The 58,684-nt window shown below is 36.8% G+C and overlaps 1 protein-coding gene across 1 annotated transcript; it reads right to left on the bottom strand.

The window, feature by feature from the left end:
• Window positions 1-7,457: 7,457 nt before the first annotated feature.
• Window positions 7,458-49,201, bottom strand: DEUP1 (deuterosome assembly protein 1). The gene is given in 15 exon segments (XM_064645081.1): window positions 7,458-7,844; window positions 13,829-14,147; window positions 20,414-20,613; window positions 23,115-23,201; window positions 24,197-24,394; window positions 26,024-26,129; window positions 26,748-26,893; window positions 31,390-31,602; window positions 34,052-34,159; window positions 37,077-37,211; window positions 42,476-42,571; window positions 43,934-44,102; window positions 47,918-47,982; window positions 48,706-48,731; window positions 48,734-49,201. Coding segments are annotated over 15 exon segments (2,148 nt in total). The 5' UTR covers window positions 48,843-49,201; the 3' UTR covers window positions 7,458-7,673.
• Between the last annotated feature and the right edge of the window lie 9,483 nt (window positions 49,202-58,684).

Genomic DNA, 58,684 nt, shown 5'->3' with positions numbered 1-58,684 from the left:
ATCTTTTAAGGCACTCAGTAGGCATTAACCTTCAGAAGACTTTGGGGAGGGAATTTGAAAACTCTTCACTGCTGCTTAAACGCAGACCAGGCAAGGAAGAACGTGATGCTACAGTGCACTGAAGCATGGCAGGAAGTATTTCTACGTCGAAAGTCAAAGACCTCTCGGTTCTTTCCCTCACATGTTGTCTTTTGGCACAGGAATAGTCCCAGCAAAGTCAATGGGAATGTTCAGAGTTCCAGTGACAGAGGGGCTGTGCTTCCTGTGTTACCCTTGTGTACTGCTGTGCAGAATGCTGCTGCCAGCCAGAGTTACTGTACAAAAAACCAATTTATGCAAGCAAATGCAGGTCCTTGTAGTGCACTTTGCCCTAAGGCCCGTGTTCCCACAGTGGGATGAGCCTGTGGCCAGCTGTAAACCAACTCCACTCAGAATGACACAGATACCTGATGGTGCAGAGATGGCCACGGCTCCTGACACTTGCTGTGCCACTGCTGGCAGGAGCATCTAGAATTAAACTAGCCCTGCAGACTAAGGTGTTTTTGAAATTCAAAATTCTCAGAAAGCTAAAAGGAAGAGGTTGGATGAATTGTTAGATTGTTCCCCTGCTCAGCTTGCATTGTAGTTTTTGGGATATAAGCACAACAAACACAAAGAGGATGGCCATTGTGGTGTGCCCACGAGTGACCAGCGGGAAGTCTGCTGTGGAACCCGTGTGCTCAGTGAGCCATTACTGACACTGAAATTATCTGGGCTTTGCACTGAGAACTGCTTCCTTCAACTGGAGAGTGATGCATCTGTAAAAGTAATTGCTTAGTCTGTGTCATCTCCCAGCTGTTTCTGTTCTCCCAGGCACCAAATCCTTGTCCTATTTTTATTTTATCCTCAGTCAGGGATGGCTGAGATGGAGCTCTGGTAGATTGCACCTTTTTCAGTGGAGCTGTTCAGCTTGAATAAAATTTGTGCCTGAGGACGCAAACAAGAGTGTATGTATTTTACATATGTGTGTCCTGGGGTACTCGGTGTCTTGGGTGTCTAGAATGGAAGCAGAGTTTCTGCTAATCACTTCCAGAGATTCCTCCTCATCCTCCTCTTTTGTAGATCCTCAGCCAAGATTTTCCTGTCCCTGCTTGTTCTATGATACTTTCTGATGGCTCTAACAAAGTCCCTGTGACATTCCCATCTCTGAGTAGTAGGCTTATTTCAGTCCCTTCCACCTGCAGGGCTTTTTTATGAGCCCAAGCAATGATTTTATAATTTGGAGAGCTTTCCCTGAAGTTGTTCAGAGTCCTTATGTGATTTTTTCCTCCTTTTCATTTTCTGCAAGAGTTGAGTCTGTGACACATGAGAGCAATGAACTGATGTACTGGTTGATAACAACTAAATAGGTAAAAGGTCAGTTGGGTTAGATAACATTTATGATTACTTCTCTAATGAGATGTTTAATTTCTGCTGCTTTTTCTTATTCCCTCTGTCTCTTGTAATCTGCAAATTCTTCAGGTCACAATAACAATCTTTTCAGAGCCAAATGTCTATTAATATGAACCTATAGCTTGTTGCTAATAAGAGACATTGTGTATTTCAATTCTCTGAGATGTACAATTATACTGAGTGCTAATTGAGAGGACATTCTGAATGATTCCTTATGCAGAAGCTGGAATTGATTTCACAGTTCGACTCTTAAAAAAAATATTTTTTTCTCTAGTAAACAGTGAACTTGAATTCTAACATTTTCTACCAAATTCCTTTCTACTAGTATTGAATATGAGAATGTGCATTTGTAAAAAAGGTATGAAGCCTCTGCAGACAGAAACTGTCAAAAATCACTGGGTAATAATGGGGAAGTAAATTAATGGCAGTTGCTCAAATGTCAGCTTGTGTGAGCTTCTCAACTGAAGGTGTAACCGTGTCTCTGGTTTTTTAACTGTATGTATTACTCCAACTGTCAGTTGCCTTCAAAAATGTTTTAGAAATAGGATTTCAAACCTTTTCCCAGCATACAGTAGCTTGTGGGCAAAACTGAATGATTTATTACAAGCATTTTACCAGAAAACTCATGCTGAGATACTTCTTCAGCAGTGTCTTATGATATGGTTTCCAAGAGTGCTCATTATCAGGTGAAGTCATTAAAAACCTGCCATTGCATTCTGATAAATCAAATTATAGAAGTAGTTTTTTAAACCCAATTTTCCAAAGCATAAATCAAATCTAGTCAAATACTTAAACATCAAAGTTTGAATGGAGTTTTATAAATGTCTGCAAAGTGCTAAGAAAACAAAGCAATCGTGTCAAGCATTCTTGCAATGGCTAAAGCCGTGCCCATCTGCATTACACATAGACCCAGCTCACCAAAGCCAAGTGAGAGAAGCCAGTGGCACTGCTTGTGGTCAGAAGGAAGAACTACACGTACTTTAAGAGCTCAGAGAGATTTACTTAATCCCGTCCTGATGTTCAGTTTAAATACATACATCAGAGAAGATGAACTGTTCTTTTTCCAGACTGTTTATGTTCAGGTTTGAACACTCCTGTAGCTCTGGAAGAGGTGAACTAGAGCCTGCACTTTGCCTCTGATTTGGACCTGCACTACAGAGATGATGACACTAAGTTGGGAGGAGCTGATGACTCCTTTGAGGGCAGAGAGGCCCTACAGGGAGACCTCGACAAATAGAGAGATGAGCAATCACCAATCTTAAGAAGTTTAACAAGGGCATGTACGGGCTGGATTCTCCACATGGGACAGGGCAACCCTGGATGTGTGTATAGACTGGGGAATGAGAGGCTGGAGAGCAGTGCTGCAGAGAGGGACCTGAGGGTCCTGATCAATGGCAAGTTGAATATGAGTCACCAATGCTCGGCAGCCAGGAGGGCCAACCATGTCCTGGGGGGCATCAGGCAAAGCATCGCCAGCTGGTCGAGGGAGGGGATTGTCCCACTCTGCTCTGCACTGGTGTGGCCTCAACTTGAATATTGTGTGCAGTTTGGGGCATCACAGTATAGGAAAGATATTAAGCTATTAGCATCCAAAGGAGGGCAACAAAGTTGGTGAAGGGTCTTGAGGGGAAGCCATATGAGGAGTGGCTGAGGTCACTTGGTCTGTTCAGCCTGGAGGAGACTGAGGGGAGACCTCATTTCAGTCTACAACTTCCTCGTGAGGGGAAGAGGAGGGGCAGGCACTGATCTCTTCTCTGTGGTGACCTGTGACAGGACCCAAGGGAATGGCCTGAAGTTGTGTCAGGGGAGGTTTAGGTTGGATATTAGGAAAAGGTTCTTCACCCAGAAGGTGGTTGGGCACTGGAACAGGCTCCCAAGGGCAGTGGTCACAGCCTGACAGAGTTCAAGAACCATTTGGATGATACTTTCAGGCACATGGTGTGATTCTTGGAGTGTACTGCACAGGGCCAGGAGTTGGACTTTGATGATTCCTATGGGTCCCTTCCAACTCAGGATATTCTATGATTCTTACCAGGAGAACTTTCTTACCAGAGCAGGTGGTTCCGGTTCACATGCCAGGCACCAGCAAAGCAAAGCCCTGCCATCCATGCCCCAGCTGAGCATCTTCATAATCACTACAGATGGAGCTCTTAGTTGATGTTGTCTTCTGCACAATACCTTTATTTGGTGAAGCTTCTACCAAAAAAATTTTTGCTATGGTGCTTACATGGGATGCTGAGGACCAGGACTTCAGTAGGATTTCTTGCCCCATGTGTAATTTTACAAGGGTTAATATCAAGTAAATTCTTCATCTGTCACAGGAAATTTGGTGACAGAATGGTTCAGGACTGTTCTTTGCATGCAAACATGTTCTCATAAAGTAACTGGGCATTTTTTCTTGATAAATCTGTTTCAAAGTCCCTGGTAGTTTGGTTAAGAGTAGATTAGAAGAACAAACTGATCAGTCTGTTGATTTAGGAAGGGACACCACAGTGCAGCATATCAGTGTCTAGGGGCACTGCTCAACCCACTAGCAGAAATTTATATGCACTACGTTAAATTACAGCCTATTTATGGATTTGAGGGTGTCCGTGTGATTAAACAGAAACTCCAACACAGTGAACTTTGAGATCTGATCCCTACAGTGAGGAAAAAACAACACACAGTTCCCACATTGGTTTGGCCAATTCCAACGAACTCTGCTTTGAACAATCCTTAGCCTAGCATTGTCTCAGCAGACTGCTGTGTCTGAGAAAAAAAACCAAAACACTTCCCTAGCACAAGGCAGTTAGTGTACAATTTAGTGCATAGCTATTCTGAATGGAATGTGCTTATGAATGCTATAATTGGCTCTCAGGTTGTAAAGCCAGACAAGAATGTAAGCCCATGATACAGGCTAAGGACCTTCTGCCAGTGCCCTCTGCCTTTTCCTAGCTTTTGAGTCTCTGGGAGACCCAGGAGCAGAAAGCAGCAGGACTGAATGGAGTTCAGTGCATACCTGAGCTGGCTGTGTAATCCAAGCTTTGATGACTGGCATGATACACCACAGCTGTAAAGTCACCTGAGGCTCACCTCATTAGGCAGTCTTTGTTGATGGCTTCCATCTCATTCTCACTGCTGGTGTTAGTCTAGCTTTGAATTATTAATTGCTGGTGGGCTTGATTCTAGGCACTGTTGTACCACCGTTAAATCAGGAATTATAAGCCATTCCAGTACAATAAAACCAGAACAGTGAGACTGGGGGGGTCAGGCACTTTCTGTAGCATCTCTGATCACAGCAGAGATTTATTAGCCTTTTGACTGGGTAAGCTAAAGTCATTGTTTAAGTCTACCCATTGGAAAAGCAAGAAAGCTGTGCCTGTGCTCATTCATTTTTGTATTCATTTGGCATTTGTGTTTTGCTGCTGCAGTTTGCATTCCTCTCTGCGTGGCTCAGAGTACGCACCATCTGACACACTCCCATTCTTACACTCCTAAATTTCCCATAGATAAGGGAGTAAGACATGGAAGAAAATGCATTAAATACCCAACTTTCATGTGAGGCCCTTTTAAATGATTCTGTTCAGTTACTGTCATTTCAGGCCTCTCAGAGGAAGTTTTGGGGAGTGAATTGGACAGCAATGCTCTGGCAGCTCTTATGCCACTGACTATTTCAAAATTACATCTTGATGAAGCATGTTGGCAATTGCGTGCACATGACCTCGGTTTTTCCTTCAGCAAAAGCTGGTGGCAGCCTGAACCATTGTTCTTTGTATTTAAAACAAGTCTTTCAACTGGGAGCCAAAAAAATGCTTTTCAGTAAAGCTTTGAAAAATCATCAAAGTCCAGCAGCTTCCAAAAATTTTCCACTGCCTGGCTATTCACAAAGTAGAATAGAAATTGTCTATATGTTTTGGGCAATCCATAGCTCCTGAACATTGTGCCTTGTCCTGTCAAATGAACTTAATGATTAATAATTCTTTTTTTTTTTTATTATTTTTATTGGTGCTTTCAGGCATTTATAGCCTTGGACCCTTCTGATTATTCCTTTTTATGACAATATACATACATGCCCAACCCCTGTTTATAAGGTGTATAATTTCTCAGTCTTTATTATTTTTGCTCTCCATCATTCTTTAAAAAGTTTTTTTGCCATGATAATATCAGGAACATATCTCTTCTTTCAGAAACCTCTCATCAGCTCAGTCAAGCTTCTACCTTTTAATACAACTAAGGTATTCAAACCAGTGGTGTGACTCCAACCATACTGTGGCAGCAAAGGGTTCATTTAAATTGGGGATTGTCAGATGAGGAACTTATGCTGTTTGGCTGGGGAAGAGAAGGGTGACCTTTCTGGTAGGTAGGTGTTAAAAAAATGGCACTTTGATCCATACTTAGCACATTTGTGGCACAATATACTCTTAACAAGTAGGCTGTTAAGCTACAGGTACTTTGCAGTTTTCAGTGCTTTTTACAGGGACTTTATTATATGGCATTGCACAAAAACCAGGCTGAAATTAACTCTATTATTTCATTAGCCAAAATTAGTAGCTTGGTCAGATCTTAAAAAGCTTTAGAAAAAAAAAATCTTATTCATTTTTTGATAATTTCATTTCACTCACTCTGTATGATCACACAGACCTTGAGAGGTCTGCGAGATACCTTGAGAGGTATCCTCATGCCTGGACTGGACTCAGACACATACAGTTCTTCGAAGACATGGAGCATACTGTTATCTTGTGTGTTTAAATGGCTAACTGGTTAATTTATTTCTCTTGCACTTCTGAAAGACAATATTTTACTGTCTTTTCGCTTCTACAGATCTTGCCTGCCTTAAAACTGAGCTTCGTTTTCAGAGGTTCCTGAATTTCTTCACTAGTTCTTTTACAACTCCCAGATGCATCTCCCTTTAAGTTGAGGATGCATACATATTTAGTTTGTTCAGATGTCCTTCCGTCATCTTTTTATTCAGTCCTTGTTCCTCCAGCTGAGTCTAGTAATTTTCCTGAATTTTCCTGTAAAAGGTTCTTTGATGTCCTCATCTTCATTACTCATTTTACTGCAAGCTGAGCCAAACTGGTATTTAAAATCTTGGTATTTTGTGTAAGTGTGATGTAGTGTATTTTGTCTTAATGGAAATATCGCATCGAAAAAGAATTTACATTTTAGCCATGGTCTTGAATATTAATGAGGCTTCTTTTACTCACAAACTGGAGCAGTTTGACAGCCTGGTATTATTTTTATCCAGATTTTCCCAGGAAGTTGGCAACAGTATATGCTAGAAAGCAGTTCTTCAGTATCTCATTCACTAAAATCGGTGGTTCATCAACAGTGTCTGTAATTTCTGTTTCGCTTGCACAGCAATAGAATTCAGTATGAATTGCAAATAAAAGGAATCTCAACATTTTGCATTTTTTCAGCACATGGAGTTGAATTAGCTCTGCTCAGTTATATAACTCTTCCTATGTTGTAGAAAAATGTAAAGAATTTAAGCCCTTACCTAAGACAGATCACAAGTTGTCTGAAGTTAAAGTTTTTTTGTCCCGTTCCAATGTAATTAAACAAGGAGCCAAAACATCAATACCCAAAGAGATGCTTTTGAATAGAGGATTTAAAAATTATAAAATGTTAATGTAAAGATCAGGCTCTGCCCCAGGTGAAGTCTATAGGTCTGGTAAAAGGGGCAGTAGGGGTGTCTTTAAAATATATACTTTGTCTATTTATGTTCCCCTCATGGACTGACATGGCTTAGAGTGTAAGAAAGAAAGAGGTCGAACTTCTCATTTCCAGAGTCCCAAGGGCTACTTCCACAGCCAAGAATAACCAGAGCATAGATAAGCTCTTTATGCCAGGAGCTGTAACATGGCTAAAGGCCCTTATTAGTCTTCTCTACAATCTAGAGAATTTCTCTTGGCTGATTCCAATTTCAAGGGAATAATTCCACTTATTAGCCCTCTGTACACTACAGAATTTTAATATCTTACTTATTTTACAGAGCTGCAACAGGGTCTCTGCTGCACACAATTTGACTGCGCAAAACCAGCCTGTATATTTTAGAATATGTTTAGAGTTTATTTTGTAATATAGTCAAGTTACAACGTACTTAAATCCATAGGATAATGATGATCTTATTGAAAACATGGTACTAAAAATAAATGCTATTGGCAATGTGCCTAAATGCATTAAGCAACTAGTTGCAGATTTTAGTTTTAAGAAACTCATGGGTCATTACTTGGTTTTCTTTTCTTAATTGTGTGACTGGCTTAAGTATGTCTGCTTTGCTGTATCCTGGCATGTTTTTTTAGAATATTTTCAGAATATCTTTGCAGCTCTTCAAGGTGCAAATTTAAACGTTCTTCAAACTCTCGTGCATGTTTATCTTCCTCTTGAAGGAACTTTTCTGTTGTTGCAAGGAAGGACATCTCATGGGGAGACTGAGCAAGGAATAGAAAATCATGGTTAGTAAAAGCCAGCAAGTACTACAACATGTTTTCATTATCAAATTCTAGATGTGAAAAACATCTTGACCTATAGCAGCCAGTAACGCTATAACGCTTTACACCTCAGCAAGAAAACATGAAATCGGGCATAAATTTTTAAAGGCATCCATGTGCCTAAATGACATCAAGTGAACATGATGTTTGATTATCTCTGATATTCACAGCATTAGAATGTAGATTTAGGATTAAAAATTTAAATATTCCATTAGACAGAACTGTGCTGCTGCAGAACCTCTAAATTCTTTGGATCAGCTACAGGTTATGTTAGTTATTTGTATAATGTAGACCAATGCAGAGGACAATAACCTTTTTTGGAATTACAAAATATAATTAGTGTTGGATACTGCTGATTGCCTCCTGGAATTTTAGCTCTGCTTCTGTGATGTGATGCCTTCTGAGGAAAGGAAGAAAACCTATGCTCATTTCAGTACTATTAACTCCAAGCTCTGACATTCTGGAGAATGTACTACATTTTATTTGCTGTAAGTAATTCAGCTGAAAAATCTTCTTTCCATTTAATGAGCATTTAGTAGCCTTAGACATAAACCATACCAAAAATCAGCCTTAAAATGGTTGTCATGGGATGCGGAGTTGTATGAAGCAAAGGACATTGAGTGAGTCTTTGCTGGAACAAGTTCTAAATTTTTAAGCAGCAATTTTTGTTAATTCTTTTGCTAATACTTAAGATGCATTCATTGGAATGTCTTTATCAAAAGAAATATGAAATAGTTTTTTTTTTGCCTAAAGATACTATGCTTGTTTAAATTCATTCAATGCTTATTTGTATAGATAAATACAGTTTTGTGACATGAATTTTTAATATTTGACTAAGAATAAAACTTAGTATAGTAGCTGTAATATTAAAAGAAAGATTATTTTCTATCTTTATATGATCATATATTGAGAAAAATAATTGGCATTTTTAGTTTTAATTAAACCATATCTTAATAGTTTTAGTTACTGGTTGAGTTATTAGTCTGGAATTTTGGGTTTTGCTTTTTCTGGAATTTAGAAAGGAGAGTTAATATCTCAGCACATCAAATAAGAATTCAACTATTCAAATGTTCTGTGCTAAAGGCCAATTTTATTACACCTGTAAACTTTTACTCTAGGCTCCATTGTATCAAAGTGGGATATTCTGTATTTCCACAGCAACTAGAGACAGATTTGGGTTTTGTTTTCAGTTTCGTTGAAAACTACCCTTTAGCAGCTTGTAAGTCCAAAAGATGCTACTTAGAGAAATGCTTTAAAGCACCATTCTATTCAAACTCTTTGCAGGAGACTTTGAGATGAAATTTAGAGATTTCCTATAGGAAACCCCTTTTCTTTTTGAAGTACAGCAAGTAAGCGATAGCTGGAAATGAATTCTGAATTTAATACCATCCTTCTAGAATGAGACAGGCTTCCTGATGTATAGGGCTCCTAAAATGAAATTCACAGATAAAGCAGAATCTTCCTTTTCTCAGTCCCTCCAAATTAGTGTTTTACAAAGATGGGGGAGAAAAATTTGCCATGTACGAGTAAGAAACTCAAAGGTATTGGATCACTGTGTGCCACAACAGCCCTCTATCAATCCGTGCACTAGCAGGAATAAGAAAGAATGTCAGTCTTCTAAAGTTTAAGAAACTGGAGGGACATCACCTGTCTTCTGGTCTTCTTTATAAACCCATGCATGATTTGCCATCCATAAATTATCAGTGTTTTCACATGAAGAGTTTTTTCTGAGATTCTGAATGCCATGGCCATACGCACATGTATTCCTTCATGAGGATCACAAATACATCTCCTTTTGACGTTAGGACTCACTGATAGAGTTGACAGTACTATTTTAAATTATTTGAAGAAGGCTTTTGTATTATGAAGAAGACATTAGATTTGGAGGCTTTACTTAAAGAATCACCATGTGTTTTGCTTACTGAATACCAGCTCTGAAATCACTGATTCAATACTGAGCAAACACTTGCAGTGAGAAGCATGAGAAACTGGGAAAATCTCAATTTGAAATATAAATTTAATAGGTGTCATCACCTAGACAAAAAAAGTCATGTCGGACTTTTCCATATGGACAGCAGATTTACACAGGTGCTAATCTTTGGAAACACTGCATCAAGTTACAAGAGATCCTTAGAGATTCATTATAACAATGCTACAGTTACTGACTTGTCATTGGAAAGATTGGCCTCATGATCAAGCTACCTTCCTAAACTGCTTCCTTTGCTTCAACTGGTATTTACTTTGATGTGTTTCTTCTTGAAATACACTGTAAACTCCAAATGAGACATTTCTGAATTCCCTCACAGTTGAGAAAAGAATGTTTATCACTTAGAATAAGCAGGTCATGGCTCCCCACTGAGGGTCAGACATCACAGACTATGATTTTAGATGGGTCCCTAATGCACTGTTTTTCATGCACTTTGAGAGAAGGTTTTATCTAAACAGGTCTAAAAGACAACATTCCTTGTTAGCAACTACGCTTTGCTTTCCAAGCCTCTGGTCTGTTCTTTCATTACGTTCTTTATTGTCTTTATTTTTGGCATCTGAGGAAGAAAAACCATAAAGAAGCTGCTTTAATCCATGTCTCAGATGAGATTCATGGTCCCTAGTTTTGAATTTCTTTTCCTCAGATATCGTTTCTTTTATGTTTTTTGGTTTCCTAACAGGATCTGGATAGAAATGGGTTCATTGTAAGCTTTCCATCTAACTTGTTTGGGTAATTAGGCAACAAGGACTCTACTTTTTCATTTTCCACGCTGCAGCTGATCTCATATTTCTTTGGTGTATACCAGTAATGAGAACCACCTTTTTGCCTCATTATTTTCTGGAAATGAAGAAGTGCACCTGATAGAGATGCATATTTCTACATATGAAATATGTCTTCTCTTTAAATAAGAACTACCCAAAGTGGTTATGCATTAACTCTGAATTGCTAGGGAAAAGCCCTTCAGGAAGGGATGTTCTCTCTCAAAAACTGCCTAATTAATTTGCCTAGAGTTAATCTCTCATTTGCCCCATGAGTTGTCCCAGCATTCTTGGATGCACCTTCAGCAGAGCAGCAAGAAAGTTTTAACACTTGGGATATTTTAGCATTTAGGGTTCAAATCATGAATGGTCAAACCCCAGTGTTTTGGGAGTAATTTCCTCTAACCCTACACTGCAATACATCTTAAGCAGCAGGTACAGATGTCTGTCTTAAACATGCTTCTGCTCATATATGAAAATCAACTTTGAGATGGTTAGGAAATTGCTGAGTGACATAGGAAGACTTTTAGAGGGCCTAAGTACCTAATCAGCTAGGTAAAAATAATACCTAAGAGTGAGAGGCATGGACTACAGCATGCCTCACAGTAGGATCACAACTGTCAAAATAATTCCTAATAATGTCCAGTGGTAGAATTTCCACAACTTTCCATTGCAATCTATTTATTAAGCAAGTTCCCATAATAATGCTAGAAAGTTTCCTAATGCCTAATTTAAATTTTCATTGCTCCAGCTCACGTCTTTCTTTTATTTCCAAGTCTTGAAAGCAAGAAAAAACATCTATCCAGCATCTGAAAAGAAACATGAGAAGGTATTTGTGACTAAAAGATGAGGCAATCATTTTCTGAAATTGATGATTTCAGAAAGAGAGCGCAGCCCAAAGTGCTGTTCAGAGAAAAAGTATTTCCCTAGATTTGGAAAGTCCTGAAACAAGAATTTTTGGGGTTATTTCCAGTGACTCCCAGCTGAGCTTCCTAGTTTATTCTAAGGCAAGAATTATTCTACACATGTAACCTCTAAGTATGTCAAAGGGCAGAGGTTCCAGTGGAACATTTACTAATCTTTGTCTGAAGGCTCTCTATCAGGAGGAGAGATGTAAGTCTTTGTCTAAAGCCCAAGGGACTGTTTTTTCTCTTCCCTCAATACTGCAAGAGTAATCTTGGTATGTATCAGGACATCACCTGGAAATCTGATGTTTTCAATTTGTCCTACTAATATTCTTCAGAAAAATAGTGCCTTATAACATTTTCAGAAGTTTTGAATATACTGGAGATTTCACTTGGGTCCTGTCTCTGTGTCCTTTTCCCCACAAGTCTGGAAAACTCTGTCAAAGAACTCTGGTTTGCAACGTACTGTATCTTTTTTTCCCTCCTTCTCCTTGATGCAATGGCTTTCCATTTGAACACCGAACTCTAGAGTAACATACTGTTGAATGATTTCAGCACTAAAGCTGTGGTATCCAGTGTCAGCCTGAATGATGATTTTATTTCAGTGGTCTGAACCTGTACTTGCTTCAATGCCACTGATTTGGACTTGGTCTCTGTACGGGAAATATCCCTTGCTTAATAGTTGTATGTACTTTGCTCACACACCAACTGGAAAGTATTTTCCCTATAATCTAGTCAATTGTCTTAGCATTGACCCTGTCCTGAGTGCCAGCTGGGAAATAGTTTCACTGCAAAAGTGTCTCAGAATGGACATTTTTCCCAGGCTGGCTGAAAACAGAAGCTTAGGGGTCTCATGTCTCTGAAACTTCTGATAGAAAAGAACTGGTGTTTAGCAGACTCTTCTGAAAAAGTCCAAACAACTCTTTTCATGATTAGCACTTTAAAGAGGAAAACTCTCAAGCCATGAGAAACCAAAAGCCATTTACTTAAAATTCCTGTGAAAAATAAGAATGTAAAACTGGAAGTGTGGTCAAACACCCAGGACTACGTGGTTTTCACTGTTCTCAGGCTAGTGGGACACAGATGATGGGACCACAGTCAGTGAAGGGCTGCACTGCAATCCCTGCTTCCTAGGCAGGCCATTATTATGATGCTTCCTATCAACAGTGAGATTCCAGAATGTGGAAATAGTCTTCCAGCACATCTCTGATAGGAAAGGATGTGTGTTTGCTTCCAAAGTGGACAGCAGAACTGGGATACAACAACAACAGACTGCTTGAAGACTGTTGGTGTCATGATGCCTCTTCGCTCCTACTTAAGGTGACAAGTGGCAAGAAAATTGCCTGTTAAGTTCCCCTTAGTAAATGCTGAAATCTTCCCTCTTCTACAAGTTCAGCCACAGCCCTGCAGCTGAAGGTCTCCTGGTTACAAAGATCCATGTATCACAGCTGGACAGAAGGATGTTGACAGTTCATTCCTTACCTTGTTAGTTCCAATACTTAATGATGAGTTCCGTGGTTTGAGGTCAGGAAAATAAGTGCTAAGTTTTCAAGTGCAAAAAAATAATGGCCTGTAGTGGAGGCCTAAGGAAGAATAGCAGATACTAAAGAAGAGGATAAAACTCAAATTTAAAGAGAGATCTAAAGCCAAAGAATTACAGAAAGTTTTTTTTAAGTTGTCCTAGGCAAAGTGTAATTTGTGCCACTTGTCATGGAGATTGACCATTTCCAGGCTATGAAGACTAAAAGAATGAATGCTGTGCTATTTCTCTTTCATTTTAAGAAAAATAAGGATTACAACAGTTATAATTTCTGTTCCTTTTCAGATAAAATAGCTAACATATAGAAAATAGTTGCTGTGATTCCTCTGATTTCATCCATCAATCAGATGCTGTAGAAACTTGACTTGTCTAACAGCACTTAAAAGCAGTAACTTTGCAGGTATTATGGAAATACACTTAGAGCAGAGTGCTCTTACACAGGCAATATGATGCAAAGTGCCCCAATATAGAAGCCAATAAGCTAAAATTTAGAAATCTTTCTCACAGTCACATAATGGCAGGTAATTATCACCATCCTTATTAGAACAGAGGTATGGCTCAGTAGGGGATGTTTAATCTCCAGAAAAACTACACTTCTGTTAGGGTAAGATATTTCCATTTTTGCTGGGCACTGTATAAATAATAACAAGAGTGATCTAATTTTTGGCTCCTCCAAGGCTGCACTTGGTCCACAGATGGATTTTTGAGAATGTATGTGTTAAATAGTTACTTACTGATAATTTGATTTCTTCTGATAATTTGATTTCTTCTCCACTGTAAGCAGGGCTCAGTAAACTCTCTGTTCTGCCCATTTTAAGATATGGCCCACCAAAGCCCAAAGGATACCCCACTAGTGGTGATGGAGATTTATAAACTATCTTCTTTTCATGACCTCTGTGAAGTGGATGAGAAGATAAAATGCTATCACTTTTTGACCCAGTGATATTGCCTTGGCCATATAAAGCAGGACTACGGTTTCTGTGGTGTCCACTGGCAGTAAGCATATCAGTCTGTTGACATTCCATTTCCCCTGCATCTTTATTTTGGAATGATCTAAAAGAAAAAAAAAATCAAAACATGAAAACCAGTTAAAACTATTAAGCTATCACAGCAAAGCCAAAGGTTTTTGTTTTCTTTGCTTACACAGTTTTGGTTATTTAGCTGTTCAAACTGCTTCATGCATGAAGTTGTGGGCATTACCAAGTTGCAGGAATTTAGCAACTTTCAACCTAAGTTACCATAAATGCCAGGGTGTGCATTCTCTCTCTGCTTCAGCTGTGACTTAAATCACCCTTATTTAAACCCTTTCAATGGAGCATAAATTGAGGAACCTTGCCTTGGCTGATATAACTGTGTCAGGACAAGAGCTAAAATACAAACTCACTTCAGGTATTAAGAATGCCAATACTCCTTAAGTGTTTGTTACCCATCCTTTGCTAAAGGTTATAATTTCTTTAGCTTTTCAGTAGAACAAACTATGGAAGCACTCCTCAGCCATGTCCTACCTTATAGTATGATAGGAACTACAGTGAATTTAGCCAAACAAATAGAGGAAATGAAATATGAAAGTGTGAGATGAGAGACAAAAACTGTTGTCAGTGGTGGGATAATTAGTAAATTTTGATCTAATGTCACCTTCAACAACTATGTTCACATAGCTAGAATTTAGAATAAATAAATAAAAAAATATTACAGGAATATTTGATCCTGCATTTTTACTGCAATGCTAATTTTGCCACTAATTTAATGAGAACACTTTGGAGATTAATATAAAAAAATTAAATAGATTTTTTTTTAAATAAACTTTCTAAAAAATTGTACAAGAACATGCTTTTGTAGCCATAAGTGAAATCTTCAAGCTTAAGAAAGAGTTTTTAAGTATTTTATGATGTTCTGTAACTCTTGTATCCCACTTAGAATGATCAGAATGATCAGAATTGATGTATTATATGAGGTATATATATGTATTCATATGTATATATATGATGTATACATTTGTATTCATTTGCAGTTCTGTAAAGCAAAAATTATTACAGATAACAGCAACTTAGAAAAAAAAGACAGCTATTTTCTTCCCATTCAAAATATTTTCTTTCCTGATAGTTAACTAAACAATTCTGATACAGTATTGATCAAAGAAGAATTTTGAGTCTAGCTTGGTCAAATGTCTGCTGAATTGCACTAATTATCAATGGCATAATTACTTCTATTATATATCAAAACATGCAAAAAATTTATTTCAGATATTATAAATTTCTGTTACAATATTTCTGACTGAGGTAAAAATTTCCATTGTACTGAGGCCTGTGCTTATGATGAAATTTTAATCTTGGTAGGTAACCACTAAAAGATGATAGCTGTTTGAGCAGATTCTATCATTGCAAATATCCTAAAACACTTCAGTAATTTGAAATGCAGCTATAAAAACTTTTAAAGAGCACATTCTCTGCCACTAAAATATAATTATTATAAATATTCAAAAGTATGGAGTGCTGCATACTTTTTTTCTTTTTAAATAAAAACAAGAACTCGCCAAGTGCAGGGAAAAGACTGTTTTCTGCAGAAAGATCACAACATCATTTTCTAATCTTAATTTAAATTATTTGGTGTTGGGAGAGGGTGGCTGTGCAGCCTTGATGGACCGGTTCGTATATAAGCCCTTTGCTGGTTTTGCCTGGGGTAGAGTTAATTTTCTTCACAGTAGCTGGTATGGGGCTGTGTTTTGGATTTGTGCGGAAAACAGTGTTTTCATTACTGCTGAGCAGTGCTCACACAGAGTCAAGGCCTTTTCTGCTCCTTGCTCCACTCCACACTCCACCAGCAGGGAGTCTGGGGGTGCACAAGGAGTTGGGAAGGGACTCAGCCGGGACAGCTGATCCCAGCTGACTACAGAGATATTCCAGACCATATGATGTCATGATCAGCAATAAAAAGCTGGGAGAAGGTTGGCTAGGCATCAGTTGGTGAGTGGTGAGCAGTGGCGCCGTGCATCACTTGTTTTGTATGTTCTGATTCTTATATCATTAGATTCTTATATCATTATTATTATTATTGTTATTTTCTCCTCCTTTTCTCTCCTATTAAACTGTATTTCAACACACAAATTTTACTTTATTTTATCCCAGTTCTTTCCCTGGTGGTGGGGGAGTGAGTGAGCGACTGTGAGGTGTTTACCTGCCCACCAGGTTAAACCTGGACAGCCCTGAAGCATGAAACTGAGAATTCAATAAATGGACTGTGTAGAACAACTCAGAGAACTAATGAAGAACATATTTTTTCTCTGATTATAAAAGAAGCAATGATTAAGATACTCTGAATGCTATGAGAAACCAAAATTATAAGCACAAAGCTATATTAATTATATTACTATAATTTTGTTATTACTATAATAATAATAATAATAAACATTCCAACATAAAACTCTCTGAGACTATTCACCACATCTTCCAGTTTTCTAAATCACCTAAAATGTTTACCTTTATGGAGGCAGAGTTTTCTCCTTTCCTTCATGTTCTCTTTACATAAACACACTCTACTCTTTGGGCACAGGAAAGTACCTTTCTGCTTTTTTTTCCCCCTCCCTATTTTAAAGTACCTTCCAGATATTGTTTGGATGAAGGGCACAGTGAAAACCTGCCACAATTGAAGATAAATGGCATGAATAATAAAATCACAGATTTTATTTTTTTCATCTTGTGTTCTGACCTTTTTGGAGGTAATTTTCTCTCTAAACTTATACACATATGAAATTTGTATGATCCGTGTTATGTTTTTCCCTTCAGAACTGCTTCTCTATGTGTTTAATAACAATTATTACTGCTGTCTTATAGCTTACTTCATTAAGACCAGAATTCTCAGACTTGAGTGCCTGCAGTTATGGTAGCTCGTAGAACAGATACTGCTCCCTTGCGCCCCCCCCTCCCCCGTCCCCAAAATAAAGGACTGATTTTTTAAATGAACTCCACTTCCTACTGTAATCCACGCTGGGGCTGCTTGGTATTTTTGAAAATCATGACACTTACCCTGAGGTACTTTGATATGGATACTATGCCTTTACTTTGGACAGTGTTTACAGCTGGGGTTTAAATTCCTATCAGTTCAGTGCAAAATAATATCTAAGACTATCTAGAGATCTACTACACAAATGTACAAGTAGGCAAATATCTGCAAATTTTTAAAAAACTGTCCACTTGTCAAGACTAGCAATGCAAATACACTATAACTGCAGTTGAGTAATTCATGTTTTCAGTGGGATTACTTCATAGGGTATTTAACATGTACACATACTGTACAAAAATAATATCACTGTTGACATGGTGACATATGGGACAAGAAGTGAAAGAATTATGTCCTGACAAAGGGAATTTATGTAAACAGGCATCATCTTTCCAGACTGGTATATAAAATCAGCCTGGTCCCTATGCAGTCAATGACTTCAAAACAAATTCCTTGCACAGCCTGTGCTGGTTGACATAACTAGTCTTGAGAAAGAAAACAACAGATCTTTAATGACCAGAGTGTCTTCAAGAATTTGTGTTGATGCTTCTACCTTGCAAGTCTAACTGCTAGCTACATTTTAAAAACGGATAAAAAGTATTTTCATGAAGAGATTGTTTTCACTGCTTCCACTTTATCTATTGCAATAACTGATACAGTGGTGAGTGTGACTAAGAGTGTCTGACCTCCAAAGGGTGGTGAAAACCTCCTTAGCACAGATACTCCACTGTCAACACACATCATTTAAGCAATCCCCAGCTACCTTAGCAGCCATTCAGTTCTCCCCTTTACCCTTCACTTTTGCCATATGATGAAAGTGCACTCTGGCTTGACCCATTATGTATTTTGTGCATATTTTTATGGTAAATAGGTAGCTTTTAATTTGGGAACTCACATGCATGTTTTAATTTTGGAAGAAACAAACTAAACACATCAGCTTCATCAGAGAAAGTCCTCTTCAACCATGCCAAAATATAAATCAACTGTATGTGGTCAAGGTCTAAATAAAGGATTGAAATCTTGAGGTTGGGGAAAGCTTATGTAAATGGCAATTAGAAGTAATGCAATTATCATATAAGAGAACAGTATTTAATTGAGGTGGTTACAGGTAGAATGTGGGCACAGTCCTTTTTTAGCAAAAAGATGCTATTCCTGCATATCTTACTTTGTAATGTTTAGAAATTCACTGTACACTGAAAGAAAGAAGAAATCGTATTGCTTTTTAAATTGCCAACATAACTTCCTGGAATTTCCTATGTTTTCTTTAGAGGTCTCGTTTCTAAGTCATCATGGTGCCCATACCCAGGATTCCAGTACTGATTGAGAGATATGACTGAAAAATACCGTAGAATATATATATATATCCCTCCCTTGCACAAACACCATGTTTTCTATTTTTTTACTATGTAAAAAAAGTTTTTGTGCCCTTTCTCCAGTGCCATAATTACCATGGAAACAGAACTGCAAATTAAACCAGAAATAACAGGGTTTATGCTCACAATAAAATAAACATACCCCAGATTTTAACTCAACCAACATCAATTCCCTGGTTTATCTGCATATATTTGATGATTGAAAATTTAATTTTAGTTTTCTGGGAAAATCTTGAGGTAGTCCTCTGTCCGGGAACTGAGAACTGATAGTATAGAGAGGGCCCAATCTTAAAAAGACTGGCTGACTGATGTGCATATACAGTACATATGAAATTTGCAGATTTTTGGAAATCTGTGTATGTATTTATTTAGCTAGATAGCTTTTAATTTAGGAATTCAAATGTGTGGTTTAGATCCTGAAAACTAGGCTCAATATATCTGTTTCATAGTATCAATTACAATTTATATCGTGTTCTGTAGTGTGGCTAAGATTTCTGCTATGGTAAAGGTTAACTCTCCCAGTTTTGGTTCAACGTTGGTCTTCAATGGCTATGAAATCAAAATCTTGCAAATTATGTGCATAGTTCTATTGTCTCATACATGTACATTCTCATAAATGAAATTTCACAGTCCCTTATGTACAATTGTAAATTCTGAGAAAATGGGGAAAATTCTATTTTTTCTCACTTGAGAAGAGTGGAAGCATGAGCAAAAATTGCACTGACCAATTTTGGTGAAGTTATGAGACTTACAGATGCAGAATAATCTGTATCTTGCTTTGTAAATATTTGTTTCTGCAAAACCTTCAACATCGTTTGAAACTTCACAGGAAAACAGCCATAACTGCCACTTCTGTTGATGTATATATATATGCACATTATGTATATGCATATATACACACATATAATATATCTATTTATTTATATAAACATGAATACTATGTCCAACACTAAACAACCTTCTTGAAAAGGAACTTCTAGGCAAAAATATATTGTGATGGCACTCTATTTTGCAGAAAGAAAATCATTTTATATTTTGCCAAAAAAACTATATGTAGGAGTTTGAAATCTTAAAATGTACAATTTTGGCTGCAACTATTTCAACTTTGCTTTACAGAACTATTTTATATTTGTGCTATTATGTAAGTTCTTTATTACAAGCAATCAAAACATTTAGCTTCCTATTAATTTTTACTTTCCTGTACTGTGAAATATTGCTTAGCAGGGACTTTGTTTTCTTTTTTTTTTCCTGCAATGCCATGAAGGTAATTCAGTGCCTCACTGAATACAGGGAAATAAGAAGAAAGTCATCACTACAATGTTTTCTATGAGTCTGAGTATTCTTAAGTCTCATTATTTTTCCCTAACAAGGAGTTTATTGTAGTAATGACTTACTCAGGCCATCTGAAATTATGTTTCTTTTAAAAATCAGGTCACCCCAGAACACCAAAACCAGACAAGGCATTAAAATACATTTAATGAAACTTCCAACAAATTAAACTGGAGGGACACAAACCTTTTCAGCAGGGGTTGTAGTTCAAACTGCTTATTAAGATAACCTCCCATGGAGCAGTTACCTCTCATGTTGGTTTTTATATCCTTTCCTTGTCTTGTTTTTTTTTTTTTGGCAGTAAAAATACAGTCTGTCCTGTTTTGCAAAACCTGGAACTTGGGATAACTTGAGCAGCACATGAAAAGTTTTTAAAGTTGTTTCATGTGCTAAATACTAAAATAGGGATAAAACATTTCTGAACTTCATTTATTGCCAAATTCCATCAACCACCCAGAAAAAATGTAGGAACTGCTTACAAATATACTAGCTAGGTCTGATATTTATGTTGGTGGGAGTTCTGAATGAACAGAAACAGAAAAAACTTAACAATTTTACCCAGATAGATGCTTCCAAAACACTTACAGGAAGTTTGATATATGTGTACAATCTAATTATTACCTCTCTTCCTTTTCTTGCATCTTTGAATGGATTTGGTAGCTGTGCTCTGTTTCTCCATATGTATCTGTGCAACCCAGTATTGATATTTCTCTGTCATTTTGTAGTTTAGCAACACTATTTTCTAGTCTTAAATTCTCATGTTTCATTTTGTGAACAGAAGCTGTGAAATTTCCATGTTCTTTGTTACATAAATCTATATTCTGTGAAAAGAGATAAAACCATCATTACGTAGTTATTTTTTCCACAATAAATGGGTGTATTTTTAACAAGCAAACACAAAACAATGTTCCATGCTAAAGAAAGACCTAGATACCATATATAATCATCCAACATTTAGAGCAAACCAAGATAATTGCCTCCAGAAAAAAAAAACCACTGTAGATAAATGAAAATGAAAGAAAAACAGCCTCTATAACACAATAAAACAAATTAAAATTCCTCAATAAACATACATTCAGAATATTATTGTTGTAAATTCATCGCTTGCTTTGCAAAACTGATGACATAAAAGCAACCATAACAGCTATAGCTGCAGACTGTATTGCTCCCTCCAGTAACAATTCCTCCAAAAATAACAAGAAAAATTATAGAAGTTCATTACTATCCTAGATAACAGGGTATGTGCACAGGCACAATTTAATACCTGTGTTGAGACAGTCACCTTCAGTTTCAGAGGCAGTAAAGTAAAGCCACATTAAGCACGGAGCATTTTGTCTGTTACTAAACTCTGCTTCTCACTGGGTCAGCCCATGTGGCATACAAGTCAAAATACTCAAAGTGCAAGCCACATGTGCACTGTGACCAGGGGCTAGAGCCTATCCACTAGGATACCAAAAGGGACAATGGAGATTAGCTCTGGAAGTTGTCTATCCAGGACACTCTGCTCTTTTCTTCTCCCATCACTTATTCCATGAAGCCTATACTGCACACCTGAGCTAGCTATTTTGGAACTATCTCTCTGCAGAATACTGCATTGGATTGTGTAATCTATTTGCCAAAACAGTATACTGTCACCAACAGGAAATTCTCAAAATGTTTATCAGATTGCACACAAAACACTAAAACCCCTTGCATTTTATTAAGTTGTTTCATATATTTCTAGATTTACCTTATTCCTTTGGAACCCGGTAACTCATGAGTATTACAGGTTTGGTTCTTAGTATACTGCTAGCACAACTGTGCTCCTGCACCTGAAACCTTGTCTATTCCTTGCACTAACTGGTTTGATGCCACCTCTTCCTGTGAATCTTGCCTTGCTGAGCTACTTTTAAGGGAAACTTATGAGCCAAGCTGGAATAGAAATGCTAGAAAGTATAAGAAAAATTAATATTTTTTGTAATGATGGGGGAGCAGGGGCTCAGCTATGCCTTGCAAGTGGGAGGAGTGGCAGAACAGAGGAAGAAAGAGAATGCTAACTCATCCTAACAGTAATAGATCTAGAATCAGCAGTTAAGTTACAATGGCATGTAACCCCAAAACTGAGCTGGCACAGCTATGTTTCTTTTGAAATCTAAACCCTGAAAGTAACCCTGTCTGATGACGCATTACACCACACTGACTTAGGCTGACACAAGTCTGAGAGGTCTGTGGAGTGCTCCACCATACAGCACAAATGCATCCATAAAAATCTCCCCAGTTCCTGGAATCTGAATATCAAATATTTCACAATCTGAATATCAAATTTTTCACAGTCTTTATTGTTTAGATCCTCACAATAGTTTAGTAAAGCAGGAAAGAATTATTAAGTCCACAAATCCACTGAAATGTATATTGACCTCGGTATATGTAGTAACTGGATTTTACTGCTAAAATTTAAAAACCACGTGAGGCATCCAAGGACTCTTGTCAGACAGCTCTTCTTAATCTTCAAGGAGAGTATCACTGTAGAGAAGAGCTAGACATGCATGCACACATCCATCTTTGTTTCCACAATAATATATAATATATAAATACACATATATCCATTGTAGAGTATATGTATATATAGGTAAGAAATCATTGACAGATATATATGCTATTTTAAGGGTGTGGATATACATGACATTCTTTCATGCATTTGTCAGATACAGTAAGACAATTAACAGGCTACAAATCCCCCAAGAATGTATTTACCTCAGTACTTACAAACAACATTCCAGTGTTGTTTTCCAGTGGGTTTTTTTAATGATAGAGTAACTGCAGATGTTCTGTAAGCAGGGGGAGTTTTGAAGTTTTTGTGGTAGGCAGCAGGTATCTTTATAAACTAAAGTTCTACATAACCTTATGGCACACTTTTTATGAATTGAATTTTAAACATCTCCTGTTTGGAGAGAAACAAATACTAAACTCTGAAAATAAGGTGGGTGGAGCAAAATGTGTCAGTTTTCTACACTGTTAGGTAAATAACATATGAACAAAGGTGTAAAATACTAAAAGGGACATATTTTTGTGTCTGTGAGGCTCCCAGAAACTGTTTAGTGTCTAGACAGCTACTGAAAAATTTAGCTTATTGTTTAATACAATTAAGGTAGAAATTACTCCTAGCTATAACATCTTCATGCTGTGTGTGAACACCACTTGGTTCTGATTCTGTTGCAGACCTTATTTTTATTTATTTACTTTATGCAAGCCAAAAATCTCTAAATCTGTCATGGTCTTGATCTACATTTACAGTAACTATACAGTAACTGTTCTCCATACTTCATATATTAAAAAAAATTACCATGCAACTTTCATGCTCCTGGTTTTCCACCATCTCTTTTAGATGTGTGTTTTCAGATCTGATAACTTGGTATTGGAATTCCAATAACTAGGAAAAGATTAAATTCTTAGTTAAATACAAGAATATTACTGTTAACTCCAATAACACTGAGTATAGATATTTCAGTTTAATTTATTTAATTAAGTAGTAACAATACTTAGTATAATATTTTTAAATACAGCAACAATAAAGCAGAAAGAAGCATTAAGCCATCTATAGAAGATTTACAAATGTCTCTGATTTTATTTACCTTTTTGAAAGAAGTAAAGACTTATGAAAGAAAGGAAGTTCACATGCAGTTATGAGATACAAAGAGGGACAGATTTTACAGGTCACAGAAACTTAATGAAATCCTAGTTATGATGCCTAGAAATGACATCTACTCTTTTAGTGATATGATCAGGAATGTGACCTGGTAAAGAGCGCCACACACTAGTGGACATCTCTAATCTTCCCCAAACACTAACTTTTCTATTGTCAAAAGTAAACTCTTACATTAATCACAATTTTCAATATGTAGTGACCCTCTCAGAAAACCCACAGTCAACCAAAAACCTATAAAGGGTTTTTTTGTTTACAAACTAAATAATGAAGATAACATTTGTTTTTAAAACTGTAATTTGCCAATAAAACACTGCTATCTTAAGAGTTTCCAGCTCTAAAATTACAAGAATTTTCTATGCAGATTTGTAACATTCTTCAAAGAGCTTTATATAACACTAAAAATTAGAAACTTTCTAGATAATCAAATAAACAGTTCTAGTGATAAAGCACATATAATAACTACAACTTGGAAGTTTTCAAGGTCTTTTGCATGTTGAAATCTAGTAAGAAAAAACTGCAATTTGGATGTACAGTTGACATTTATTAGTGCTTTTGTGTTCCAGTGTCAATTTGGCTGCTTTAGTAATACTACACAGATATTACAGCGCTACTGATGAAAACTACATGAGAAATGTAATGTCTTTCTTTCACCGATAATGAATGTCATTATCAATAGTGTGGAGTAAAATGATGTAAGATGGTTTTGCCTGCTTGCATACCTGTTGTTTTGCCAACAATTTATCTTTTGTCTCTAACTCCATTTTTAACTGTCTTTCCAGAAGAGTAGCTTTCTCCATGATAGTTGCTATAGTGATCTCCTTCTGATGAAGCTCCTCTGTCAGGTCAGAGATTTCTGTCTTCATTCTTTCCTGCTCAGAGCAATGGGACTGCTCCTCTCGATAAATGTGGTTTCTTATCTGTACCAAATACATTTCAAAAAGAAAAAATGTTGTGCAGTAAATATCATTGCATCACTTGCTACTTATCAGTGACTTTTTTTGCTGTTGCTTCCAAGACACCAACTCTTCTAACTGATTCAGAGATTTTGAGATTGTAAAATAAAATGTCTTCATGAGTCAGTGCACAGAGCTTTATTTATTTTTACATCTTTTTTCAACACTTCTCTTGTACTTTCATTTGCATATTTAGTATTAGCAATAAACCAAATATAACATATTTCAATTAACGTTTTAAAAGAAAGTAATAAAAATAAAATATTGAAATTTATGGTAAATATCCAAGAAAATATCCACTCAATAAGCTTAAGTATGATTTATTTATATTGCTCCTAAGTTAGTTTAAAATAAGTTTAATGAAACCTAAATTAACTCAGGAGCAATATAAATAAATTGATCTAGAGACCCTTTAATAAGAAACTATGTTAGAAATAAAGGGTATATATGGTAAATCACTTTATGAGAATTTTTCCTGCCATTACATATAAAAATTTAGGTCAAACTTTCTGCACTATGTCCTGTACAGAGTTCTTCAAAGTATCAACACAAAGATTGTTTTCATAATCTTTCTACTACAACCAACAGTTTAGTGCTGATAGATTTTTTTTATTGTCTAAGAAACAAAACTACAAACACCAGCCTAACAACTTTTGAACCCATTTTAATTCCTTGCAGTACTGTACACAATGAGTAACAGATGGCATTTCATTTTTATTTATGGAAACTGCACAGAAATATTAGAATTTTAAACAAAAAGATGTAAATGCAAAAAACCTAAGAGCTTGATCATGACTGTCATGCCAAAATTTTTGCATCCAAGTCAGCTTCATCGAAACAGAGACATTCAAAACCCACTTGGATGCATTCCTGTGTAACCCACTCTAGGTGACCTTGCCTTGGCAGAGGTGTTGGATTAGATGATCTCCAGAGGTCCCTTTCAACCCAAACAATTCTGTGATTCTGTGATTCTTGCTTACACTGCTACTCAGCAAAACCACGACATGCCTGTTAGATGCATTCTGAGCATCCTCTACATTCAAAATATTTTGGCCTGCCAAGGCATCCACCATTCCACAGTGCCATGCCACGGCTGCTTGCTCACAGCGCTTCTGAAATGTGCAATGCAATGTGATGTATGGCTCAAACTGAAGAGCACTGCCCTAGACTGCATAGCAGGTACCTGATTAAGCTTAGCCTTGTGTGGGTATCTGCTGTACTAACTTGTATCAGTTGATGTGTTTGCATATCCTGAGACCACCTACAACCTACAACTTACCTCCTATAGGCTATTAATTACTCATAGCCTTGCAGGTTTTATTAGTTGCGTGGCATTATCTGAATCACAGTAGTGCTTAGGCATGCTCTCTCCCATTATTTCAATGATGTAGGTAGTTACTGCACGGGAATAAGAATGTCAATTTTACATCTACATAACTACCTCCAGAAATGCAACCATATATGAAATCTTTTTCACATATGAAACCTCCATGCTCTCCTAAACGTACAGTGCATTCTCCTGCTCTCTTCTGCGTATTCACATACCCTCCTCTCTTCTAAAAATCCGACACTGCAGTTAAGATCTGGAAATACCTTGTTTAGCTCTTCTTGTTGGCGTTCTTGACTTTCTGCAAATAGTAATAACTCAGTGTTTTTATTTTTTAGTTGCTCAGTAAGTTGAACATGAGATGACTGATGCCTTTAAATAAGAAATAAACAAAACATGAAAGAAGCAGAACATTCAATACTCTTTACCCTACAGTATCCTCTCCACAGTGTAGTACTGTGGAACACCTGCTTGCTGATGAAAAAAACAAACCACAACCAACATTTGGCCTAAACCAGGTGGGAGATGTCTAGAGGTTCAGGACACTGCAAGTATATACAGGAATAATCCTGAAAGCTCTTGTAGACTGGTATTTCATATAATCTCAAATGGCTACAGCAGATTAGATAAACCATAAAACCACAAACATTTTATTCAAAGGAGGTCAGGGAGAGTCTTAACTGCACTATTTCCAAGGTGTTTTAATGCTGAGAAAATGAAAGACTGTAAACACGTTGGTAGAAATATATGAAATGCCTTGATTTGTAAAGATCTCGGCATCATTACAGCCTTTTAACAGAGTCTGCATCCACTGCCTGAAATCTTGTCATATATAATTACCAATGAAAATGCTCAGTCTAAAATTGTTTAGGATCTGATATTTGAATCCAGAGTATCTTTTTAAACAGAGTTAATGTAAATAAAATGTAAGAAAAAAGTCATTAGCTCAGAAGTACTTGTTAATTTAAATATTGTTTTCAACATACATACTTTATTTGAATTTCCTGCGTATCTTTGTACTCTTTGATTTTCAATAATTCTGTATGCAACTGCTGGCATTCCAGCTGCATCCTTCTCCAGAGACCATCCCGTGACTGCAGCTCATGTCTCATTTCTGAAAAGTCTGCCTCCATATTCTAAAGAAACAAACAAGTGCATAAACAGATAAATAAAATTAGACAGCTTAAAATGCTATATTGGAACACATTGTATTCAAGACCTGTATAACTTAAATGAACGGACATACATGATTTTAATTTCTGAAAAAGGTATTGCTTTCCTGTCAGTTCCCTTCTTCAGAAGTCTCATCTAAAAATCAGATGCTGAATATTCTTTAGCTCTTGCAATGTTCCAATGCATCTGTTTCTGAAACTATCATAGGAAACATCATTCAGAAGTTCTTTATTGTACTAAATGCATCTAAAATACATAGTTTGCTTGTTTTAGCAGCATCATAGAACATGTTTCACATGCAGGAATTAGTGCCATAAGTAGCTTCCTTTTTTTTTCTTAACAGCATTTCCAAATTTATAAGCTTGAAAAGTACAATGCTATAGAAATCATCTCCAAAACTAGGTCCATCTGCATGGTGCTAATTGCTTATTTAAATGAACATCACAAAATGTTCAAAAAATCACAAAAAGATTTTTCTTAGGGACTTGACAAATCATATCTCTGCTTTACTTCTAATTTCTGATTGATAATGTGATAGACAACCTGAAGACATGTTACGTTTGGCATAATATAATATGAACTTAAACAAAAAAATAAATCAGAATTCCACAAAAATAAACTGAAAACATACTAAAGACAAGGACGTGGAAATATAACCCACAAATAACAAAAGTAGCAATAATACTATCCAGAGAATATTTATTTCTTGTCACCTAAGATCAAAAAGCATGTTCCAGATTAAAAAAAAAAGGATTTTTCCAAGAATGTTGATCCTTTACCTTTAAAACCATTGCACTGAAAACATTAGTATTTCTCATAATTTCTTAAATTTATTTGAACATAGTTTCCATCTTTAAAAGCAAAAATAAAGCCAAGCCTCTAAAGTGTCAAAAGACAACTGGAATCCAGAAATGACACTGCAAGAAAGAACTTCAAAGGTTTATTTCCCTTAGAGCCTCATATGAGAATGACCTTCCTTTCAAGAAGCCTGTGGTTTTCTTCTGGCTGAAAGGGCTGCTGAAGACAGATATGAAGTGCTTTTACGTTGTTGGGTTTTTTTTTGCAAGGGCTGCATATATGGATTAATTCATCTTATCCTTTGTTACATTAAGGCCAAGAGAGCTTTTTTAAATACTGAAATGCAAGTCGGGGCCTATGCAGGTGAAATAAAGCTTAATGAACTGTTAAAATTGTCTGCAAGACTTGCTTATTATCATCTTCATGACTTCAACATTCAAGAAACAGCTACAATTATTTTATAATATATGAACCTAGGAGACAGTTACCCCTCTGATTTCATTCTGGGGTGGATAAAGGAAATGAATTTTGCACAATTCTGTGGCAGAAGTCATATTGTCTATGGTGGACTGTAGTCATCATACATATTTACATAAATTGTATTTTCTTCTGTGAATTATAATAGTAGCAGGAAAAACAGCAGTCACAGCAGTAGCTGCAATAATAATTGAAACAGTCCTTCAGGTCAAGAGTCTATTTCAAGCTGAAAATTTACCAAACCTTCTCTTTTCTTCTGTGAAAAGTTTTGCTTTGACTAGCTTGGCACACTTGACACCAAAACGAAACCTCAAAAATTTCCTGATCAGCTCTAGTTCTACTCAGTGCTGTTTTGTGGTGGGTTGACCCACCACAGCACTCCACAACCACTCAATCACTGCCCTCCCCAGCTGGACAGGGGAGAGACATGAGAGAAAGGCTTGTGGGTCAAGATAAGGGCAGGGAGAGATCAGTCACCAGTTACCGCCATGGGCAGTACAGACTCAACTTGGGGAAATTAATTTATTAACAATCAAATCAGAGTAGGATAATGAGAAATAAAAACTAAATCTCCTCAGGGGGAGGATTCTTTACACTCTTCCCCTGCTCCAGTGTGGGATCCCTACCACAGAAGACAGTCCTCCACAAACTTTTCCAATGTGAGTCCTTCCCATGGGCTGCAGTTCTTCACGAACTGCTCTGGTGTGAGTCCCTTCCATGAGATGCAGTTCTTCAGGAACAGGCTATTCCAGAGTGAGTCCCCCACTGTGGGGTTACAAATGCTGCCACAAAACCTGCTCCAGTGTGGACTCCACTCTCCATGGGGTCACACATCCTGCCAGGAGCTTGCGCCAGCACAGGTTTCCTATGGTGCCACAGCCTCCTTTGGACATCCACCCACTCTGGCATGGGGTCCTCCAGGGGCTGCAGGTGGATCTCTGCTCCACCATGAGCCTCTCTGGGCTGCAGGGGCACAGCTGCCTCACCATGGTCTGCACCATGGGCTGCAGGGTAATCTCTGCTCTGGCATCTGGAGCACCTCCTCCCCGTCCTTCTTCACTGACTGTGGGTCTGCAGGGCTTTTTCTCTCACATTTTCTCACTCCTTCCTCCTGACTGTGGTTGCGCAGGGCTCTTTTCTTCCCCCCTTGAATATGTTATCCCCAAGGTGTTTGTGACTGATGGGCTTGGCCTTGCCCAGTGGTGGGTCCATCTTGGAGCCAGCTGGCACTTGTTCTGTCAGACACAGGGAAAGCTTCTAGCAGCTTCTCACAGAGGCCACCCCTGGAGCACCCCAACTACCAAACCCTTCCCAATGCCAACCCACTGTTCAATGCTTTAAATACAATTATATGATGTGTTTCTATGTAAATTAGTGTCTAGCAGTTTAATGCAGACTTTTCAAGAACCAAGCTCCCTGTGTGATGTTTTCAGGCTGCCTCCCATGTGTGGCTGCAGATAAGTTTGTCAGATAATTCATAAGGTAGAGAAATAGACTGCAGTGTCCATTTGGATTTTCTAAACTTTGTATTTTCTGTACAGCCAACAAACTGGTCTTCCATCCATTTCACTTTATCACTTGCTAATTAATAGCATGAAAGAAGTATTTAGCAGCACAAATGAAATGGTCATAGGCATAGAGGATATATGAGGCACAATAAATGTCTTGCTTTCATTGCCATCAGACTTCTTCACACCAGGATTCCCATCTACTGCTTCCTCCTTTACCTATATCACGTTCGACTATTCCCATCCTCCACCTATCTCTCCTTCATGCAAACCTGCTGACTGTTTCTGGCTGACAGCAGCCCTCACACTTCCTTCTTTCTCATACAGACATTCCTAAAAAAGATATTTCCTCTGAGTTACCCCTTTTCACTATAAATTGACGTTACATCAGTGTTTACCTTATGCAGCTATTTCCAAATGCAGTTTTTCTAATACAGCAGTGTTCCACACCACCAACACAGTTATTCTGCAACTTTCTGCCCTTTAGGTAACAATGTTATGTACATCTATCTCCACTTCTACTTAAAACATCTTCAGTGCTTCCTACACCTCCTGTATTTTCTTCAGGATTCCAAAATTCCTCCTGTTTGAAGATTTTCTTAAAGGCTACAGCACATGACATCTACTCTCTCCATCTTGCAGCATCTATCCGCTTGCTCCAAATGCCATGGTTGTTCCACTCTGTATTTTAGTACCACTGCTTTTGGTGGCAGGCTTTTTAACAGGCACCAAAACAGAGGTTTTGCTTGTATACCAATAACTTGTATAAGGCAATAGACTCAGTGAACTAGTGTGCAAATGACATGACTTGGCTGTTCAGACAACACCTGAAATTAACCTCTGCCACATATACGCTAATTCTTATAAAGTTTATTGCATATGCTGTTATAACTCTGCAAGGCTGTCTATAAGCAGAAATGGATCTTTCTCCAGAAAGAGCTGAAGTTACTGGAGGCCATTCAATATATTACTGAACCTAGAAGTCCTTAAATAAATAAGCAAAAGCATAAATGATATATGCTACCAGAAAAAAATAGCAACGAGAATCTCATTCCCGATCTGTTTCAAACATAGCTAGTAAAAAAGGCTGTAAAGATCTTGTATTACCTCAGTCTTGTCAGAACTCATATACCAAGACCAAAAGAAGAGGCGCAAATGGCTGTCTTCATAGATCAGTGCTATGCTGAAAAACAGCGATCTAGGGGTAAGGTAAAAACTAATGGTTCTTTACATGGAGAGCAACTTAAAAATTCATTGACTGCAAATCTCCCCTCAAAAATAACAAAGATACCGCACACTTCTCTATATACTTATTTACTAGCTATAAGGCACAGTGTGCAACAAGGTATAAATCAGATAAAGAGATTTCATAGAAGTCATTTGAATACAAGGAACCAAGTGAACTAGGCTATATTCCTGGAGATGCTATGGATATAGGAAAGTTATAAAACTCTAGGTAAACAAGAGAAGAAAAAATATACTACTACAAATCAAACCTATTTCTGATTTACTAAAAAAAAACATACTGTTCACAGATCATTCTGTGTTCCTGCAAAGAATACACCTAATGTACAGACCTTTTATGTAGGCATCTCAATACAACTTTTAAAAGTATGCTCCTAAGTAATTAATTTTCCAGCATTAATTCCATAGTCACCATGAAAAATTGTTACTACCTGGCACTGGTTTTGGTACACTTTTAGATCTTCACGGAGCTTCAGATTTTCCTCTTCGAGTTTATTCTTGTTCCTTGCTATTTCATTCACAGTTGCCTTTAGTTTTTCAATAATCAAATCATCCTTTTCACTTTCAGGCTGGGCATAGGTAATTACCTCATCTTGATTTTTTTTCTTATTGTGTATTTGGAATTGATAATTCTGGGTCTGCTTCTATAAAACAAGAAAATATTTTAAATGAATTCAATAATTATATGTAAATTGCTAGGACCAAACCATTAGTACTGAAATCATAAAGCTATTTACATCTTCACCAGTATTTGCTTAGAAAAGGTGGCACACAATTGGAACAGTTTTAATTACTTCTCTAAAGGATACTTCCTTTTTTTTTTTGGTCTCATGTTCCTTGCCCTCAGTAAAAATATGTTTCAGAAACCTTCAAGGGCATAGAATTTTTTCAAGGATTTTTTTCTCCTGTGCTGTGTATTTTCCTGGTACTTAATGTTAACGATCCTCAAATGTGAAAAAGGTGATTATGATGACCTACTCAAAGCAGTTGCCTATAGAAAATAATTTGAGAGAAATGTTCCTCTTTGATTCATTGAACTCAGTAGGAGTTGTGTGTGTGTGCGCCTCAGGATAGATATTAACCTTTGACTAGGGGGGCTAGCATTACACAGTTCATATACAAACAGCTCAGTTACTACAGGAACTGTACTTCTTTGAGATCATTATCCTTAAACCTGGGGAAGAATTATTTGCACATTCTGTAGAATCTTAACACTTCATTCAGTTTCTTGTGCTAATTAAAATCTTAAAACCAAAACTTCAGAAAATTGGTTTTGCCAGTATTTCTGAATTCACAGGCATTGTGAAAAAGCATAATTACTATGGTAACCGTTTTTGCTGTTTAAAAAACTATCCACATGGGCCCCTCTACTGGGAGATTAACAAGCAGTACTAATCTTTCAGAAGACTGAAAATTAGTTGAAAAATGACAACAAAATATAATCTGAAAATCATATATCATGTGCAGACACCAAGCTGAGCAAGAAAATATATCGTAAAAATAAATAGGGTTACAAATACCATATTTCACTGACAAGGACTGCAAGAAGTCATGCTTTAGACAGCTTTTGATGTTATTGACTATGTTCCTGTAATTTGTGTTGGCTGAGAACCTAAGCAGAATGGACCATTGGCTGCATATCAAATAAAAAGCCAAAAGAAATTTGCAGTTTCATTCCTAGAGATAACAAATTAAGGTCCCTTTGACATCTAAGTTATGGACCCTGACATACCAAAGTGTCAATGCATCCTGAGAAAAATATAGTGCAAGACTCCAACTGGTGATCAGAGACCTCACAAAAGAGCAACTAGAGACAAAGACACAGGAACAATTAACACTTTTGAAACAGTTAAGGGATAACAATCCATCGGAACAGGTGTTCTGTTACAGTTGTGAAGAAAATTGTCTTCAAAGAAAGTTCACTCTTGGCAATGAAAGCCTCAACAGAAAAATGCGAATGATCACTGAGTACTCTATTTTGACTTGTCTAACTATATAATCAATATGTATCAGTCAATAGTTTTGTCTAGTCAAAGACTTGGTTTTTTAACACATTTGTATGGAAGTTCAATAGTTGGAATATAATTCTCTCAGCAGCTAAACTCAAAACTTAACTGTCATTCTTGGAACTCTGGATATGAGTAAAGAGTCTCATAGGAATTGTTAAGAAAAAGCTTCACTAGATTAAGATCCAATAAGCTTAGTAACAGTGGAAAAGGGAATTACCAGTCAGCAACATAATTGGCTTCCCCTTACTTAATTTTCAAGGTGTCTTGTGGCCCAGGCAGTTTGTGAGTTATTTTCTTTTTCTTTTTTTTTAGTGCAAGATAGGTCATCAAGACATCATTAAATCAACATTTTGTTCTGGATTGGAAGGAATTAAAAAAATTAAAATGTGCTGGATCAATAGGCTATATATAAAAAAAGTAATGAGCAAACTGGTGAGTAAAAAAGAATCACAAAGTCAACCAAGGACTGAATCATAACTAGAAAGATGAAAAATATGTTAAAAAAGGGGTTAAGTGATCCAGCAAACAACTCCAAGAATGATTCTGGAGTAACATATGAAAATTCATTTTTCTGCATAAACAGTATTAGTATATATTTATGATCTTCAAGAAAACAAAGGCTAACAGATTGGAAGGAACTTTATATTTGAGTCAACATAGTCATGGCACGTACTACTTGGTAAGAAACTTTTTACATAACTTGTCATAATTAATTGCATATCAGTAAATTGCACAGAAAATAAAAGTATCTCCACGATATACTTTAAAAGTAAAAAAGGAATATTCACTGGGTTTTGCAGGTTTTTTGTTGTTTTGTTTTTTTTTTTTTTTAGAAATGTTGTAATTTTCATCATGATACTTATTCATCTTCTCATTTACATGAGAAAATTAAAGTAAAATATCTGTATGTATCATTAGATCTTCCAGTATGGGCCTGCCTTACCTAATGCAATATATTCACTACCAATATAGACATGCATTATCAGATTCACTCTGGGCTTAATTTTTTTAAATTAAGTTAAAATAAGTTCTAGCTGAGCAAGCCATTCATTTTCTTCCTAGAGCAGGAAGGTAGGACTTTTACCTGAAATAAATTATATTTCTCGGACAATAATTTTTGTTGAGCATCCAAATAAACAGGATAATTTTGGCAGATTGTCCCATTCTTATCCCCTTCTCTCAATTTAAATTCCTGAAAGACAGAAAAACAAGACTAGAAAACATAGGGAAAATATCTCTTTTCCATAATCTAAATATTTTTGCAATTTGTATAGTTCTAAAAAAAAGTTAGTTTTTTAATTAATACATAATCTTTCCATAATTTTGGAAAGAAGAAAATAATAACAATTATATAAACCAGCCATCCAGTCATCCCCACCAGAAAAAAATCCAGTCTTAAGGGATATTAATCTGACAAAAAGGGATGATAAACATAATCCCTGAATAAAAATTATAAAATATATTATAAAACTATACAAATTATAAAACATATAAAATATTTTAAACAATTGCTGTATTAGACTATTACCATAATATATTCATTTTACTGGATGGTTGTTCCTGTGACTTTAAAGTTATATCAATGTCAAGCAGAGTAATCAACAAGGAATCAAATCCTTAATATTCAGACACATGTTTTGAGTGCTTGCTTTTTGCCTTCTTATTTTTCTGTAACAGATGGGTCAGCAGCTACCTTGAATAAATTTTACTTCTTGCCCTCTTTGCAATGGCTGCTTTGGGTTCTGAGTTCACCTAGTTTAAACAAAAACCTGTTTAATTCTATTACATCAGATTTATCTAATACTGGTTTTGTATTTGCACTTACATTCATATTTATAGAGTATTTGTATTTGCTTTTAGATCATACCAGATCTTATATGTTCACAAATGGACTTTAAAGGCAGTATACTAAAAAATAAGCAGGAGAACTCCAGTTTAGAGCTGTTGCTCTTTTAGTTTGAAAAGTTAGCAAAATAACAGTGTAATCCTTTATACAGTGGAAACTAATAAACTGTTATGAGAATGTCCTTTTTCACAATGGAAATGTTGTTCCAAAAAGACAGATGATGTTTTATAATTAACCTAAACTGGCATATTCCCCAAATTTAAAAAATAAGGTTTTTTTTTCTACGGAAACAAAATGAAATGCTTTTCAACATAGATTAATACAAATCTTATTTCATAGCTTTCCTAATATCTGCCTTGGCATTTAAAACAATAAATATCTTTCTATTTTATAAAACATGATACAAATGGAGTTTCAGACTACTTAATGAGGACTTCAGATTCAAGGTCTTACTGCTGAGCTTAGTAAATTTTCAACACAGTAATTATTTCCTGAATACTAGAATTTGCTAAATATATTCCAAGCACTTATTTTTCATACTGCATAATTAATCAAATTACAGCATTGTCTTAAATTATTTTCAAATTTTAATATTGAATAAGGTAATTCTCAAATTAGCTCTATCAGACAGTTTCACAGCAGTGATATATTTAGACAATGATAGATGTATAGCCCATTTATTATTCTTGTAGTAGCAGCTGTTGGCAGCTATGCTGCAGTCCAAATTGTAGTAGCTTTTCTGATGGTAAGAACTTCCATGTGGAAGAGACAGCAACATCATGGAGAACTACGATGTGTCTAGGATATCTGTGTAGGTACAGTCACCTGAAGGTTGCAGAAGTTAATCTTGTATCTTATAGAAGAACATAAAAGACAGACAAGTCCAAAATAAAGACCCTAAAACCTTGCTTAATTAAAAAGTACAAAAGTACTTAAAATCTACTAGAGCTTAATTTTTTGATCATAAATTCTCAGTGTCTGCATCATCTGCATCATAAATCTACATCATAAACATGTAAATCTTCCCAATGCTTAGCAGCTAGGCAACTAGCTCTCACTTCAATTGATATTCCTCTGCTTGCTTTGCCTGCAGTACCCAGTTTGGTAAGCGCTCTAAGCATATACTACTTTATTATGCTCTTTACAGAGGATGGCCAGAGAAAGTACAAATTTTTTTTGTGATCTTCCTATGCTTCATCAGATTACAGGTTAGACTGTTCTTCCCATATGTGGAAGACAGTTTCATAATCCTTCCAGACAGAATCGGAAGTAGAATCTTCTCATGTTCGTCTTCTACCCAACAAACACGTTATTTTTTAACAGGCTCTGGAATTCTTCCTTTTGAAGTTGCTTCACTTTGCACAGAATACCAGCAAATTTATTGGGTAAGCAAAAAAGAAGCAGCAAAAGTTAGCACAGCTAGAGATTGTATCACTCAGTTATAAGAACTGAGACTGGATACCAGTTTCTGCACCAGTGAATGGAGCCAGAGAAGTATTTGGGGAGAAGCCACCACTTCCAGGCACACTCTCTACATGCCAGTTCTCTGTGTTGCCTAACTTTTCCGCTGGTCCAATAAACATTTGATTGATCCACAGATTGTAAAGTAAACTGTAACTCTGAGAAGATAAGGCTGGGAATTATGATCAGAAATAAGCATCATCCTGTATCCAAGAACAGGTCCACTACAATCCATTCTGTGTCCAAAGGGATAGGAAATGTGACTGGATTCTGTTCTCAGCACCTATTATCTAGTCCCCCAATCAGTATGCTGGATTCTGTGGCATGTATTTTAAGTGCCTAATCCTTCATCAGGCATTAGCTTGGGAAACCAGGCACTGAGGTCAAGGTTGTGGATTGTCTCAGCTACATGGGTGCTGTCAAGATATATGTGCAACAAGCAGTTTTCCAAACCTAAATCTTTTTTTTCCACGTAACCCAACATGGTCAAGGTTGTCCTGAGCTTTATAAAACTTGAATTAATGATAGGTATTATGTGACAGTACCCTGGATATGTAAAAGGTCTGATGAGATCATATAATCCACATATACACATATACTAATCAGGAAAACAGTAACATTTATTTATAGTTACACTTTAAAAAAAATTCATATTAATATTAAACTATGCAACTTTCTTGACAAAGCAAGAAAATTATATAATTTTTGTAGAATTATGAGAAAATTAAAGCTTACAACTATAAATCACAGATTAGTTCTAAAGGGATATTAAAATTAGAATATAATAACAAAGTATTCTTACCTCCAGTTTCTTGTATAAATTTCTTGGGTCAGACGATGTCACTAGGCTTTCCTCACATTCTTCTCTACTGTTGACCTTTTTGTGTTTTAATTGATGTGACTGTAGCTTTTCATAACTATGTGTCAACTTTGTAAACTAAAAACAAAAGCAGAGTTGAACATGAAAAAATCTATCAAAGATGACCACATGGCCAAAGTTTTCTTTAAACTAGAAACACCAACTGCAGCTTCAGCATTCTAAATGTTTAATCAATGTAACAAAAAATCAATTAATAAAGTTAATCTATTATAGATGAACAAGACTAAGCTCTCACATAAATGTTAGTTAACATTTCAAATGGGTTCATTTGACAGCTACTTAACTCTGCTGAAGTTCTTCATAGCAGTTACCCATAGAGTCACTTCCTTTATAATGTTTATATGGAATGTTCTATACTTGTTTACTGCCATCTTGTGTTGACATTTTTAAAGGATGTTTCACTAGTAAGAATGACAGATTATCATTAATGTACTTTAAATTTGCACGTTTCTTTGTTGTAGCGAAAATTGTGGAAATGTAACATGTGTGATGATTGCATTCTGCTGGAATTACCACAGAGTGTCTCACAGAATTTGACACTAAATAGACAAAAGACACTGCCTACTGATCTTACCATGAAAACCCAGCTTAGGACTCAGAGGAAAGGAGGTAGAGGCAGAGAAGGGAAGGCACCAAGGGAAGTACCAGCCCCTTCAGAAAAACAGCTGGTCTGCTCTACTGCACTCTACTGCACAAGCAAAGGGTCTCTCTAGTGGCTGTTAACAGGTTTGATACAGAAAACTGACATTATCTAGTAGGGATATGTACATTTGTTTTTGGGAAAAAAAAACAAACCCAAGAATATTGACAAAGGAAACACTAAAAATACAGTTTTAAGGACAGCTGAGCAAAAGAACTTTGTGAAGAATGCTGAGTAGAAAAGAACCTTATAACTATAACTACTGATCGTGTCTCTTGTTGATAAGTTCCTTTAAATTCAGGTATATATGAATTTAAAAATTCTGACTCTAACATAAAGTTCTTTGTATAACCAAACAAAATCCATAAAATCTCATATTTTTGTTAACTGCTCAAAGTGAACTACTGTTTGGAAAAGAAATTACTTCCAAGGAATTAATTGGAAATGGAATGGAATCCTGTTGAATCAACACGGACTGAACAACTGAGGTTTGTGCAGATGACAAAGATGGCCAAAGAAGTCTAGAAAAGATACAGAAACTGAAGCAAAAAAAATTGTATGGAAACTTCCTAGAGACATTTGAGATGAACTTGGGAATCATAATATGGGACAGAGAAAACTAATTGAAAAGATGAAGATAGATTGTCCTGGACTAGAAAGTTTCATTCCTGTGGATAGATTTGACCAACTTGGAATGTCTGAATAGCAATTCTGTAACACAGATTTACAGAGCTGAGATACTGCCTTCAAAACCGAATCAGAAGTCTTGCAGAGTATCTGCCTATATTTGAAGTTGACCTTGCCAGAGAACACAGTTAAGATAAAATATTTGAAATTAGTCAAGAGTATACGGACTCAAACAACATGGAACTCATTGCCCTTGGAAGAAAGATACCCTTTTGCAAATAACAGTTTTGTTCTTGAATATATTATGGCATATGTGAACTGCCTGGGAAGAGCAAACTCAGATAAGACAGGTATTAGAATGTTCATGCTAAAAAGGTTAGGAAATACAAGATCCAGCAATTCAGCAAATCAGTCAAAAATGGAACAGAATGGCCAAAATCAGAAAATTCAGTCTGAGCATTTAATGACATAATGACATATAGTAGTATATGTATATGACATATAGTAGTATATTACAGACAGATTAGATTCTGGATGTTATCATAACTAGAAACTAGACTAAAAGCCAAGAATCCTTCCATTTAATGCTAGATATTCACTTTAAAACATCCAAGTTGTTCTCTTTGCACGTTTTACATATTAAAGAAAAAAAAAAAACAAACAAAAGACCAAAAGATGAGGCACTTCAGTGAATTCTGGGGTAGAATTAATCTAAGTTCAGATTTCTGAAAGTTAGACATACAAGCCTGAGCTACTCTGCATTAGAAAAAGCTGCCTTCAAATGCTTAGTCATTTCAGCTATCTTAAATTCTTGTCATACACTGACATGAGTTGTATTCTAGGGGTGTCCATTTCTCTCCATTGACTCTAAAGGGAGCCTGAGGTAGTTCAGATGTAGCCATCTAGCTTTTAAATGTCTAAGCAAGGCAATTAGTTGCCAAGTGCTCAGAGCAAGAATAGATTCTTGTTCTTTTGCTGAGAGATTTCTGTCGTTTTCAAAATGAGAATAGCTATGAGACATAAATTAAAAAAAAAAAAGAAGGAACAAGTAATGAAGATGAACTTCTAAAGTTTTTGCTATTTAATTATGACAAAATGTTGTACATTTGAATGAGTGCAGCAGTGTGGCCTAGGAGTTTCAGGTTACATACCAGGAATTATTTCCCTAATACAAGAAAAATATAGGTATTACTGCATTCAACAGGCACACAATCAATTCAGTGGGACTGCTGCTCATTAAACAGCTGCTTTTAGCAGTAGCAAGGAAAAAAAAGCGCAGAGAACAGAAGAGAAATTTGTTTGAAATAGTCTAGCATTCTGATAGCTAGAAAAAGTGATCCTTTCTATTTCTAGTGAGATTAGGGAGGAACAAATCTTGGGAGCAATTTTAAGAATACATCTGCAGAGAAAGCTACAATGCTATTGGTATATAGTGATATACCATTTGTGCAAAACCAAAGTGTAGCTCTTAATATTATACAGTTTAGAAGGTGGTATAACTTCCAAGTGATGATAAGAACCAAAAGAAGGGAGTCAAAGGAGATAAGGCAAAGATTAATATTGTCAAGGAAGCTCTATATTTTAGATATGAGTTTGTGTAGCTGAGAATTGGGGACATTAAAGTAATTTTATTGTAGACCCTGCAGCACTCTAATTCAAGAAAGAAACTTAATAAGGAGACTGGTAAAAGCTAGAGACACAGAGTGGGACAGTCCTGTCTAGCACAGGTGCTTGGAACTGTTCTGACAGGCAGACTTCTGTTTATCACAGAGAATCCAGGCACACCTCCTAACATAGGCATTCAACAGTTTACTTCTTCAGTTAGTGTGTACAAGATGGGCATTTCATGAAGAAATATGGTTTGGTGAAAGGGTAAGAATGGGGATCAAAAATAAATGGAAAGAGCATCAGTGCTGAAACCTTTGTCAAAATAAACAGCATGACTGAGAGAAGAGGAAATGTTTGGAGACATGGACTGGGAAAATATTCTTAAGAGCTATAAATCTAAACATCTGAATAAAGATAAAAGAAGACGCAATCAAGAAACTCAAAGAAAGGTTAGGAGGTCTAAGTGGTAACTAAAGAGGAGGAGCTGGGCAAAAAATATAACCAGGTTTAAAGAAAAAAGCTTGTAGGTAGGAAATATCAGATACTTTTTTTCTTTTAAAAAGGAGAAAATGTTGTATTTGCCTGTGGAAAGGCCCTGTAGGGTAACTAACAGCTTCAAAATAAAAATCTTTATCAAAAATGGCCTGGAGTTTTAATTTCAGAAGGTTCAATTTCATTGAAGATCTTAGCAAGAACATGTAACATAAACCCAATCATTTTTAGCATATGATTAAAAAAATATTGCAGCAAATGTGAAAAAGGATAGGACGAGAGAGAGATATACTATATTTTGGGAGATAGTTCTGCATTGCTAAAGGTAGCTTACATCTTATACGTAAAAAGTCACACTGTTTTTCACTGTGTGATGTTTATCTTCTCCATAATCATGCTAAGATGTTTCTTTTTATGTAATTTGTGTAAATGATAAAACAGCTTTTATTTCTACCTACTTTCCCAAATGACTGAAAGTGTTAATTGCAAAACAACCAAAGCATTCACTGCTTACTTACAGAACTGTTTGCCAAATCAATTTTCATATATAAAACAAAATATAAATTAAAGACAACATAACATTAAAAATAAGTAATGCATTTATTTGTTTGATGTATTCAGGTGGTGTTATCACTTCTAAATGAAAATAATGATAGCCAATTTATGCAATCTAAGATGATTATATAGTAAGTGTGATGACTGGAAATTATAACACTAAGTATCTGGTAGGAGAATCCAGTGAAGGGAATAGAAAAATGGCCAGAAAAACAATGCAGAATTGTGTATGTTAACTTCTTCAAATGTGAGAAACAGAAAAAACTGAAGTTTCGTAAAAATTTTTGATTTATGATTGAAGTAGAAAATAGTGAAGAAACAAAAATGCAGGTGGCAGAGCAAACACAGCCAAACAGAATCATAAAACCATAGAATGGTTTGGGTTGAAAAGGACCTTTAAAAGATCATCTAGTCCAACCCTTTGCCATGAACAGGGAGATCTTTCACTGGACCAGGTTGGTCAAAGCCCCACCCAACCTGCACTTGGAATGGGGCATCCACAACTTCTCTGGGCAATCTGTTCCAGTGTTTCACCACCCTCACTGAAAAAAACCCAAACTGTTCCTCAGGTTTCAGTTTAAAACAAGCCCTGATAGGTAGTCTGTCCCCATCTTTCTAATAAGCCCCCTTTAACTACTGAAAGGCTGCACTAAGCTTTCCCTGGAGCCTTTTCTTCTCCAGCTCTCAAAGCCTGTCTTCACAGGAGGTGCTCCAGAATCTTTGTTGCCTCCACTTGACTTGCTCTAACCAGGTCCGTGTCTTTCTTGTACTGAGTGCCCCAGAGCTGGATGCAGCACTCCAGGTGGGGTCTCACTAGAGCTGAGTGGAAGGGAAGAACCACCTCCCTCAACCTATTGGCCACATTTCTTTTTATGCAGCCCAGGATACAATTGGCTTTCTGGGCTGTGAGTACACTCTGAAATAAATAAAGCTCAAACAAATTCCCAGTATCATTAATCTAGCTTACTCCTGTTCTTATACTATGGAAAGCTATACCTTATGGAAAACTACCAAATCACTTTAATAGTCCCTTAAAAGCAGAAAAATGTATAGCAAAGACATAAGAACAGTTTAAATCTTAGAATTCCTGATGTGCATCAGAGTCTTAATAGCATAAATCTAACTATGTTTTATTCATTTTCAGTTTTCGTTAGTCCGAAGTCAGGAAATCACATATCTGTCTTCATAACAGATGTTATGATCACATCAAAATCCATCCAAGCAGTTTGGACATGACAGTACAGAAATTATAATGCAGCCTGGGAGGAAGTTGTAGTCATCATCATTCGTACGACATGATTCATCTTTCCCAAATCCATAACATCACATCTATATCATTTGGCATGGATAAGCTTTTTATAATACAATCACAAAATAATGAAATTGACATTTTTCTTACTTGAGATTTCAGTGCTTGAAGCTGAGTTTCATAGCTCTGAGCCATTTCATATTTAGTTTTCTGTAAGTCTTCCAATTTTTGTTGAAGTAGTCCCACCTACAGTTAGAATAAGCACTCAAATGTATCTTTTCTGAAGTGTTTCAAAGTAGGTCATTTTTGGAAAAGTAATTTTACACTTTGGAAGAAGACCATTGCTTAAGGGAGAGGTATTAAAAATATATTTTAATGCAGTAACTTAATAATAAAACTGGATACCAGAAACCCAGATTGTGGTATAAACATAAAATTGGGAGATTTTATAGTAAAAAATCTCAGTGTATACTTATGTTATGATTGAATGATAATATTGTACAAGGCTGTCATAAAAGATAATTTCTGAAAGTTTTTCTGACCCAGTTATGTGAATGAACTGCTGTGCCCCATTGTGAAAAATTTCCTTGAATGGCTCTAATAAATCATATGAAAGACTTTCCACTACTTATGTACAAATTATTGGAAGACCCTGTAGACTCATTTCTGCTCCCTAAGTACAGTGCCATTTGAGAAAACTTGAATTATTACTGAGTTTCACAGAGATCCGAGAAATATGACCAAGTGCATACATGACATGCTTTTCTGGAAGGACAGCTGGAAGCTAGGCAGAATATGCTAAAGTATTTCAGATAACATCTCTGTGCAGGCAAATAAATTGAGGATTTGAGGATTGGCTACCTGAATTATTCTTTTGGCTCCTCTGACCGCGATGACTAAGGGCAAGTTCCTAATTGCTCATTAGGGAGAGTTACTCCATTTTCAGAACTGCCATTGGCAGTTTAGACACCTAGCTCACACAGCAGTGCCCTTGTGTAGACACCTAAATTCAGCTGTCTTGAACTAGAACTGAATGCTATGCAAGGATTTCTTGATGCTTCTGAATGAATACTCAGCAGACAAGACTGTGAAGTACAGACAATACTAGGTACACTGGGGCTTTCAGTTTCGTAAGAAAGTCGAAGTAGTAATGCAATTCAAATCTTCACAATGAATAAAATTATCATACAAAACCAGTATATCATGTAAAATGATGAAAATCAGATATAAACAGGAGCTACAGAGACATAATGTTGTGAACCTTTTTGAACTGTACACTTCCATTTAAAATTTCTGATGAAACGAGAAGTGTTGGCATTTAGAAAAAACCCATAAAATTATTTTTTTTACAGTTAAACTGAGGATATTTGATTTAGACTTTAGGGAAACAGAAGAAATACGAGATTTTCAATGACATTTTTACAATCACTTTTCAGAACAGAAGCACAATTTAAAACAAAACACTAAGGATAATTAGTGACCTTTAAAGGGTGTTTGGCATTTTTACATAACAGAACAAACGTGTCTCCTTATAGAGCATTTAAAGCATACTAATAAGTAAGTACCAGAATAAATACTTCCTTTATAGAATGTGATATTCTTAAATACCTCTTGACCTTTTTGATCCAGTTTGCTTTGGGCACTTGCTAATTCTTGATCCTGGATATCCATCTTCGCTTCTAAAGCGCTCATCTTTCTTTCCCATTCCAGTTGCTTTCTGTTTACCATGATGTCAATTTGATGCACTAATTCCTGAAGTTCAGCTTCACATGGAGGTCTAAAAACATAAAAAGAAGAGATTTATTTTTTCAAGAGAGAAGACAAATTTTTCTTTACATTGCTAAAACTTTATTTTAATTCTGATGGAATTAACCACTTTTCAACATCAGAAAGAAACGGGAAAGGTAAATGACGCCTTCAAATATAGGTCTAGAGTCAAATGCTCAACTTTTGACTGCACTAAACTGAAAAAACAGCTACTTAGTATGGATATGTGTTTATCAAAGATTTGTTATTTGGTGCTTAAATTGTGCACATCCCTTGTTTTGATAATTATTACAGGAAATTGAAGCAAATTTTTTAGATTTGTAATGTCATAATTAAAATTTTACGTGATTTTTTTAAAGTCAAATTCTCTAAACCTTCTTTTACATCAACAAATCCTTGAAACTATAATATCATCAATGTTAAGCTTGGAAAGGCTTTTTAAATACAGACATAAATCTTAATACCAAAAGGCATTAATGTTAAATGTTAAAACTGTTACCAATGCCATAATACCACTTCGAAATTCAATATGAAACACAGGATGATAATAAACAAAGCGCAAGCAAGTAGTACACTGTGATGTTCATGTTTCAAAATAAAACTACCCCCCTTCCAAGTGCCTCAAACTCATCTCAAAAGTAGCATTAATGATGCAGTAAACTTTGATCCTCTCTGGGTGGAATATAAAACAGGCTTTTGAAAACAGAAAACAAAGCCATACTGCATCAGGACTACCTCTTCTTTGATACTGCTATAAGGACCTGTGCCCTTCCAGACTCATGTAATGTCATGTGGCAACACCTTGGTGAACCACCAGCAATGACTCAGACATCTTATTTCAGCCTTCGGAAATAGGCACTTTCTTTACTGTGCATCGCGTGGATCATCTAAATATTATTATGCAAGTGCAAAGACAACTTCTAGCCTAGATCATCAGGTTACCCTTTCAGATCCTGACTGGCACCTTTCCCTTTTAAATTTCACTTCTCTCTTTCAGATCATCCCACAAAAGGCAAATTCTGCAGCCCTTGCTAGAAAATTTTCTCTCGATGGTGCTTGCATTCTTCTTGAACCTAGACCCACCAATATATAAAAAAGGGAGATGTTGAAAGAAAAATTCCTTCTGAAACAGCTTCTCAGTTTATCTTCACTATCTCTAATTTCTTACATGGATCCTCTAAGTACACTTGCAGCTGCGAAAGGACAGCTGTATGTGAAGAAGCTACAGATTACTGCTTCTGTTCCACTATCAAAACTACTCTGTACCATGTCACTGGTATTGCTAACAGTGCTGCAGTTATCCCTACCTACTAGCATAGAGGTACTACTTGCTGCTGTAACTATTATTTTAGTCCACTAAGTGTTTTGAAAAGAATGCTAACTAGCCCCTTCATAATATGGCCAATCATGTGGTATCAAAATCATGAGACTTTATTTTATCACTGGTGTGGAATGCAGTGGTTTCTTTTGTTTAATATGCCATCAGGTAAAAAACCACACAGACAATGAATTTGCTCATAAAGCAAAGAAGTATGCATGGGTTTTTTTACCTGTATGGATATAGCATTCCCACTTTGTAGAATGCATACACCAAATGGGATTCATCATACAGGGAAGTAATGACTTGTACTTAAGCAAAAGGCAGCTTTTTTTGGGGGGTTCATTTACTTTGAAACAGCTCAAATCACTTAAAGGTAGCTCATTTTAAAGTGATGTAGGCAAGTTCTTAATCTTCTTTTATTCCGTTTCCATATAGCTGAAAATAGACATGATTCATATTCTACTGTCATTAATATCTATTTATCTTCATGTAAAACTAAATGTTTCCAACTTTAGACAAACCAAAATCCAGATTAAAAGTTTTACTCACTCCAGGCCTTTATCACAAATGACTTTTGCACTTATTAGACTTTTCTAGCCCTATTTATTTGTCTTTTGCAGTTCTGCACAGGTCTGTATTTTTCTCACTGTTTCCTAGCAGACACAGAAAGAATATTATTGTCCATACTCTTTAGAATAAAATTGTAATTTAGAAACTACCATTTTAAGAAATGTCTTGACTGACTGTCTCTACTTCATACCTTCTTCCCTTATTACTCAGGTTTGCTCACAAATAGGAAAATAAGTATGACCATATTTATCCAAACACAAGCAAAACCTATGCAGTTAACAAATATTTCCATCTTACACAGAACATTCATTAGTTTTTGGTATTTAACTCCGATTCTTGAACCAATATTAATTCATTTTATTATCGCAAAACTTGCTTTAAAGATAGTAAATATGTAAATCAGTTGTAAATAGTCCATTAGAATCTTCTATCCCAAAGTTCTATTATAAGAACTACAACTAATTTATTTAACAATTTTCAACTGTACAGCATCATACAGATTTGTGGATGGATTATTTGTTATTTATGAGTCTTTGCAGATGCAATATAATTGTCATGATTTTCACCACCATTACTCAGCCATCTTCCCAAATTTTAAAGCTTCTGCATTATCTCTGGAATACTATCAGCATAGACTGAAATGAATGTCTCCTTTCATTGAATGTGTAACCTAAACTACTCTTCCAGATTCTTTGTATAGTTAATGGAAATAAATAACTACCAAGAATTCTGGTTTATGATGGGACAAATCACTCTAGAGTCATCTGCAATAGCCTAAAATTTCATATATGTCGATTAAAACACAGGCAAGGCAGAATCTGACCTCTTGAAATAGGCTTCTGATTTGTAAAACAGTATCCAAAGAATATCAATCTTTTGTTTTTTTTAATTCAAGTTTTTATATGACTACATTTACCAATCATATGACTAACAAAAAAAAAAACAAAAAACACTCAAAGCAAAAGGGCCACACCACTCAGAATATAGTATTTTACTACAGCAATTTTTATCTATCATGAAAAGTGCATCCACTATTCTTTAGTACAAGAAGACCACTTTCAAATCCTATTAAAATCTTTCTTGGGCCAGAATAAGGTGTGAGAGATTATGCCTGTTTCTATTATTTTAAGAAATACTTTTACACTTAATATATATCATATTACCTTGGACTGTTTCTTGGTACTAATGACAGAATAAACTAGTTAATTTGAAAAATAGGTAACAAGTTTATTTTCAAATTATGATAGATAAATATTCTGTTTAACTTATTATATGAAGAAGTACTTCCTATATTTCTGTTTTCCTTGAAGAGACTGGATGGGATGAGGTCCTATATTCAATCTGACTCGTGTTTTCACTTCTTTAGAAAGACTTTATGCTGTACTAACATATTTTTTTAGACTAACATTAAAAGAACTAATCTTGGATTATGTAAAAAAAAATAGATGTATTGTGATGGAAAGTGCACTTCATACTGGGGGAGAACAATTGTGGTTATTATCTGTGGAAAATAAGATAGGGCTTTAGCAATGAATGTCTTGGTTTTAAGATTTTTAATGTTTTAAGAGCTGTGACATGTAAGTTGATACTGCTTTAGCATAGCAACTTCAACTGTTTTTTAAAACAGTTTGAAATAACATTTCTTAACATCTTAATAAAACCCTACATAGCTTTCATTTCCCTCCCTTTTGTTCAGGTATGGATATTTTAAAAATTTAAGTAACTAACAGAAACAGTGAGTAGAGTATTAGCTAAAGCAATAAGATGTGTTGTCTTAATTATCAGTAACCTCTCCAATTTACATGGAAATAAAAAGAAATTGAGCATCAAGTTTGCTTCTAAAATCATTAATATTTTGTTTGTCATTTTTAATAAACCTACATACTTCAATTCCATCATATTCTCAAGTCCCAAGACACTAAGTCATTACTTACTTAGTGACAGCTTGTTCCTGGAACAATTCTAAGGCCTCCTCCATAATACTGATTGTCGTTTTAACCTGTTAAAACACCAAAAATCAAGTAATTCAGATTCTTAAATGCATACATTTACACAGCCAAGTAGTACATACTGGATAGTACTACACTTTCCTTTAAATCTCTGTAATTTTCCCATTGCAAACAACAAGGACAGGAATGCAGCTCTAGTTACAGGCTGGAATGGGGAAGACGAAAACTTCTGGAATAAGCTCAGCTCTGTGACAGCAGCTCTCGCATTTGGTGCAGCACTGACATACTAGAGGTGATGCTAGCCTGAGCGTAGCCCTGGATTTCCATGAGGGACACTGAAACACATAAACCTAAATTTGCCATAGATCCATGGCTGCATGCATCAAACATTTCCGTTCCTTTGAGCACCAAAATTAACCTACATCCCGGATATAATTGCTCTCAAACACAGTTTTGGACTCCTATTGATTATTCACTCCCTTGCTTGGCAGATGAGGTCTAAAACAAATAGTAGTCAAGTATCTCAGCAGACAGATCAGAACAAGGCTGTTACTGGGACCAGTCCAGTTCTGTGGGTCCAGCAGGACACAAGGATGTGGGGGCAAGCTTACCTGCATCCAAGAACAGGAGCCAACCACACTATAGGTGATGGAGTAGCATGAAACATCCCTAATTCCTCATGGGAGTGAGCAGTGGGGGCTCTTAAGAGTACACATGGATGTGTGGATACTGTCACAGAGCACTGTAGCCTTGGCTCCACAAGGACCAGGCACCTGAGGTGACACTGCCACAGGGGCACCGGCTCCAACAGAGACCGGGCACCTGAGGTGACGCAGGCACAGGAGCACTGGCTCCACAAGGACCAGGACCTGAGGTGACACTGCCAAAGAATCAGCACCCGTGACACCATAGGAGACCGACACCTGAGGCGACACAGGCACAGGGGCAGCCATGGCTGTACCGGGCACCTGAGGAGACCGGGGCACCGACAGCACCCCCGGGTCCTCGGACACCTGACGAGACCGGGACACCGACGGCATCCCCCGCGCCCCCGAGGCCTCCCCCTCCCCTCCCGTTACCTTCCGCGTTCCCCCTCCGCTCCTTCCGCACCCGCTGTCTCTATGGCCTCGGTACGAGCCCCGCAGCCCGGCCACCCGCCCCGGCCTGCCCTGTCCCGTCCCGTCCCTTCCCGTCCCGCCGCAGCTGCCGCCCGTCCCGCCGCTCCCCGCTGCCGTCGCCGCGGTAACGCGGAGGGCGGCGAGCGAGGCGGGAAGGCGGCCGGGACAGGGCAGGGACAGGGCGGGCACCAGCTCCGGCTGGGAGTGGAGAGGGGCGCCCAGGGTATCCCGGTGTCAGGGCCGGCGCCACTCCCGGTGTCTTTTGCAGGGCCCCGTGTCCCTCCAGTAGCCGCCCATCGATCTGAAGGAAGCTGGAGCTGGAAACAGCACCCGGGGTAAAGAACATGTACTTCAACATAATTTAAGAAATCGGTAGGCAAGATGGTTTGAGGTTTTTTTCCTCTTCCTTTTTTTTTTTTCCTCTTAAAACACTGTTATTACTAGATATTGAAAAGGCTGAACATTATTCTTTCCTTCCTGAATGACTAACTATGCTTTTGTAAAAGGGCTTCAAATGATTTTCAGGTTATTTTGCAAACGACCTCGACCTGATGACATTTCTCTTTACATTCTTGTGGCCTTCAGTCTGTCTTATTCAACAACAAAATGCTTTTAGGAATCACAGCTACTTCAGCTTTTTATAGGAATAATTTTGGGTTTTTAGGTTTAGTGAGTTTTTCTACCAGGATGGTTCTATTCACTTTGTACTTATTGTTCTGAAATTGCACAGAGCATTTTCGGGAGCTGCTAGTCTACTTCTGTACACTAAATTTCAGGCTTTGACTTTGTTTTACTTAGTATGTTTACTGAAATTAGCCAAGTGAGCAGCATTTTTAATGTCAGGTCTAAGGAATAATCTGTTTTATTTCGTTCCTACATACAGTGCTGAGGCAGATGGTTTTCATGTCAGCAGAAATGCTGTTTCAAGCTATGAAATATTAAAAATACCTTTTTTAAATGAGAGACTAAAATAAAATTATATGCAGAGTTTCAAGAAAGTCACAGGATTACAGAATTGGTTGGAAGGGACCTCTGGAGATGATCTAGTCCAACCACCCTGCCAAGGCAAGGTCATGTAGAGCAGGTGACACAGGAACTTCTGATAAAACTTGCTTACTCACTCTGGCAAATAACAGACAATTTTCCCTTGTAGCCTTTCTAAAAGATTACTAAAATATCTTTATTTTTGATTTACACTTCTTTCATGGCTGTGTGTTGTTTCAGGAGTATCCCAGGAATACTGATCTCTTCTCTGACAAGTGACAGAACCTGAGGGAATGGTCTGAAGTTGTGTCAGGGCAGGTTTAGGTTGGATATGAGAAAAAGATTCTTCACCCAAAGCCAAAATGCTGCTCCTGAGCTGAGGCCATCGGCTCCCAAAACAGCATCTCACAGCCCTGTAGCAGCCTTGAGCCCCAGTTATGCCTGCACCATGTCAGAGGTGGCCTGGAGGACAGGCAGCCAGGCACCTAGGGAAGAGTGGAGAAAGTTGTGGGACCTGTTGTTGCACTCAGAGCCCTGAAAAAATTTTCTTCATTACACTCTGTAATACTTCATGACACTTTTCTTTATTACTTACTTACTGTAATAGAATTAGTGTTTCAAATATAATTTCTTCTAATTGAAATAGGTTTGAGAATTTTTTAAATAGTGAAATTTGGGATGATTTATTTTAAATACATAACTTTAGGATGATTTAAAGTATTGTGTACTATAAATAATTTTATGTAACTCCTTTCAAATTTCCATTTGTTCATCTGCTGCAACTGAAGTGCACTTTTCATCCACATTTCCTGTGCATATATTTTAATTTCCTTCATGTCGCATCCTCTCAGTGGTAATCAGTTATTTAGAAGTTTAACTTCTATCTGTCATGTACAAATAGAACTGGGAGGGGGGCAACTTAAAAAGTACAGAAAAATAATTTTTAAGTTACCTATCTACATTTCAAAGCTTTTTAGAAGGACAATTCCACTGCCACTAGCCAGAATTGTGCTTCTGACTCTCTGATGTACATTCAAATATCTCATTCGCTAGGTCATCTCATTGATGACCTTTCCTATTTGCTTTAGCTCATCCACATCATCTCTTGACTAGACTTTGCCTTATGAGACTCAAAACTTTTATTTGTGACTTTAAAGAACATTCTTTACACATGCCTTACAAAAGCCTGCAAAAAAACCCAAAACCAGAAACCAACCCAGATTATTTTCAAAACAGTTTATAGATTAAAATATCATCATCATGGCTGGGCTTCGCAAACGAAGATCTGGGAAGGGCTCTACCCACGTTTGTTACAAGCGCGCTGGTGGCTAAAAAGGCCAATACGAGATAGACATGTCTGGTTGCAAAAGGCACAGCAGAAAGACTCCTTAGGTGGTACATTCTGCAAGACACGATTCTTTTCTCCTCGAGAGTGATCCTGCGTGCTTTCTCAAAAGCATCAGCAGCGTTACAGATGGCGTCTCCAGACCTCCCGATTGGAGGCCAGAGTAGACCAGTTATGGTGATCAATATGGCCAAGGTTGAGATGTTGTTTCAGGGAGTCCTATAAGTGCATTTCTGCAGAAAAAAGAAGAAAGTAGATGAGTGCAGGTAAGGAACATAACAGAATGTGAAGAAATGTCAAACAAGGCAAGGTACAACACTGATACGTTTATAAAAGCAAGGGGGACTAGGTGTTAGCTAGGAAGATGCCTTGCAGATGGATCTAGACAGATTGGAGCATTGGGCAATGATTAATAGGATGAAATTTAGCAAGTCAAAATGCTGGATTCTGTACTTAGGGTGTGACATTTTGGTACGTTTCTAATACTAAAGCAATAATACACAATTTAATGTGGCATATTTTTAGAGCAGAATGAAAGTGGTGGGTGGCATTAAAAGAGTAGCATAATGTAGGTGTAATCTAAGTGATAAATGATTATATACCTACTGATTATTCTTCCTGGGTATTTGTCACTTTAATTCTTCAAGATGTTTGTTGGTTTTGTAGTATGAGACATAATGGCAGGTAAAAACTAAATGCATTTGTGTATTTAACTTTAAATACAGTTTATATTTACAGGACATATTCACACCTTATTTTGCAATCTCAGATGACAGATATGATTGAACATTTTGTTGCAGTAAGCTCAGTGTTGCTCTCATAAGAAACACTGATTTCTTTAGTATAGAAACCACATAGATATAGTGATATTTATGTGATAGACTCATAGCAACTCTATGATAATTTATTGATTGCATTCTCTGTGTCAGTTTGAATGTTTATGAACATACCAACTTAATTTCCTTATAGAAAGGAAAAGGAATAGCTCAGTATAAGCCATCCATCAACAACAGTGCAGCAGTCACCGAGAGACAATTAAATCTATGCAAAAAAATCCTTAAGACATAAGCGATAAGAGAAGAATGACATTTTAAAAAGAACCTTTGCAAGAGGGATTTCTACTTGTGAAAATTAGATGGGCATAAAATGTGCCTGAAGATTCTGAAAGGACCTAACTAATTTACTGGCAGGAAATGATAAATCCTGACATAATACAAACATAGAGGAAGAATAGTGTTTCTAAATATTTTATTTCCGGTTTAAACTGAAAACTACTCTTTTCTTAAGCAGCCTATGAAATCACTGATGGGAAGAGGAGAAAGAGTTTGGATTTAGTAGGATTTGCCAGGTAAACCAATTGACATGTCATACTGTAGGCTGGAACCTTGTCTAAAAGTGGAGATTGTAAGAATCCTGTAAGAGGAAACCTGAAAATTAAGGGTAGTGCTCCGGGAGAATGCAGAAAGGAGATAAAAGTGCCATTAGGCCAGTTTTTGTGAGAATTACAAGTTAGTGCTTCTGTGTCAATCTCTAAGGATGACAAAATATAATCACAGAATCACTGAGGTTGGAAAAGAACCTTAAAGTTCATTGGGTCCAGCTTCTAACCTAGCACTGACAAGTCCCTAAGCACTGTAGCCAACACTTCCCTGTGCAGCCTGTTCCAGTGCTTGACAACCCTTTCCATGAAGACATTTTGCCTAATACCCAGTCTTAACCACTCCTGACGCAACATAAGGCCATTTCCTCTCCTATTGCTTGTTACTTGGAAGAAGAGGTCAACCCCCACCTAGTTATAGCCTCCTTTGAAGTGATTGTAGAGAGTGAGAAGGTCCCCCTTGAGCCTCCTTTTCTCCAGACTAAACACTCCCAGCTCCCTCAGCTACTCCCCATCAGACTTGTACTCCACATCCTTTCCCAGCTGTGTTGCCCTTCTCTGGACACGCTCCAGCACCTCCATGTCTTTCGTGGAGTGAGGGGCTCAGAACTGGACACTGGATTTCAGGTGCAGCCTCACCAGTGCCAAGAACAGGGGGACAATCACTGCTGTGGCCCTGCTGGCCACACTGTTGTTGATACAGGCCAGGATGCCACCGGCCTTCTTGGCCACCTGGACTCGCTGCTGTCAACCAGCATCCCCAGAGGCTTTTCCACTCAGCAGCTTTCCAGCCACTCTGCCTGGAAGGTTTCATGGGGTTGTTGTGACACAAGATCTTTGTTGAATCTTATCTATATAATGCTAGACATTGTATGCACAAAAGAAGAATCTGTTTTTTAATGTTTGCTGCTTATGTTTTTCTGGAAACTCATAATAATGTTTAGCATTACTGCAACATCTTTTAGTGTGGCATAGTCTTTCCTTTGTAGTTATTGCTACTGAAGCATAACAATATTTTGTGGTTTAACAGCATGTGAATGGTTTCTACTGCTCTATAGGCCAAGAATATTTCTGGGTTAACTTCTTTTTACTTATAAATTAACTTAAATTAAAAAAAGAGAAAAGATTCTTCAGATTGTGCATTTCATCTGTGCATTTCATCCTGCCACAGTTGCTTCAGTTGCTATATTGTGCCACACCAACATAAGGATTTGTTAAAAATTATCCTGGTTAAAATAGGCAAGTTACAGAAAAAATATAAGCTCTCTAGAAGCATGAATTTAACTTTGTACTGTCTGAAGGGATTACAGGAAACAAATTGTGCTTTGTTTTCATCCTGAATTTAAATTGTGATAAGTCTAAAATTTAATTTTCAAGGGCACAAAATGTGTGAACAACTGTAGAAGCTACTTTTGGTCACATTTAAATTTGATGACTGAAGAGTAGATAACTGGAAGTTTTGTAATCTTGCATAGATTTAAGATTTTCTTTTTTGAAGCAAGCACATTAAGTGAATGTTCTGTTGAAATAATTAACAGTGCTGACATTTAAGGTGTCAGCCAGGGTTTCAGAGTTAGCAACTGAGGAGATGTCATGGGAGTCCAGGTTGCTCACTTGCATAAGAATGTATTCATATAGAATGCAACACTGTATTGGTTATATTAAGATGGTATTTTCAGGTTATGCTTGGGTGATCAGGTACTCTTCCCTAAGTAACTTTATTTCTTTTACCTTTGGGTTCACTGTTTAGTTTTCTACTCATCTACTAATTTTTAGAATTAGTATTGGAGTACAGCGATAGAGCAATTAAAAAGTGTTGCTGTGTTGCCTTCTACAGAAATTCATTATGAAGCCTGAGCTATTTGGCTTGCCCGGCAAGGTTAAGCCCCCATTTTAACTTGACTGTAAAGAGGTATTTGGTCAGTCAGGTTGGAGACTCAGAGGCACATAGGACACTGGCTGTGTCACTCTCTGGCTTTTCTCTATAAACAGAAAACAGCTTTTTATCAGTCTAACATTTAAACTTAACCTTCTGACCTTGACAGTCATAATTCTATTTAGAGTGCAAATAACAGCATCACAACATTTGTTTGCTGTCTTTGCCTTCTGCAGACACTTGCTCTCAGCATTTACATGCTCAAGGCAGAGTTTGGGCTGAGCAAGTACTGCACCTACTTGAACATCAAGTTCTGCTTAACAGTTGGCATCTTACAGTGATGAAATTTCAATAAGTGTGAGTGTTCCTTGCAGGGCCAACTGCATCCAGATATATAACAGCAACAGCAGCCATGAAAACTTTGCTTCAGCTTTCTGGTAAAAGTAAAAGCAAGCAAGGCTTTCCTATGGAATTTGAGCTAACAGAAATATTTTCTACAAGCTGAAAATGAGGGTTGAAGTGGTCTACCATTCTTCATCAGAGTAATCAAATTACTTCTAAGGGTGGAGCCTTAATCCTTGACTTTCCCTTCCCAACCTGGACATGACCACCTTATAAGACTACATTACAACATTATTGCAGGCATCACTGATTATTGTAAGTACTAATGTTGTAAGTACTATTCTATTATCCAAAAGGTTAACTGGTCAGACAGATATAAGCCATGATCAGTTTATTTTTTATTTAGGGTGGTTGATCAAATTAGTGGGGAAAAATGTGCAGGACCCATCGGGAAAGACACAGAGGCACGTGTAATGCAAACACGCACAAACACGAATGTTTGGTCTGAATTACATTTGTTTTGAATGTTTGACTGGCCAGGGCAGTCAAGGCTCCATTTTTATTCCTTTTCTGGTGCTGCTTACTTTTCAAATTCAACTGTTGAATAATTAAATTCTAGACTTTTAGAGTTGCCTAATCGTGTGCCATAAGCACAGGGATTTGTGTATGAGATCAGTGCCCCAAATGTCCTTATTTAGTCTGCTATTCTAACTGGTTTTGTATTCCTGACTAATACCTGATTGCTGCAATCGATGATTGAGTGAATAGACTTTTCTTTATGAATAGTTTGTCGATGTCCTAGGATCCTCTGGGACAAAGGCAGCTGCATCTATATAAGGTGATAATAGCATTTTCCATCTTATCAGGAAAAGTCCACAGCTGGGGACATATTAAAGCAATATTTTCAGCTCTCCACATTCCCAGTAGTTTAAATTGAAAAACCAAATATAAAATTGAAGACTAAAAATAGCTTCCCCCACCTCGATTCATGATATTATGAAGAACCTCCTACATTACCTCCTTCTCTCAAAGCCATAATGATCTTTAAAGGCCAATTCTAATGATCTTTATATCCAGTCTAGATTTTATTAACTGAAACAGGGTCATTCTTCTGGAAGTTTTCTTCAACAGGCAAATAGAGCTCACTGATGTGATTTTTTGGGTCTTTGTCCAAGATTTTCCTAGTTTCGCTTCTCTGCACCAAGAGGTTCTTCTTCCTACTACAGAGCAATGAGATAGGGCCAAACAAATCTACATTGCAGCAATTTTTTCGAAACATTTCATGCTCTGTGCCAAAACCATGCACTTATGTCAACGCAACTATTCAGTAGGATAACTGATCACCTGTATTATCTGGGGATGCTTGAAGGCAGTGGATTTTAGTCCTTCTTGTATACGGTTACTGCAAATACAGAAGCTATCTAAGCCAAATCTATACACACAACTTTTGGCAAATAGAGAAGGAGGGTGGTTCTTTGAACTCATGAATTCTGGACTCAACTCTGAAATTTGTCATATGCTTCATACACTTTTCAGCAAACTATTTGGATTAATTTCCATATATGGAAAATTGAGATAACATTAATTATATTCTCATTTGCTGACCTATCCTTTATCTTTGGATGTTGTGCAAATGACCCTAAAAATTTCCTGTTTATTATGCATGCAATATATAGGAAAAAGGGTCCTGGCTTGGTTAGCAAGTCCTGCCATCCAGTAATTCTCATGGCTGGGATTCGGTAACTCAGTGTCCGTGGCATTAATTATTCATATACATTTGTCATTCACAGATTGTTCTTCTTACTCACTACAGCAAAAGTAGTTTAATGCAATTTCATCTTGCTTGACAGAGAAAGATAAAACTAGGCCAAACTAATGTTTCTGTTAATATGCTGTAATGAAAAGGCATTCCTCATTCTCATCCTGTTTTCCACTGTGGTTCAACACATTTCATTGCTCATTTTATGACATGACTGCTAGAGTTGCACTGAAATCAGAGCAGTTGCATTCAGATTTTCAGAATTGGTTGGGTATTGGAAATTTTTATATGGCTTTTAAGCACTACTGCATCTGAAAATTAGGCTTTTAATATAATTTTTGATCTATTTATTTAAATAATTATTTATTTCTTTAGAAACATTGCAAATGTCTTTGTTGCAGGTTAGTATCTTTGTGCTAAAAATCATCCAGTTTTGACTATTTAAGATTAAGTTGCTTTGATGGTTTTTGTTATGGAGTGTAAAGGATTTTTCCCACCGAGTTTTCTGCTGAAAAAAATTCCACAGATCAAAGCATCAACTGACATGCTGATAAAACTTCTTTTACGTTCTCCTTGCATTTTTTCAAACCTGGGGGAAATAAAAGCTTGTGTTCTTTTGAGGTGTTGAATGCTTTATCAGTGCATAGAGAATAATTATATTTGCAAAATTGCAGAGTGCTTTTTAAATAGACTCACAACATTGCTGTCCTTTCCTTAAGTTTTGGGAAGTGAATGTTACTCCCTTTTTTTTTTTTTTAAGAGCACTTTCCAAGCCACATGGCTAGTCATCTGTTACTGCCACATGGAGCCAAATCTGCAAACATTTCTGTTTCTGCCTCCTGCATATTGTCAGGGTCTGGTAGGTTATTTTTCATAGTTACAAAACTTGACATGTGTTGCTGCACAAATGGTGGATTTGGAAATATCTTCTACCATTTTTAGTGTGTACTCAGGCTTACATTTCTGCATCATTCTCACTGTCTGGAAAGTCAGTTATTGTTGGTATATATTTGGTATGTGCATAGTTTGTGTAAGGTATAGTGTGCATACTTGGTGTAATGCAGAGCAAAGCAACCTAAGATGAAATCTTTGGATCAAGAAGAGGATTTTACTCAACTGCATTTGAAAAATGCCTAAGGAAATCACTGGTCAATTGAGAATACACTATTTCTGTATTAAGCAGTTTCCTGTTACAACACCCTTTTTTGTTGTCTTTCATTGTGCTTATATAACCTCTGCACTATTAGCTTCAGTAAAGACAGATTGCCCCTTGCTACTAAGGATTTTCTTTTTTTTTTTGTCTATTGCTATTAAGGATTTTTCCAAGGCCTTTGTACCTTAACATTCCCTTGCAGTGAGATACATGGCAAAATAATTTTGTAGCTGTTTACACAAGGCCAGGCATAGATTTTAATACTGTTTTATAGTTCTTTGGAGCCAATTGTGTGAACATTTTTTATTTTTGTCAAATAAGGTTCAATTGTGTTATTTTCATTTCATTAAACATCTTTTCTGTAGCAGTAGGTTCTGGATGCCAAGTGGTATTTTAGACTTTTTAAAAAGTTACTGTCTAGCAGGTGGTTCGTGGTACGTCAGCAATTTCGCAGTAATTTCACATTTTTGTGTTACTGGTTTGTGTTATTGATATGCAACAAATGGGAAGTAATTTAAGCTGGTTTAGCCCTCAGTTAAGGAAGCTTCTGGTAAGAGGCTCTTCACATAGAAATTTTATAAGTTAAGGAGATGAATCACAGAATCATAGAATGACAGAATAGTTTGGAATGGGAGGTAAATTAAGGGTCATCTAGTCCAACCTTACTGAAGGAGCAGTGATATCTTAAACAAGATGAAGATGAAGAACAGACAAAGGAGGGAAAAAAAAGATTTCAGTGACTTACGCAGCATGCTGTGTATTCCATGATTTTTTTTAACTGTGTTTTTGAACACAAG

The sequence above is a fragment of the Pseudopipra pipra genome, chromosome 2 (genome assembly GCF_036250125.1).
Source record: "Pseudopipra pipra isolate bDixPip1 chromosome 2, bDixPip1.hap1, whole genome shotgun sequence".
Lineage (NCBI taxonomy): Eukaryota > Metazoa > Chordata > Aves > Passeriformes > Pipridae > Pseudopipra > Pseudopipra pipra.
Note: the sequence above shows the minus strand (reverse complement) of the source record. Positions and strands in the feature narration are given on the sequence as shown.